The sequence below is a fragment of the Marmota marmota genome, unplaced genomic scaffold, assembly GCF_001458135.2.
Source record: "Marmota marmota marmota unplaced genomic scaffold, marMar, whole genome shotgun sequence".
Lineage (NCBI taxonomy): Eukaryota > Metazoa > Chordata > Mammalia > Rodentia > Sciuridae > Marmota > Marmota marmota.
In genome coordinates this window covers 23,496,460-23,568,548 of record NW_026000019.1, presented here as the reverse complement: position 1 = coordinate 23,568,548, position 72,089 = coordinate 23,496,460, and the positions used below count along the sequence as shown (strand labels likewise).

General features: G+C 48.6%; 1 protein-coding gene across 1 annotated transcript; it reads left to right on the top strand.

Annotated features, from left to right (window-relative positions):
* The first annotated feature begins 53,813 nt into the window (after positions 1-53,813).
* LOC107147562 (flavin-containing monooxygenase 5-like) lies at positions 53,814-66,066 on the top strand. Its single transcript, XM_015492063.2, has 8 exons — positions 53,814-54,075; positions 55,351-55,539; positions 56,405-56,567; positions 58,045-58,187; positions 59,575-59,774; positions 62,491-62,843; positions 62,957-63,029; positions 65,362-66,066. Exons 1-8 carry the CDS (start codon positions 53,908-53,910, stop codon positions 65,729-65,731), a joined length of 1,659 nt encoding a protein of 552 aa, XP_015347549.2. The 5' UTR covers positions 53,814-53,907; the 3' UTR covers positions 65,732-66,066.
* Positions 66,067-72,089: the final 6,023 nt, after the last annotated feature.

Sequence of the window (72,089 nt, the reverse complement as noted above, 5' to 3'; positions counted from 1 at the left end):
AAGTTGATTATCTCCTGGGCTTCTTATGGAGATGGAAAGACAAGGAACTTGGAGTCGTAGGTCGCTGTGGGAGTGAAGTCTCGGTGGCAGGGGGCAGACCACACATGACCACTTGAGGGTTCTTGTGCAACCCTTGAGTCATGAGCAATCTGGGCCCTGCCCATCCTCTCTGTCCACGCTCCAGGCCAGTGCTATCTGCCCTGAGGTGACAAAGCCAAGAACTGACCCTATACCGTACCCTGAGCCTCCGCCCTGGCATGCTGAGTCAGCCTTTGCTCTCTTCAGGTGGCTGCGCGGGCGCCCCTCTGCAGTGCCCAGAGTGCGTCGTCCTGCTGTGCTCTGGGTAAGGTGGTCCCCCGCTTCACCACCCTTTCCCGTGTTGCTCACCCAGAGGCTCCTGGCTCAGGACGAGGCTTTTGATGTGTGTTTCCTGCCTCTTTCACTGAAGGTTTGCAGCTAGTGTATTAAAATGCAGTTGAGCCCTGCCCTCTTTGGAGCATGGTCCCCCAGGTGCTCCTCGGGGAGACTGAGGGTCTCCGTAGCGAGGTTCTTGCATGTGACACTTCTGTAAGGCCCAGCATGGAGCCACGGCTGCTCCAGGGTTATGGGCTTGGAGACAGCGAGGTGGCCGGATGCTTGGGGTGCCCTCCTGTTCCTCGGAGGCGCTGTCCTCATCGGAGCGTGTCCTTCCCAGTGTGACTGCGGCTCAGATCCGGGGAGCTCGTTCCAGGGCACATCTGGGCTGTGCTGCTGATGGTGGGAAGCAGGCGTGGGAGCACTGGGCTGCAGGGTCGGCTGAGTTCTGAGGCGTCTGTGCTCCCAGGAGGCCAGTCTCCAGCTGCCGGATGTTGTCAGGACGTGGGGCGGGGAGCCTGCACAGTCACAGGTCATCACGGCCTAGAGATACAGGCATGGGTAGCAAAATAATGAGGCTGTGATGGGCTCCAGGCTTCATTATCATTTCTTTTAATAAAGCTTAGTTTACTGAAAGTTTATATCGTTTCAGGATTTAATCATCACCTTACAAATTCCTGACTATTTAACAATCGGGTCTGACCAGCGCCCCAGGGGCCGCGTGCACCCGCATTTCTGATGGGAGGGACCTTTCACACGCCAATGATCGCCTTGGAATGTCACTGCCCTTGGGGAGAAACCCCTGCAAGCCTTCTGTGGACAGCTGGTCAGCCTTACAGAAGCACTCAGCCAGCCAGAGTCCTGTGGCCAGCCCACCTGAGGAGCAGCCTGGCCCAGGGCTGGGCAGGAGGGCAGCGTCACACCAGGCTAGCGTGAGCAGCCCGCAGTGGCTGGAAACCCTACCCAGAGCTTCGACCGCTCTGCGAGGCGGACGCCACGCGCTCCCGGGCTGCGTGCTGCTTGTTTCGTTATTTCACTCATGACCACGGGGGTGGGGACATCTGGCCTCGGGTCAGCAGCAAGAGCGTCCCACGTTGTTCCCGCCTTTCGGCTGTGCGCTCAGCACATCTGCTGAGGCCCGTCTGTCAGGTGTCATCACGCACTCACTGGGTCCCGATGCCATGCAGGTGTTGTGTCAGGCACAGGATCCCACAGGCACAGAGTAATGGAGAGACAACATACACAATGAGTCACAATTTATAGACAAATGCACACATGAACCACAATCAAACTCCCTAGTTAACTTTTGGGGAGTGCTGGGGTGGATCCAGACCTCGCACAGGCTAGGCAAGGGCTCTGCCACTTACTACCCCACGGCCCCCAGGCAGTGTTTGGAGAGCTGTGATCCAGCAGTTTGGAAAGCTAAGGATGCGCTCCACCTTCTCCCTGCTGAGTGGTGTCCTGTCTGCGGCCCACAGAGGCTGCATCAGCCTCGCCTAGAGCTCTGCAGGCCTCTGGGTATGCTGGTTGCTAACCCTGGAAATGGGTGAAGCTCACCCTCCCTCAGTCAGCTCAGACCAGCTGATCTGCTTGCAGGGCAGGCTGCTCAGGACATCAGCCAGGGCTTCCCCATGGAGGAGAGTGGGCGGGTTCCCGGGAGTGCTGGGACACGCACTCCATCAGAAGTCATTGGCTTGGCTTCACTGTTTGCTGCTTGCAGACCATGAACACGTGGCTGCCCTTGGAGGAGCTGTGATTTACCCCATGGCAGATGGGCTTGCAGGACTGACTGCCCTACGTATTTTGTCTGAGGATTACCGTGAAACAGAGATAAAGTGTTGGGAAGACAGCTAAGTATTGAACAAACACAAGATGGCTTTGGGAATTTACCTATAGACATTATCAGAAATAGTGGGCAAATTGAGAGGCCAAGTACAGAGAAACTTCCTTTGAAGAACCCTGGCACCAATTGCTACCAGGCAGTCTCAGGCAGGTCCCAGAGTGGGAGGGTGGGGGACCGTGCTGAGGTACACCTAGGTCTCTGCGGGAAAGTTGGTAATATGTTATGGGGCCAAAGTATTATGTCATTCATTGGTCCCTTCTGCCTGCTGTGGCCTGAAGGATGCCGAATGGGGTGCAGGCCAGAGACCACATGCAGCAGGTTGTCCTCTTATAGAGCATCTCAATGGAGTCCTGTCGAGCTGCTGCCTGGCAGGTGTCAGAGAGGTCCAGCAGCAGAGTAGGCCTGACCACCTCTTGAAGCACAAGGGTTGGCCACTGTAGTACCCATGAGGAGCCGGCAGGAAATGCTTCCCTTTTTGCTCTCGAAAGGAGAAGTCAGAAGGAAAGTGACCACCAACACTTTCAAGAAAATGACCTGCTTCAGTGACTTCCTGAATGTTTTCCAATACTTGCAAAATTCGCACACCCCCAGGGATGGAGGGTGTAGGCCAAGCACTTTGACCTTGTAGAATACACCTGCTTCCAGGTAAGCTTTGGGTCTTTTTCTTGAATCAGCCAATGAGAGTCTGATGAAGGAAATTGCCTCTTTTCTTTAGAAATGAGAACATGAATACACATCTTTCATACAATTACAGGGGATTAAGTTCCCTTGTTTAGAAACACTGACCCTCAAATTCAAGGCAATATTGTGGTGTTTTTTTTAAAGTTCATTGCCTTTAAAGTGGTCTTTTGAGAATAATACCTATATTAAGCATGTTCTCTTGGCATTTCTTTTCATAAACTTAAGCTACTGTTAAAAAATCTTTGCAGAAGGGTCTTTCTGGGTTAAATGCATATAGAACACTTAGACTGGAGCCTTTGATATGGTAAACTGTTGGTAACTGTTAGCCATCACCACCATCACATTCCTCATCACCGCCACCATCACCACCATCACTACCACCATTACTACCATCATCCCCACCATCATCATCATGACCATGTCCACCATGACCACCATGACCACCATCACCACCACCACCACTACCATCATTACCATCACCACCATGATCACCATTATCACTATCATGATTATGACCACCATGACTACCATCACCACTACCATCACCACCATCACCACCACCATCATCACCATCATAACCACCATCATCACCATCATCACCATCATCACCACCATCATCACCATCATCACCATCATGACCATGACCATCATCACCACCACCATCACCACCATCACTACCACCATTACTACCATCATCACCATCACCATCATGACCATGACCACCATCACCACTATCACCACCACCTCCACCACCATCATCACCATTACCATCATGACCATGACCACTACCATCACCACCATCACCACCCACCATCACCACCATCACCACCACCACCACCACCATCACCATCATGACTATGACCATCATCACCACCATCACCACCATCACCACCATCACCACCACCACCACCACCATCATTACCATCATGACCATGACCACCACCATCACCACCCACCACCACCACCATCACCACCACCACCAGCATCACCACTGTCACCATGACCACCACCATCACCATCACCACCCATTGTCACCTCCATAACCACCACCACCACCACCATCATCTCTCTAGATTCATGGAAGTTTAAATTTGGAGAGGCAGTGCCAGCCTTACTTCTTGAGCAATTTATTCTTTCTGATGGATGGACATCTAGTCCATGACTACCTCTCATAGCAGGTTGCTGACCACCGACAAACAAAATATTCAGCAACTTGGATAAGTAATTTTGATCATCACCATGTTAACCTGAATGGCATAATTTAGAAATATCCATACAATCAGAAAAGAAGATTTAGGGGGATTTAGAATGAGCTAAATAGATTTTGCAAAATTTCCAGAGTATTTGGCAATGCACTCTCCAAGATTTGTGAGCAATTTGTGAACATGTGCAATTGTCTCATTTGATACGGTTAACAAGGTGCAAACCAGCCAGCTGTTGGAAACGTGCTAAACACTTGCACAATAAGCTAATTGTACACTGAAGGGCGCTAACACACTGAGGGAACTAAAACTCAGGGTCAGTTTTGTCCTTGTGCAGGCGCTCCCTCTGCTGGCCAGTGTTGGTAACCACAGCTATTTCACGGTGCCTGTAGCCTTCTGATCCTGGGCTTGGGGAGTATTTACTAGCCCCTCACCTCGTGTCCCAGGTACACTTATGTATAGTCATACATGACATCAGTGCATGTTGTAGGATGTCTTTTTGTCGTCGCTTGTGTGTTTAAAGTATTTTCTCATTAAAATATTAAATGGAAAAAGCAAAAAAGTTCAGAAAATAAGATGATATAAAATTTTGTTATCTTAAAGAAATTCTGATAGTAGTTCTTTGGACCAATTAAATGAAGTGAAGCCATGCAGTTGATAAAATACAACAGCACTTTAGAAATTGGGATTGCAGAAGATTATTTAGTTCAATCAGTTTTATTTTAAAGCCAAGAAAACTAAGGTTTCAAGACATTAACATTTTATATACATATATATATATAAAAATCGGAACTCAGCCAGTACTAAAATTGAGATCTTCTTCCTAGTGGATTTGATAGTCTTCCATCAAGGAATAAAAGAAATAAGCTTCGTGGTTTTTTCTGTTTTTCATATTTAAGCAATGATTACTGACTTAACAAAGGAAATGATAGGAACGAATTTAAATTGTTTGTACAGATTCACTCACAGAAGTAAATCAATCATGGGAACCAAAAACAGGAGGAGGATACCATAGTGAACAGAGAAGCATTTCTTTTGGCAGAAGCACTGATCCCAGCCCCGTGCAGGTTCTGAGAGTTAGGAGCCCCTCAGAGGACACTGGTGTGCCCGGGGTTGGCAGTCTAGAAGACCAAGGAGGTAAGAGACCGGCAGGCCACGCACTGCTGGGGATCAGGCACAGCACAAAAATACTGGGTGATGAGAAGCCTGTGGATTGGCAGGAAAACTATACAATGACCCCATGCAAAGATGGCCATTGTGGTCTCCAGGTCTAGAAACAGCGGCGTGGGGAAGAGCGGCAGGCTCCCTCGTCCTCAGGCCTGCAGCCAGTGTCCTCAGCAGGGCTTCCAAAGCATGCTCCAGAGAGCTGACCGCGGAGGAGGGTGAGGATGGCGAGGAGGAGGGTGAGGAGGAGGGTGAGGATGGCAAGGAGGAGGGTGAGGAGGAGGATGAGGATGGCAAGGAGGAGGGTGAGGAGGAGGAGGGTGAGGATGGCGAGGAGGAGGGTGAGGAGGAGGGTGAGGATGGCGAGGAGAGGTGTTCTGGCTCAGACAGGCTCTGGCCCTGCACGGAGGGCACTGCCTAGTGAAGTGGATTATACGGTTGTCTTTACCAACGAGGTCAGGCGGCTTGTTTCCTTCCTCACTCCCCACAATGTCCCCAGCCACTCTGAACCCACTCTTACTCTATTCCCGGTGTTTCTTGGCCCCAGCCGAGGGGCCCGGTGCTGCCTGGGAGTGGCATGAAGGCCATCCTGTGGACCTCGCCTTTCACTTCAATAATATCATGGAGAAGATCGCAACAGCATCTGTGGTGGACAACTGGGCAGAGGACAGGTACACTCAGGGTTCAGTCAGCAGACCGTGGTCCAGAGCCTCAGGAACGGTGTCTGATGTGAGTGGAGGGACCCGGCAACACCAGGCTTCTGCAAAACACGATCGACTCCCGTGTGTGGCTACCACAGGACGGAGGAGAGTCACTCCGCTGTTGCGCCACCCGCAGGCTGGCTGGTGTGTGGGGCCAGAGCCACAGGTGAGAGGGGAAAGCCACGTGGCTGCCCATTCTGTGACAGGGGGAGAGAAAGAGCACCCAGGAAAGATCCTGGAAGGAAGGAAGGAAGGAAGGAAGGAAGGAAGGAAGGAAGGAAGGAAGCGAGTCCAGCACCAGCGTGAGCCACCTTCCCGCCCTGCGGACTCCTGGACACCCAAGCGGGCACCAGTGACGGCTTCCCAGCCACATCATCCCTGACAGAAGGATGGTCAGACCCTGTGGGACTCAGGGAGTGGCCGCCAGCGCAGGTGACGCAGTGTGGAGGGCGCTGCTGTCGTGATCCCTGCCGCGGGTGCACAGAGTTCCCCTCTCTAAGACTGGCTGGCTGGCGAGCCAGTGCCCCGTGTAACCGTGGAGTCACACCCCCATCTGGAAAAGCCAGCTTTGGCTTTCCTTGGTGAAGTCCAGAGGCAGATGCTAATGCCGGCCACGGAAACCCAGTCTCCCCACCACCGGGGGTTAGGGAGGGGACCTGTGGTTTCTTTCTTGCTGCTGCTAGGAGACAGAATTGGGCCAGTTTAAATGAAAAGACAGATCAGTTACAACCCAATTTGCTCTCCAATAACTCTGTTTTAAAATAATTTCACCTTCCACCTGGAGTTTATTTAGTTTAAGGGTCCTAATGGGGTCAGATTTTCTATTTGGAGAACTTAAGAGTGGGGGAAATTCACTCACAGCCAGTTTTTCAAACCTGAGGCTGGGGGCGTCCCGGGTGCACTGCACACGCTCTCCGGGGAGCTCGGGGGCGGGGCAGCAGCCGGCACTGCCCGGCTCCGGTTCCACTTAGGATTTTCTTCCCAGATCTTCCTGGGGTGGTACTTCTCCTGGCCTTTATTTTCTTTTCACCTGTTTTGTGGAGCCAAAAGTAACAGAGGAATCAGAGAAGAGGAAACACATTTGTCATCGATTCTTTTAATAATCGGGGGCAGGGGGGACTCCTTCCACCCCCATTGTTGATAGGGAAAGGGAAAGCCGAGTGCGTTTACCCTCTAGAGCTCCTGCTGGGTTGGGGGTCCACCCAGAGCTCCCGCTGGCCTGAGGGCACTTGTGCTGTGGGCAGACTCGCCTCTGGCAGGAATGAACCCAGTTTGCTGTCACCTGCTCACCCACACCCAGGAGGTCGGAGGTGTCCCTTGCTCTGTGTGATGCCTACCAATGCTGCCCGCAGCGACCAGGGAAATGGAAGGGGACCCGGACATGTCCTGATCCAGGCAGAAGGGATTCTCAAACCCACGAAGACCCGGGTGGTTCCACGAGGTGTCCCCCATCCCACAAGCCAACCTGGTTGTTACAGCGGGACCTGGAGTGTCCCCAGAGGCTCATGTTGACAGCTTGGCCCCAGCCGGGGATGCAGTGGGAGGGGATGGAAACTGGGGGAGGTGGGCCTTCTGGAAGAGGCCAGTCGCTGGGGTGCGCTGGGTCCCGGGACCCTTTGCTGCTGGCTGCCGTCAACGGAGGAGCCGGGTCCTGCCGCGTGCCTGACACCAGGATGCGCTGCCTCACACAGACCCCACGCGGAGGAGCGGCTGACCCTGGACAGGAGCCTCTGGGACCACGAGCCAACAACCCTCCTTCCCGTAAGCTGGCCTCCTCCACCTTCTATCACAGCAGCCGAGGCTGACTGCCACCGTGGGTCAGCCTCTGTGCGCTGGACTGGCCATCCAGTACGGTGACCACCTGCTACTAAGGACCCGCCTGCTCTGCACGTGACGCTTGGGGCCAAGGCCAGAGCCCAGTGGCTCCAGTGACTGCCGCCTCGGGATGGCCTCCCTCCTGTCACCTAGCCTGCTTCCAGAGAGGAGAGTGCTCCTCACCCTCACCAAGGAGGGCTCCGGTGACCGGCTGTCACCATCCTCCCTGTCACTCAGTGCTCGCTGCTCCTCAGCCCTGTACCAGCAGTTCAGCCGTCCAGCACTGGACAAGCACCTGTGGGCTTCTGTCTGGACAGTGTCTCCAGTCAGTGTGACGGTGGGTCACGGTCACCTTGCCCAGCCTCTCCATCCCGCCTGCTCCTCTAACTGCAATCGCCAGCTGTGCCCTGTCCAGCAACAGGTCAGGGAGCGCCACTGGCCTGCAGTAGCTGGCAGCTTCCTGCATCCTGTGTGTATTATGCCGTGAGTTTTCACATACGCAGGGAGGAATTCTTCTTTCCTTTTATGAAAGAAAGTTGGCCCGACTCTCTGTGTAACGGGTGCACGGCGGTTCAGCACTCGCGCCCACTGACGCAGCACGGGCCTCTGCTGAACGTGCCACCTCCCTGCAGTCTCAGTCGCTGTTTCCAGGACTCCACACACTGGGACGTGCTGCTGGCGTGGAATTGTTTTCTTGATTGTGGACTGTTGCTGGAGCAAGCCGATTGTTATAATGCACATGGGCAAAACACACGGCTTCTAACTCCGTTTATAAATATTTATGACAGAATGGCTGCTTGTAGTTCCTTTCTTCCGTGTAATTTATAAATTGTGTATTGCAGTCTTGTGAAGTCAGAAATGTTTTCCAATCAAACTGTATTTCCTAACATGAAAATGTTTTTCATCTTGATCTGCTTTAAAGCTCGAATAAAAGAATGTATAATTTAAAGACTATTTTATTCAAAGCCTTTCTTTGAAAGACTAGCATGGCACACATCATCAACTCCCAATTTCCACCTCACAAATGGATTTGAGGTAATGATGGCATAAAACACATTTCAGCATTACAAAATATTAGAAAAACTACCTATGATTTCACCAATCTCATTGAGACTTTCAGTGTCGTTCACCAATATTTCTGGTTCTTCTGGTCACATAGTAAGAGCCGGCTTCCCTGTGCCCTTTGAAGTTGCATGTTAATGTGACTTATGTTAGCCAAACAAACACAAGGAGAGGTGACATGTTGCTGTCGTGGAGAATCTTCCAGATAGAGCACCAGTCACATCTTCCCCCCTGTCAAGGTTGAGGTATGTGAGGAAACATAAATATGGAGCCTTCTTTACCTTGGGTTTCTGAATGCTTATAATGAGCAGAACCTGGTTGTATAGTGTGAGCTTTTGTGGTTGGGGATGCAGTGGGAGGGGATGAAAACTCGGAGAGGTGGGCCTTCTGGAAGAGGCCAGTCGCTGGGGTGCGTTGGGTCCCTGGACTCTTTGCTGCTGGCTGCCGTGAACAGAGGAGCTAATGAAATTAGTCACCCCGGTTTCTTTCTATCCAAACAGGGACTGTTTGCTACCACAGCAGAACCTAGTTTAAACTAACCGATATACCAGCCAGTACGACCATGATCGTTGTTCCATTCATACTTTATCCGTATAAACAGGGAGTGCTTACCGAGCATAACCATAGTACACATGCACCTTTTCAAAATATTACATTGTAATGGTTTCCCCAGCTTTTCCATGGACAGTGTATTTTTGTTTCACTAAATGTATGATGGCTTATCACCCAATTATTCATTAATTATTATGTAAGTTGTTATTTTTCTTTTACAAATAACACAGCTCTGAGTATTTTTACACACATAGCTTCATTCTCTTTCAAAAGCATTCTCTTAGGATAAAGGAGAGAAATGTTTACCCTTCAGTTGTATACTCAATTATTTTATAGTCAAACTTACAGACCATTTTATTAAGAATTTTAATACTAATGAAATAAAGATTTCCACATTTTGCCCTTTGTTTCAATACCCTTTGAAATTATAAGGGTACCACGTGCTGAGCAGGCGCGTGGTACCTCTGCAGCCTGGAGGTGGACAGCAGGGCCACACTGCATCAGTCCTTGGGAACGTGGACGGTCGCCCTGCCGAGAAACAAAGTGTGTGCTCTCTGCACTTCACCTCGGTCATCTGGGAGAGGGGAGCACTCTTGTTTCTCCCGACGCAGACTGCGAGTCTGAGGCTGTCTTCCATTCTGCCCCAGCGATTCATGTTGACCTCATCATGTTCTCCAAGGCGCTGCGAGTCTGTCTAGATGGCTCCCCGGGATGCTCTGGTAGAACCACGATGCAACAGCTGAAGTAGTCAGACCTCTGTTTTTAGTACTGTCAGGGTCTCTTCTCCTTCCCTCTCCCCACCCCTCATGGGGGTTTTGAATCCCCCTTACATTTCAGTGACTAAGGGACAAATATACTACCACCACCCTGGAGATAGAGACAAGGACTGCACAGAGAGGTGCCCCCCAATGCACAGAGAGGTGGCCCTCTCCTACTACACACAGAGGTGGCCCCTTTCCTCCTAATGCAGCAGAGGTGGCCCTTCCCCAAGTGCTCATTGACTTGTGAGAGCCGTGGCAGGCCCTGAGCAACTCTTCCAACAGCCACTTGAGAACGGCTCCCTCTGGCCTCTCCCACCTCCAGAGAGGAGAGGGTCCAAGCAGTCCAGGGACACCTTCCCAACACCAGTCTCGCCTCTAAAATGAAATTAGTCACCCCGATTTCTTTCATCCTCAAGGAGTGGCTGGGGCAATCAGATAAAGGATGCCTGTGGAAGGTTTGAGACTGCCTAGGTGGGTCAGAGCCACGTCCATCTGATACGACCCGGTGGGTGCCATATTAAACACTACCACTGCAAGAAAAACCCCAAGAAATAAAAACCTTCTACTCCAGTGAGGCAGTGTGTGTCTGGCTATAAATCATGAGGACGAGGCAGAGAGACCTATTATTTTGAGAAATAGAAGAACATATTATGCTGAAAAGCATTTTTCATAAATGAATACTGACCTTCAGAGGCTCTGGTGCCCACCGGGGCTGGACCACCCACCCTGTTGCTCCCATCTGCTCAGGCACGCGTGCACCTGCCGGCAGACCTGAGTCCAAGTCTCGGGTGACTACTTTTGAGATAAATTACCCCATCCTTCAGAATCTGCTTCGCAGATAAAACGAGAAGACCAATAACACTGCTTCCTGAGGCTGAAACACAAGATTAAATGCAGAAACCATTTTATTATTGGAAAGCACCCGAGACCAGGAGGGGAAAGGGCAGGGACTGGAAAGACACTCAGCAGACAGACCGGAGGGCCAGCTCTGGATTTTCTTCTCACTGTAGGGCGATTATTGACGAAAACAACCTAAAATACATCTCAAAATGACCAGAAAAGAAAGGCCAGAGATTCCCAACACATTCAGTGAGGGTTTGAAGAGTCGGAACACTTGTTTCCCCGACTTGACCATCCCACACTGTGTTCGTGGACCGAGCATCCGCAGCGCGCCCCATGAAGGTGCACACACATCCCTGGCAACAATGAAACCAGCCACTCGGCTCGTCCCAGCGCCCGTCTCCATGGACTTCCAGCTTGGCTTCTAAAGGACGCCTTAGTGAAAGGAATCTGATCGCTGATAATGAGAGCAGGAAGGGGGGGGCCATGAGAGCCTTAGAGACGCAGGGACCAAGTCCTCTGTGCAAACGGCTTGGCCGGAGTTGAAACCGAGACTCCACAGCCCCAGCTCACACGTGTCCTGCCCTTGCCCTTGCCGTCCGCCCACGTAGGCCTGCCCACTCTTGCCCACTGACGCGCTCCCCAGCCCACCCTTAGCTCCGACATCACCACCAAGGCTCCGCCTGCCGCAGCCACGAGGCACTTTTCACCCAGTCCCTCCTTCCCAGACCTTGGGGTCCCCACAGTGGCCTCATTTCCTACCTTTCTTATCTGGTTCACTCACTTTTCAATCTTTTCCCCTTGTCTACCGTCAAATGTTGGTGTGTATATATCCGTTTTCACACTTTGGGCTTAGTGCATGCCAAGCACTGGTCCAAGACCTTTCCCGATGCCCATTCGGCCAAGCCACACGACAGCCTGCAGCAGGGCCACGAGCAGGAGAGTGAGGCACAGGCAGGACCGGCCACTGGTGTGCTGCTGCCCGCTGGGCTGGGCTGGCTCCGAGGCAGACAGAGCCTGTCCGGGGCCCTCGTGGCCCCCACTCCACCTTGGCGAGACCTGCCTCCCCCCTCAGGACGTCTAGACTTGACCGACTCCCGGGCTCCACAGTCCAGCAGCTCTCTGGACCCCAGCCTCTGGATCCCCCACAGCTCTGCTCCCGCTGAGCTCACCCTCTCCGCCTCCGACTTGCCGCCTCCCAGCCGAGACGCTGGCTGAGCTCTTCGCTGCCCTGGTGTCGGGCCCTCCTGCCCTCCGCACCGTCTCCAGGGTTCGCTCTTTCTCCTTTTGAGATCTTCTCCGGTCCTTCATCCATTTCACAAGCTGGAGTGGAGCCTATTCCTCAGGCCAAACTCCTCACAGGACGCTGGTTGGAAGAGGTGGGTTCCTGCCCTCGGAGCATGCACGGGGAAGGGGGCGTGCGTGAAAAGGGCAGCTCCTACCTTCAAGGGAGAGGACACTGCTGTCCCACGCATCAGAGGCAGGAGGTGGGTGCCGGCCGAGCTGCCAGCCAGTGGCCTCCTTAACCGCCTCCCCTTCTGTCACCGAGTCCTGAGTCTGGGCCTCCTGCTCATTCGTCTTGTCTGCAACCTCTGTCTACTCCGGCCCTGGCTTGGGGGGCTCCTCCCTCAGTGCTTCTCACCTCTCTGCCTTGGGGGTCTCCCCATGGTGTGTGGAGTCACCTTCCTGGAACTCCCACCTGGCCAGGCAGTGCGTCATGGGAAGCCTCGGCGATGCCTCGGTCTGCAGAGAAAGTCTTGCCCGTCACAGATGGAGCTTCTCCACCAGCTGAGGGACCTGCCATGGCCTCAGCACCCCAGGAGCGCGTGGGGGACAGGGCTGGGGGCTGCCAGTCCCCAGGCACGCCGCCTCTTATCCGTGTGATAAAGTGCTGATTCTTAGAAACCCTCACTCCCTTCTGAGAAGGCTTCTCTCCCTCCTCCCTCGAGGTCATCGATTTCCTCTTCCTGTGACACTTCCGTCCCTGCCGGAGTGACGCTCTGCATGTAGGGTCTGCTGATGTTCCCCTCCCCCTGGAGCTGGGCTTCACTGGGTGAGCAGCCCACAGTAGGTCCACAGAAGGGTTTATTGAGTGAACAACTGAGGGCGCTGCTTGGAAAATGTGCAGGAGCAAGGCCTGGAGCTGCCTGAACTCCCCAAAGGTCCGCACCCCAACGCGGGCAGAGCCAGGCGTTCTGCCTCCCAGCTGGCAGGAGACGCGGGCAGCAAGCGACCAGGGTCTGAGCCGAGTAGCCCACACTCACCGCGCTGGGCCCTCCTGACACTGCTGTGCCAGCCCATGGGGGGACAGAGGTATGCGTTGCCCCCAGAGATGACGGGTCACACTGGACTCTAGGTGCACGTGGAGAACCACCCCTGCCCAGCGCTCCAGTCTGCCACTTAGGGAAGGGCTGGAAAGTGGACTTCTGTCGGGGCAGAGATGGTCTGCAAGGGCTGGTGAGGGGCTCTGCACACAGTCTGCAGGTCAGGGTGTCGCCAGGCTCCGCAGTGTCAGAAGAGAAGCAAAGTCTCGATTCACGTCTTTCAATTCTCAGGTCCTTCCCCGGGTTCAGCCCAAAGCTACCCAGGCTGCCCAAATGCCAGGCCAGCCAGGAGCCATCTGGAGGTGGCCTGGGGACACAGCGGGCACACTTTCCTCAGCGAGCTCTCCTGTTGGTGCCTGGGTAGGCACCAAGCCAGAAAGACAGGAGCTGAGCCTCTTATAGAAGCAGCCAGTTTTCTCTGCATCTGGGCCCAAACAGAATGAGCCTGGGCCGCGCCACCTCCGGCAGAGCCGTGGAATCAGAAGACTGCTACCCTCCACAGCCTTCTCCAAGGGCTGCCGCCGACTGTCTGTGCACCGTGCAGTGTGAGTGCACCGCCCACCCTCCCCTGACACTCTTGCACATACACCCATAAACACATGCCCACACTCACACACACTTGCACACACACTCATTCAGACACTCAAACACACACACTTGCTCACACACACTCATTCAGACACTCAAACACACACAGCCATGCAACACTCTTACACATTCATGTGCATTCACACACTATCACAAACACAGACATACACTCACACACACTCTTGCACAAATCACACACATACTCATTCACAGATTCACATCTCACACATCCAAATCACACACATTGACACTCATGCACACCCCACATACACTGATACACGTGCGCACACACACTCATATGCACATTCACACACACCCATGCTCATGTCCGCATGCACAGAAACACAACACATAACCTAATACATACCCTCCACACACATAGCATACACAGTCACAAACACTGGACACACCCCATGCTCACACATAATCACATGCTCACTCACACACACTTTCAGTCCCACACTCACACATGCACATTCATATACTAACACACAATCACCCCTACACTCAATGCTTAATCATGTGTACTCACATGCACTAACACTATTGCACACACAACACAGTCATGCACCCTCACTCACACAATCACACATGCTTACACACATGCTCAAACACAAACACACTGACATACTCTCATATAATTACAAACTCACAATCACACACTAACATTCACAACACACTAACATATATACCCACAGGTTCACACACTGACATACACTAAAATACACTCATACACACTCATGCACCGTCACACACAAAACCCATCACTAATATATAACAAAACCCACACACAATACATAACCATGCACACATTCATGCTAGTGCATAGAATCGCAATCATGAATACACACAGTCACACACTCTCTCACATATACACCCACTCCCCTACACATACTTATACACATATGTACACACACTCCTACTCACATACACACATGCTCACACACTCACATGCTCGGCCATGCACAGATACACACTCACACAGTCACCACCACACGCCTACATAAACAATAACACACTCCCATGCACGTGCAAACACATCACACACTGCCGTGCACTCACACACCACATGCACATAATCACACGCTCACACACACACACTGAGACATATTCACGTTCTCATACACTCACACCTGCACTCACTCCCACGCACACAGCACTGCTCCCCGTGGGGGAGCAGAGCGCAGGAGGTGAACAGGAGACCTTCAACTCTATTACTAATAAAAACACCAAGTAAAACTAAAAATCACGATTTTGGATTGTTTTTCATGTGGCTTCTGACTACATACCGAACAAGAGTGATTTCCCAAATACTTAGATCACTCAGAATGTAGAAAAATGGAAAAGTCCCCAATTTTTAAGGAAACTCACATATTCTGAACACCAGGGAAGACAATTTAAGGGAAATAATAGATATAGACACATTTGATTCAAAAGAAAATAGGTTAAAAATTCTACATAAACTATCAGCAAATGAAGCCTGCAGTGGGCTAAGAGCAGAACCCACCACGACTTGTGGCACAGGGACCGTCCACACAGAGCCCTGGACATCAGGGGGCTGTCATCACGGCTCATTCCATCAACAGCTTAAATGAGAAGAACATCTTTTATCAAGAGTGGCTAAGGTGGTATTGAGAACATTCAGTAGATATTAATAATAAGAATTTTGTAAACATCATTTTGAGTGGAAATAAGTAGCAAAATTATACATAGATTATCAGCATTTATGTAGGTCCATCTATGTAGGCTTGTGGATCCATTCATCTGTACCCTAAAATTACAAAAAACACAGAGGGAAGAACACTTGCTGCTGGGCGGGTGGCGTACGCCTGTAATCCCAGCAGCTTGGGAGGCTGAGGCAGGAGCATCAGGAGTTCAAAGCCAGCCTCAGCAAACGCAAGGTGCTTTGCAACTCAGTGAGACCCTGTCTCTAAATAAAATACAAAATAGGGCTGGGGATGTGGCTCAGTGGCCAAGTGCCCCCGAGTTCAATCCCTGGTACCCACTCCAAAAAGAAAGAAGAAAAAAAGAATACTTGCCAATTTCAGAAAAAAACGAAATTTGCAATCCCCTGTCTTTACTGCTAATGGTGAGCAGAACCTACTCTGGACCAGAGGTGCTTATGCCAGAGCCGGGCTGCCTGCGTGGCCCTGGGCGAGCTGTTGGACCTCTGCCTCCCTTCTGATGGGTTGTCAAGTTAAACAGCTGGGACGCGTAACAGCTCAGAACAGGTGCTGGTAGCAGGTGAAGATCTAGCAGGTGACGGTTGCCACAGCCACCCTTATCATCACCATCATTATTAATTCAGTCTTACCTAGAAGTTACACGGGGATCCAGAAGCTGCAGATTTGATGGGAATCTAATAAGGAAACTTCAGGGCGAAAGTCCAGGGCCTTGAGCAGAGCGGCCTCTTACAGAAACCCTTTGCGAGGTAGTTGGTGAAAGGCTAGCGGATGTTTACACACAGGACACCATGATTAAAATTAAACATTGACTCAGTCTGTATCTTATTATGAGGATGAACTTGTAAGTCCGTTTGCTCTGAGCAAAGAAATGTCCTATAATAGGAAAGGTTTGTTTTAATACTTCCAAGAACTGTTGACTTTAAATCTGGGACTAAAAATGCTTGTTATATAATGTTACACTTACAAAGTATTTATAATAGAATACTGTGTGTCTATAGAGCCAACACAAAATTGAAAACAGTCCTACAGGTTGGGTTTGTCCTGTACCACCCTGACCTCATGGATCTAGTTCTGCTTAACTAGAATAAAAGGATTGTGGGAATGCTCTTCAAATGAAGTAAAGCATTTTCATCTAATACAAACAAAAAATGTACATCACCAAAGTCCAGCAACTATGGTGTCCACCTGGAAGAGCTGAGCCTAGTGCACTCGAGACCTGCGCACAGATGATCGTAGCAAGCGCCCTCCAGTAGGCGCATGAGTAAGTAGCCTCGTGCGTCCAGACAGGGAGGGGGGTGTTATGGGACAACACGGAGGAATCTCCAGTGCATATCCCAAGGGAACAAGGCCGACCTGAAAAGGCGACCCTCGGGACTCCAACGGATGACACGGGAGGTGAAATGGCGAAGACGCGAAAGATCCGAGGTCGCCAGGGTCAGAGTGGGTGGGTAGGCAGAGGAGGGAGGGCGTGGGCGTGGGCCCTCTGCATGACACTACCAGGGTGCACGGTGGCCGTGGGTGACGGTGCTGTGTCAACCCTGGTGGGGCTGGGACAGGCAGAGGCAGGAGGCACGGTAACAGCCCAAAGTTACACCCAAATTTTCTGCGAACCTAAAACTGTTCTAAAAGTAACCTTGTAATTCAAAAGAGGACCTTATGAGAACTCAAAAATGTCTGTCCTGAGTAAAGATAAAATTGAAGATGAACCTCAGGACGGGGCAAAACGAGCGGTTTCTAGCAGGTGGTACTCTCTGAGAAGGTGAAGGGACCTTTGCAACCCGGGGGCTGGTGCAGAGGCTGCTGTCTTCCTGCCTCCCGGCTCCCAGCCTCCTCTGCTGCACAGAGCTCCTGCAGCGAGGGGTCTCATCCCCCACCCTTCCCCTCACAGCGCTCCTCTATCCTGGATCACCCGTGCGCCCCCTCGTCCACTGGCTGGTCCCCACGGACAGCAGTGCTGCCCCTTTCCTCTTCACGAAGCCTTTGAGAAGTGGGCGGGCTCGCAGCAGCCCGCGGCTCTTCCCGGGGGTCTCTCCGTGTGCTGGTTGCTCGTTCAGGGCCTGTCAACACAGCAAGAGTCCTTGGAGGCAGATGCTGCTTCTGCTTGTGTTTCTTCCTACTACCAAGCTCAGTGGTCATGAGTATCAAGAATTAAGTACTCATCTGCTGGAGGAGGAGAAAGAGGGAGGGGAAGGAAGACAGAAGGTACCAAAATCGTCCAGCCCACGGAAGCCCACTTGGTATTTCAGGAAAAGCTAAGGTGCCCATGTGTCAGTGATCATGCAGGTGACCCTTCTGAGAGGGCAGGGGCCACCATTAGTAGGGACCCGGGGACATCAGGCATAGGAAGGAGCTGCCGTGAGCACACCAAGAGCCCCAGCTTCCCTCTGCCCCTGTCCCTGCTCACTACCTGCCCACCTACCTGCACTCTCCTCTGGGGGCTGCTGCTCCTGCCTGGCCTGGCCCACCTGGCGATGTCTTGTTGTTCGGAGTTCAGCTTTAACACCATTTCCTCATACAATTCTCATCCCGCAGCCTTCCCCAGGCAGAACTGACCGTTCCCTGCACTCTGTATCCGTGTGGCTTTCTAGGAAGGAATCTTCATATCTGACCTCTCATCCCTCCAAGGTTCTCCAGTTTTCCAAAGGACTAAGGTGGCGACCCACCTGCCTGTAATTTGTCAGGAGATATTTCACTTTTAACTAAAATACTGTTGCAGTGGGGCTCCTAGGAGGTCTGTGGTCTGTTCCCCCAGGGTACATCTGGCAATGTTTGGAGATTTGTTTGGTCTTCACAGGTCAGATAAGGGGTGTCCTGGCCTCAAGTGGACAGAGGCCAGGGATACAGCTGGACATCCTGTGATGCACAGGACAGCTGCCTCCCCTGCTGACTACAAATAATCCAGGCCCAAGTGTCAAGGAGTCGAGGTCAAGGAACCCATGTGGGGTCAACACGGTGAGTCATGGTGTGGCTCCACCCAGGGGAGAGCGGCTAACCGGTACCTTCTGCTGTGAACCTCCAGCACTGGCCTGCAGCCCAGCCCAGCCCCCAGAACGCTGCCAGGCAACTCAGAGGCCATGTCCTCGATGGTGGTGCAGTAATCGGAACTTGTTTTCACCCCATTCTTTTAAAAATTATATATAATTAAGGGGAAGAACCTGATGCTTTGACATGGCAATATGCATGAGCATACTGATCAGTGCAGTCAATCATATTTGCACACCCACCGTGCTGCACCTACCATTCCTGTTCCTTGAGGCAGCACCCGACTCCTGACCTGACCTGTCTGGAAGGGTCTGTAGTCTCTACAGGTCTGGTGGCTTTCATACAGAATCCCCACTGGCCCCTCATTCAGGGGCGCATCCAGTCACGTGATGCTATTGCTCCTTTCCTGCAAACCAGAGATAGCTGATCAAAGGCAGCGGGGGTCTGTGGCTTCCATTTTTGACATTAGCGGAGATCACCCCCAGCACGGGAGAGAGCTGGGGGTTACAAGAATAGTGTTTTCCTGTTTCTCTTACTTCACTGCAATATGTCCCCAGTGCCATTTGCCTGGACATCGTGCCATCTACGTATTGTACAGTGGAAGACATGAAGATGTTTGAAGTGTCCCTGTGCATGCTTGGTGCCGACCAGGCTTGCATATGCCGATGTTTCAGCCACCACTACACCTCTGATGTGACTTTTGGCCCATAGGTAATAATTGTCTAGAATAATCTTGTGCCTCCTCCACAGACCTGGTGCCCTGGGAGGCTAGATCAGGGCCTCTTGTTCCCTGGGCTTGGCAGAGCACCTGGGTAGTAGCTGTAGAATTCCACTCCTTGTGCTAAATAGTTATGGTAAGGAAACCCGGATCCAGGCCCAGTTGGACATACCAAATGCACCTATTGAAGAACAAGGAAACAAGGTCGACTTTGAAGCTGGAGCCATCTGGGTCCCTGTAGACATGTCAAGTGCATGAGAGCTCAGTTACTTTCCATGTCGCAGACCAGCCACACTCACAGTCAGAGTTGGTAGCTACCAAGTGGGTGTTCTTCTTCCTCAGGGTCCTGCAGTGCTGGAAACGGGCCCTTTATCAGAGAGAGGCTTGCAAGTTCTACCCTGAGGCCTCAGGTGATGGCATCTTACAGCTTCCTCACCCCGACGCAAAGCCTGAATCATGGTCTCAAACAGCCTGTTCCTCCACAGGATTATGGTACTTACAGTCAGCAAGTCATCAAATACTGTCATAAACCTACTACGGCAGGTCCTGAATAAGCAACGATGGCCAAGAGAGAGGCCCTGTCTTCAACACCAGCATTCCTTCAAACACGTGCATGCACACAGACACGGGCTCACACATACGTGACCCTCTCGCTGGGAAGGTCTGGTCCAGGTGGGGATGGAGGACAGGTGGTCTTTGAGATCTTTTGCCCCCAACTTTGTCATTGACTTTGCTTCCTAACTAGAAGGCAGATCTGAGAGTAAAACTTTGATTATCAGGCGTGATCTTTTCCCTTCCCTGAGTACTTTTGAGTATTCTTATTAGATCTAATCTGTTTTTTGCTAATACAGAATTATTATTTGCAACATATAAAGAATATTTGCTGATGCTGTATCCGACCTCTTTCATTTTGTTTCAGTGGTTACTGTAGGAAACACATATTTTAAGGTATTGTGCTCTCATGTATTGTACAGTGTGCAGATATAATCCAGTGTCCTTTGGCTTTCTTCTTTTGACCTTCATGCTGTCCTTGACCTATGTGTACTTCTCCATGTATTTTAACCTTTATGATACATTGCTATTAATTTTGCCGTCAACCATCAATTATCAGTTAAAGACATTTTTAGATATAAAAATTTATGTCCAAATTTATCATTTCTGGTGTTCTTCATTCCTTTCATACATTCAATTTTCCATGTGACAGAATTTTCCACTCTTCACCAATAACTTTGATGTTTTATAGTTAAAAATTTACTGGTGATGAGCTCCTTAGCTTCTGTGTTAACCGATGATGGAGTCTTTATTAACCTTCAGCTCTGAAAGTTATTTTCACTACACGTAAAATTCTAGGTTGATTTTTCTTTAAGTACTTTGGTGATATACTCCATTGTCCTCTGGCTTGCGTACTTTCTGGCAAATAATCTGCTGAAAATATTATAAAGTGTCATTATTCTCTGACTTTTTTTAAGACCTTAAAAATTTGTTGTTTTCAGAAATTTGATCATGATGAACCTAGGTATCATTTTCTTTTCTTGCAATTTATTGAGCTACTTTGATCTAAGGGCTTATAGTTTTCATTAACTTTGGAAATTAATTGGACTTTTCCTTTAAACTACTCTGTGTCCTCTCCTTCTGGGACTCCAGTCACAATCTGTTAGCTGCTCAGTGTTTTCCTACAAGCTATTTATCGACCCTCTTTTCTTTTTTTCCATGTTTTTCTTTTTGCCTTACTTTGGGTAGTGTCTATTGCTGTATCTTCAAGTTCACTGATTTTTTCCCCCAGTATCTGTTCTGCTATTCACTTCCAACGTGTATCTTTTCATTTCAGTAACTGTATTTTTCACTCTAGAAATCATGTGTGGGCCTTCTCTGGGCTTCTGTCTCCCTCCTCAGGCTTGTGTTTTCTCTACATTTTTCAAGTTATATAGATTTGTTACAATAGCTGATTTAAATTTTTGTCTTTATATAATTCTTGCAATTTTGGCCCAAAAAAATTTTTTTTAAAGTTCTTCTCTTGGGTATGGATTTTATTTTGAATCTGAGTTTTTCTGATATTTTTTGGGGGGTGGGATACTGAGCATTTTGATTTGTATACTGAATTTTAATGCATTTCTTTAGCTTTTAACAATTCTGTTCTGGTACATGGCTGTTACTTTGAATTGATGTAATTCTTTTGAAAGTTGCTCTTAAGTTTGTTTAGCATTTATCTGGAGCAGACCTTGGCCTAGGGATAATTTGTCCCCCAATTAAGGCAACTGCATTTAAGGGATGCGCTCCAATGCCTCGTGTGTTGCAAGGGTCGTCCATTCCATCTATTGGTATTGTGAAATTCCCGGACTGTGAACCATAGAAATTTTGGGGTTTATTGCTTTTTAAGGTGTTTTCCCCCAGCCACATAGAGTTTTAACCCATGCATGCACAGATTAATATTCACATGCAGCTATAAGGAGACATTTTAAAAGATCTTTAGGATCCTCTCCCTCTTTGGTTCCTTTCTCTCTGGTTTTCTACTCACAAAATCTAGGTTCTCCAACATCTAAAAGGTATTTACTGTTGCATTGCTAAGATTCTTTTACTCCAAGCTATGTATAGATAAGGCACCACATTTCACTACCACTTCTGAATTATGCATTAACCATAGATTATTGGTTTATAAACTATTTTGGTGTCACAAAACATGGAATAAATATCAAGTTATCTTATGCATATATGCTAAATAACATTTATCTAAACATGTGTCTACATGATTCTTTGTAAAATTATTTTTCTTTCCTAATTTGTTCAATGTAGAAACTTTGTGTTGTGTATCGTCCCTACATTGCACAGCACTATGTTACCTGTTTGTTCTTATTTTTATTAATCAGTGCAATGAATTCATGCATTAATCCAGGCATTTTTATGTACCATGTGCTATTCTCAGAAACAAGGAAATAAAAGACAAACCGTCTCCATCTCTTGCAGTATCCTCCCACTGAGTACAGGAAACAGAGGGGAGATGTCACCTATGAGCATTATGTCACGGAGGCCTGCAAGGGGTCGGAAGCAATGATGCTTTTCTAGAGTAGGTGACAGCTGAGCTGACCCTGAAGGGACAGTGGAGCTTAGCTGGGAGTCATATATTCTAGACACAGGAGCAAAAAAGAATTTAAAATACAAAATACAGGTGGTTCCCAACTTATGGTGGTTTAACTTACAATTTTTCAACTTTATAATGGTGTGGAAGTGATAAACATTCAATAGAAACTGTACCTCAAATTTCGTTTGACCTCTGTTGAGGTGGTGATACGTGGCATACACTCTTTTGTGACACTAGACAACAACCAGCCGCCGCTCTCAGCCAGACACCAGCATGCGGGAACCACCAACTCTGCCCTGTGCGGGGTGCTCGGCCAGATGTTTGGCAGGTTAGACGTTTTAAACACATTTTCAACTTACAGTACATTTGAGGATGCAACCCCATTTTAAAATTTGGGGTATCTGTAGAAACACTGATTTCCATGGGGGAGAGTGGACAAAGGTACATCTGGGCTGTTCATTGGTGGCCAATTGTTTCATTGCTAGGGCCATGTAACAAGAAAGCCAAACTCAGAAGCTTCGAATGAGTATTGGGGGGGGCACTGGAATTGAACTCAGGGGTGCTTAACTATTGAACCATATCCCCAGCCCTTTTTTAAATTTCATTTTGAGACAGGGTCTTACTAAGTTGCTTAGGACCTCCCTAAGTTGCCGAGGCTGACTTTGAACTTGCTATCTTCCCGAGCTGCTGGGATTACAAGCATGCACCACCTCACATGGCTTGAACAACCATTGTTACATGCTCACAGATTCTGTGGGTCCATCATCCTGACTTCATGGTAACAAAATGGCCCTCCACGATGTCTAGAGTCTTTGCTGGGAAGACACGGTGTGGGAGACTTGAGTCTGGAAGCATCTCCCTTCTGGGTTGGTGGCAGAAGCTGCCCAGGGGCCTGTCCCCAGAGACCAGGGCCTCTGCAAGCATGGTGGCTGCAGGGTAGGTGGACTTCTCACACAGAGGATCAGGCCTCCAAAATGGCGAACAAGGCAGAAGCTGCCTCTCTTAAGATAGTCAGAGAGACCACGATTCACTTTCTTTGTGTTCTGGGGGTTACCAGCAGTCACGAGGACATTCAGACTAAGGACAGGGAGCATGGCCCTATCACCAACAGAAGGCATGCCAAAGAATTGGCAGCCGTTCATTGAAAACCACCACACTGATCAAGGAAGGGGTTGCCAAATGCACGGTGACAAGGAGGAGTTCTGAAGTCGGGCAGGCGATGGTCTGCACCCCAGCTCCGCCATTCCTCGGGTAATTAGTACCCTTCAAACCTGTTTCCTCATCTATGAAATGGAGATGATGCTTTTTGTAATTAAGTCTTCATGAGGATTAAATGAGATGATGCTCACCGTGGGATTATTACATTTGGCACATAGTTAATGCTCAATAAATAATAACTCCTTCCTTAGCCGAATGAAGCCAAGGTACATCAGCATAATGACCCATGCCTCAGAAAGATCTGCTAGTACCCGCGTAAAGCACATGTTCTGCCGCGTCGCAATTTTTTTTTTAAAGTTGCTTCCAAAGGTTTCCTTGAGACAGACTTTAAGAAAAGTAGGAAATTTTTGGAAATATTTGTGTGTGGGGGGGGAAGTAAAAGTTACTATGAGACAAAAAGTGTGTTTTATGTATTAAAGACAGAAAAGAGACAGAAGACTTCAAAAGAGGTCAAACCACCCTCTAAGCAAGCCTTCTCCACCAGAGTTCTGGGCAATGGACAGTCGGCAGAGTGCTCGCCCCCGGGCCTCAGGAGCAGGGCCACGCAGCACCCACCCTGCAGACACCTCCTGTGGAAAGCTGTCCTGCCCCAAGGGACAGACCAGGGTGTCATCCCACACAGGCTGAACATTCCAACCTGTGACAGAAATGCTTTCAAATGAATAAAAATATGTCCCGACTCCCGACTCAAGATACAGGGACTATCAATAAAGAAATCAGAGCTATTGAAAACTTAAAAAAAAAAAAAAAAAAAAAAAATGTCCGGAATGGAAAAAATTAAAATTTAGAGCAAAAGAAAGATTAAAAGAGGATAAACAAGCAATATTAGACCTTAAGTGATAGTTTAAGATGAGGGTGAATTTACCGGCTCCCCTCTACCCCGACTCTGCCCCGTCCCCACTCCTCCCCAAGGAGGTCCCCCGTGAACAGGGAGCACGTGCTGCAGGGAAGGAAGGCAGGTCCAGCCCCCGTTGGCTGTCAAATCTTGGTCAACATACAAAATTAACATTTGGGAACTAAATACCCACGATGTCAGGGCTATAAATACCAGACGTGGAGGACTTGGCCGCACACAGGACTGGATGGCCCCACGCCGCAGTAGGAACCTGGTGTCCAAGAAAGAAGCGGCTGCCTCAGTCACAGGGGACCACTGCGTGGCAGGCTGGGGGTGCTGACCCGGGGAATCTGCGCCAGCAGCCCTGGGGGGCCGGGGGGGGGCAGGCGGGGGCCACCCAGGGCCCGCAGTGCTTTATCCAGCTGTCTAGGGACTTCCGTGTTCTGCTGAAACCGCAATCCTTCTGTGCTGCCAACGTCCGGAAGTGGAACCCCCCCAGCAGGACCCTGCAGTCTGGGGGCCTTGGGTTTGTTTTCATGCGGTTCCTGCCACTCACCAATGTGTGACTTTGGGACTTGGGCACACTAGTCAAGCTTTTCTTATCTGTAACACACAGACGACAGTAGCTACTGTTAGAGCTACGGGGACGTCTAGATGAGATTCCAAAAGCAGGAAGAGACCTAGTTGGCAATATGTCAGACACCGACAGCTGCTGTGCGGGTGATGTGGATCTGCAGCACTCTGGTCCCTTGGTGTCCGGATTTCTTCCCAGGGGACTCGGAGCATGGGGCAGAGCTCAGGGGCTGCAATACATTGGTTTCAACATCCCAGATGATCCTGCTGCTCAGACAGGTTGGAAGCCACCAAAAGGGACCATTGTCTAAGTTACAAGCTGAATTTGTAGTTCGGGTTTGATTCTTTACAATACCCTTTTATGCAAATCATATAATGACTCGATGAGGTAGATGTTCACACTCTCACACTACAGGGTCAGTGCTGAATCTTCCACAGGTGACAGCAGCACAGGCCAGCCGTTCTGACCTCTGTCTGGGCCAGTGCCCAGGATGCTGCCCACTGCTTCACTTGGATATTTACTATCTGTTGAGATATCACCAGATGGTTTAGTGGTCTTTAAGGTAAGACACTTCATATGACTACCAATGATTTACAGATGGTGTATTTTGTAGTGGAAATGTGTAAATGTGTCTGTGTTGTGTGTGTGTATGTGTGTATGTGCTTGTGTGTGCACATGCATGTGTATGAGAACTGGGCACTTAGGATATAATATAAAATAAGCTTCCAGTCTGTACCTTTGTGCATTCAATTTGGAAGCTCTTGAAGGAGCTGAAGGTGGGATATTAGACCTTACCTTCTCCGTCTCCCACAAACCTCCATATCCCTAGTGACTTTTCACCTTGACTTTTCTTAATTAATCATAATAACTACATTACCAGGTAGATGCTCAAGTTTTAATTAACTGAAGAGATATTGGCAACAGGTTTAATTAAAGAGCTCATGAGATTGAAAGCAAAGTTAATTAAGATGTGATTATAATGTCACAGTTATCGTGAAATCGAATGTATTGGAAACAATCAGATAAGCCTTCAGCTTATTTTTGTCATCTATGGGGCAAACCTGAGTCAACACTTCAGAGAACAGGTAGAGGAATTTGGGGTGGCTCCAGTCCCTAGAACTGCTTTCGCAATTAGACCTGCTGCCAGAAATCTGTGCTTCTGCCCAGGGGGCCAGCCAGAGGAACTGCTGAGCAGGACAGCCGGCGTGCTTCCAGAGACCCCGCCTGCTGGTCGGCTTCTGCACTCATTCTGCACCCTGAGACTCTGGATTTCTAAACCACATGGCTTCCCCCAGGTCTGGTTCCCAGGGGCCTCTGCCCTGCTGAGACTCAAGAGCCCAGTGAACACCTGCCCAGTTCCTGTGTCCCAGGGTTGGCTTCGCCTGGTTTCTGCTTTGAACTTGTTGGTACCTACTGCATTCCTGAGGCCTTCTCAGCTGTGCACTGGGATACACAGACCTCAAGATCAGTTAATGAGGTATTTTCTTCTGTTCTGAGACCTTCATTTTGGGGAATGGTCAGAGGGTAACGAAAACAGCACAGTTACTAGGGTTTAAGAAAGCTCGCCCAGCTCCCCCAGCGGGGCCCGTGGCCCACAGCTCAAGTCCCCCTTGGATGCAATGAGGAGTCCCAGTGGGCTGCGGTCCCCGAGAGCTGGAGCACACCACAGCACGCTGCCCTTACTCTAAGAGCACTGCTTCTCCATCAGCTATAAGTACTCTCTGCGCAGTCAGGAAGACGTTGTCACCACCTCCTATGGCACTGCTAGGAGGGAAACCTGTTCTTGAGTGGCTTGATATTTCCTCAGGTTGTTTTCTGATGATTTAATTTCACATATTTTGGGGTTTCTAAGACTTTAGTTCATTATAGAAATGGATCTTTTAACATTTTTGTATCTCATATACCTTAAAAAAAAAAAAAGATGAATGCCCTGGATACCAGCCCCCGAAAGATTCATGTCGCATGTACACAACCTTGGCACACAGCCCCAGGGGGCTCCTGCACCCTGAGCTCTTGGGTGCACCCCACGGAGCATGAGCTTGTTTTAGTACCACCCACGTCCTGAGTTCTAACCACGGAATAGGACAAGGGGCAGGGAAGGATGGATCGCACTGAGCCGAGGGACACTTACATTTGAGTTTCTGGTTCTGGAAATGTCCTGGAGAGTGACTTGGGTGCCATATGGAAGCCCAGTAGAGCGTGTGTCCATCATTACAGAATTCAGTTAGCAAGTGCTCTAGAGAAGACGGGTGGGTGTGAACCCAGGTTTGGAGCACCACTGGGCACTCCTCAGAGACGGAAAGGAGGAAGCTTCACACGGAAACTGGTGTGTCAGGGGCCAGAGGCCACCGCTGAAGGCCAGAAAGTGTAAGACCAGTTGGGAACAGGGTTGGTGGTAAGGGCTGTAGGTAGAAGAGGGAGGTACGTGGCTAATGCTTTCAAAGGGGAGTGGAATGACTGCTCTCAGCAGGGTTTCTCGGTCACCATCATCACCCCTCCTTGGGACAAGATCTGTGGCAGGTGACTCTGCCAGGCTGTCCTGCTGTGAAGAGTTCTGGAGTCTGGACCTTCCACGCACTGCTGGCTTCGACCCCTTTAGGGAGTCTCCTCTGCGTCCCGTTGTGGGAGAACGTCAAAACCGAGGCAGCCCCCGGCACCCTCTCCACCACGGTGCCTTGGTTTGACTTCAGGCGTGGGCTCTGGTGGCCACTGGACTTATCCACGGCTTTCTAAACTTCAGTCCTAGACTCGGGGACCTCCTTCCTTAATTAACCCCTTATCCTCTGGCCTGCTTGCCTGAGGACCCTCTTGCGCTTTCTTCAACCTCTGTGGGACTTCCAACCCATAAAACCAGGGGGCACAGAAGCCATGCTCACAACCCGGAAAACAGACGTCAGCTGTCTTAGAATGTCCGTCCTTGAGACCGTCAGGCCCTTCTTCTCTCTTACCTCAGAGGAACGAAACTGTGTCCCAGGAACCTGTGGCAGCTTCGTCTTCCCCCACCCTCCACGGCCCCAGGTCCCGCTGCCTTAGACTCTGGACCTTCCTGGGGTGGAGGAGAAAGTGCCGGGAGTCGAGGACGGAAGCCGGAGACCAACGGTGTTGAACTTAACAGATGCTGGTGACATTCACCAAAATGATGCACAGGTTCTCAAGATGAAGTGGAAATCAGAACATGATGTGATTTTGCTGGTCCAATATGAGCACCTTTCCAATTACATTTTTAAAACTTGCCAGAGAAATTGTTTTCTTGAAATTATGTATATATTGCTGGTATATCTGCCACATTTCAAAGTCTTCCTTTTGCATATAATCAGCCTTAATAAATATTATTGGCATCATTAAAATACAGATGTTCATTTGGTAAATAATTAGGAAAAAGAATTATGGAAAAGAAATCTTTTGTAAAATAAAAAATGTTTCTCTCATTAAGCATTTTCTTAGCTCAACTTCTTTCCAAAAGGCTTATTATTAATTTTCTGGTGAACCCAGATGTGGGACTATCACTGAGACATCTGCCATCTCTAATAATGGCACTGGAGGGGGACAACAGTGCCATCACCTTTGCCACTGGTACCCGTTCTCTGTCCCCTTTTGGGATGACTCAGCGGTCCTGGTCTGTCTCCCTCCTCAGCTGAAGAACCCACAGCCCACTGTCCTCGACACCGTCCAGCCAGGAAGCTGCCGACTCATCTTCAGAGCCCGGAGCTGGTGGGCGCGTGCCGACCTCGTGGACGTTTAGAAAAGGAGTTAACCTGGAACACAGCTGAAATTCTGCCTCTGGAGGTTTCTGTCAGTGGTCGACAGCTATTTATTGAATCTTCAGGATTCTTGTATGAAAATGAAAACTAAAAGCTTACCACCTTCAGCTGTTACCAAATGGAACTTACTGGCAAATAGCTCCTGGGGACACGGCAGGGGTGTGTGTAGGAAACAAGAGCAGGTGAAAGAGGAGCTCGGCTTCAAGCTCCGGGGACGATATGTCCTTCTTCCCAGTGGTCTTCCTGGAATGAGCCAAAACCAAAGGGTGCCATTTCCTCTGCCTGTCTGGTGTTCAGTCTAAACGTAAAGAGGATGAGCAGGTGTCACAGAGCAGCTGGAGGAGGACCACGGCCCCACTGAGCAAGCAAGAGAGCCCAGGGTGGAAGCGCGTCCCCGAGCCCCTGCCTGCCTGACGTGGCTTCACCCCACAGCTCCCTCTTTTGTCAAAGTGGGAAGGTTATCCTGGGCTTGTGACATCAAGTGAAAGATCCACAGATCCCAAACCCGGAATGAAACACGCGAGACACTGGCTGCAAAAAGCAAGAGGCGTTTATTCTCACACAGGCGCCTGCGGGTGCTCAGCGAAACCTCAGCCGGAGCTTCGGTGAACTGGCACACCGGGCTTTAGGGCACAGATCTTTTATAGGGAGCAGGGGGTTAGTTTTTAGCTTAGCACGGTAACAGTTATTCTATTGGTTCCTCTGAATTCAGTCGTTAGGTCACCTGGGGGGTAAACTTGTTTTTTTCAACTTATTGTTCTCGGGAAAACCGTAAAATTGCATCCTGTCCTTTTAGTTCCTGTTTTTAAACCTGCATCCTGTCCTTTTAGTTCCTGTTTTTAAACCTGCATCCTGTCCTTTAGGTTCCTGTTTTTAAACTTGTTCCTCAAGTTTGACCCTTAGGGTTATCTATATGGAACATCTTGTGGTAGCATTGTGCAGGACTCGAAATGCTACGTGCTGCTGGAGGGGTTTTGACATGGGGGTTGTGTAAGGGAGCATCTTGCAGCTTCAGGGCCCAGGGGTTAGATTTCCTAATGTTGGGCCTGGGGCCTTGAGGTCCTTCACAAGCACAGGTGGTCCTCAGGGCTTCCATGCAAATGGAGATTGGCCTCGTTGTGATTCTGTACCACACCTTTCACTCTAAGGTCAAGAGCCAATCAGTGGATTCGGGTCCAAAATCCATTGTTAGGAAATGGTGTCATCCACATTGCAACGAATCTCTCATGTGTCTCCCTGAAGAAGCTTCTCACATTGGCTGGAACATTCTGTGTTTCTCAAAAGGAGGAATGTCACCCATCTGGAGAACAAATAAGAGTTGTAGGAATGAGCTTGCTAAATTTTGTCCAGTGAAGACAATCACGAGGTGAAGTGGCACCCCCTTTCTCCACAGAAAAGCCCTCTTCAACATGGCTGATTTTAGGACTGTCAGCAAAAGAGTCCATTGTAGATAAACTTCCTATTTTCATGTCACCCTGTTTACTTGGCCACTGGCCGAGAAGATACCTGCACTCCAGGTGCTGGACACCCCCTTACTAATTTTTCACAAACGTATCCAGTATAGTACTTTGAAGAAATGTGCAAACAAGGCCTCTGGCCTTGAGCTGGGGCTTCACAGAGATGTCTACATTTTTAAGATAAGTTACAATTGGGCCCATGGTAACAGCTGGCAGGGGGAGGAAAGAAGGGGAGAAGAGGCTCTCCCCTTCTCAGGTGTTGTCCTTGAAGGGTTAACTTGCCCAGAACAGTGAAAGAAAAAGCTGCTTTATGTGAACTTCTGCAGACTGTGAACTTCTGAGCCCCTCCCCTTACACGCTGGGTATAAAACTCTGAAACTCCCTGAACTCGGGGTTCAGGGGATTGATTGATTACAGCAAAGGCTGTACCCTCTGAACCTGGCTGCAGCCAAATAAAACTGTGTCCTGCTGTCTTTGGTGCCTGGCCTCGTTTGTCCCTACAACAGAGGTACAGAGTTACCATTAGCCAAATCTGTCTCTGTAAACTGAGTCATGGTGTAAGGGGGGCTGGAGTGGATGCTCTGGTGATGCACGGTGGGCTTCGTGGTGTGCTACTGAACTCTGCAGGTGAGTGACGAGGACACGGTGTGCATGTGGCAGGATTGTGCACCTGATAGAGCCCAGGTGGAGGGTGCTCACAGCCAGTCGTCCCCAGCCCTACCACCTCACCAGAGGTGTTCTCCAAGACTCCCTCAGGGCACCCAATTCAATTGGGAATTTCTTTCCTAAGATCAAAAAAATTACCTTCAGTGAGTTGCGTCATGGCTGACATAAGAAAGAGGCAAAAGTCATTTTAAAGGGTATCCTGTTTCCTGGTGGAGCTCGACCTCAAGTCTTCAGGTGGAGCTGACCACCCATCGATACCCGCTGGGCATTTTCAGAGACTCTGGGTCCCTTTGCCTAGATGAGTCTCACATCATTCATCCGCTCACTCACTATCTCTTAACCTTGCATTTCACATGTGGGTGCCGTGGGGGGCCATGGTACAGCGAGTCCTCCACAGAAACTTGCAAGTCTCATTTGAAAGGCCAAAGGAAATGAGACAACATGCAGGTACAAATTTGTTGTATCTGAGAGACAGAGGCGTAGGAACACGGAGGAGAGAGTCACTCTCCATTCTTTGTGGAGTTTGAAACATAAATCAACCTGAGAAATGAGTTGGCAAATCACTGCAGGATCTGGTTAAGAGTGTGCTGTGGGGCCAGAAGCTTGTAGATTGTGCCAAATCTTCTTCATGGAAAATTGGTCTCAGCCATTCAGGCTGGGAATGTAGTCTATTTCTGTACAGTAAACACCTGCCCAGAATCTGCACCGTGTGCATCACAGCCCGGTCTCTAAGGCCAGAGGACTTTCGACCCAAGACGGTCAGTTATCCAGTGAGTCTGGTCTAAGAAGATGGGCTGGGAATTGCCCTCAGTAATATTCGAAAGCAAACGTCACATGTGTCTAAATAACAGACCAATGCAGTCCACGCGTCAAGTTCTCACCACCAGCTCACCAAGACGAGATTGCATTTTGACTGAAAACCAAATGCCTGGCAAAAATACAGAATTTAGAAAAAGAAAAGAAAAACACCACTAATAATGATCTCCCACCTACTACTCCTCAGAATCCTTCAAAGGATTGGAGGGGGAAAATACACCTGCCGGAATATTTTGTTAAAAATCACTGAGGTCAGAGAAATCTTGAAAACAAGGGAGCTCGTCTTCCTCTTGCTGTCTGGGGAGCCACCCTCAGCTGATCTTCTCTCCCTGTGGGTGGCCCTCGCCCAAGTGTGCCCCATGCGTAGGAGAGCCATGTTTGCAGGGAGGGACGTCTGACTCGGGGTTTGGGACGCTGCCCTTTCTGTTTCAGATTCCCAACTGATCCCCATGCTACCCAGAGTGCAGCGCGTGGGTTACACAGGCGAAGTGGTCTCAAGCAGCCACCTGCTCTAATCCTTCCTCCAGACGCTGGAGCAGACAGCTCCCAGCGCTGCCTGCAGGGTGGGGCCCAGGGAGCCATCGTGATCCAGAGAACCCTGTTCACCAGGCCTCTGGGGGCTGCCTCCTGTGACCAGCCTCCACGGCCTGTGCCACCTTGGCTGGAAGTACTGGGCCAGCCTGCTGCGCCTGTCCTCGAGCTAGCTGTTGTTAGAGGACAGCCGTACCATGTACAGCACCAGGCTGTCGGCACAGTGGCACAGCTCCAGGCAAGGGCAAGACCCTGTGAGCATCTTCCTCTATTCAGGCTAGACAAGCAGTGAACTGGCTTGATAGTTCCAGAAGCTCTCATGTGCAAATATGTTGGCCAAACTGGCAATTTCTTGGATAGAGATTTCAAATGTAGTGATTTGCATAAAGTTGACTTTTGAAGTCCCCCTTCAAATAAAAATAGAATCACCATATGTTCCAGCAACGCCACCCCTGGGCATATGCCCCAAGGAAGCCAGCTCAGTGCATCAAAGAAACACCTTCATTCGTACCTTTATATAGAGAGCAATATAGCAATATTCACAGTAGCCAAGAAGTGGAGTCAACCTGTCTGTTGATGGATGAATGGATACAGAGAAGGTGGTATATTTACATAATGAAATGGTGTTCAGTCACAAAAGGGATGGAATCCTGCCATTTATGTTAATATGGGTAAGCCTGAAAAAAACAACAAAGTGAAATAATCCAGGCACAGAAAAACAAATATTGCTTGTTTCTACTCATTTGTGGAATCTAAAAAACAGCAGTCTCAGAAATAGAGAGTAGAATAGTTTTTGGCAGAGGCTGAGCCAGGCGGGTAGAGGCCAAGGTCAGCCCACAGGTGCAGAGTCACAGGAAGAATAAACCCTAGGGTGCGGTTGCACAGTAGGAGGATCACAGTGACCAAACAGATGATTGTGTGTTTTGAAACAGCTGGAAGAAATGACTTTGGAGGTTCTCATTACAAAGAAATGATTAATGTCTGAAAGGATGGATATGCTATCTGCTCAAATGAGATCACTGCACACTGTAGACGTGTATGAAAACACCATGCTGTCCCCCATGAATTCCACAGTGACTATGGGTCAATTAAGAGTTAAAAAATCAAAGGTCTACCTCTGGAATGCACATTGTAAGACTGGAAGATGCAGCACCACACGACACAGATCACCAAAGAGGTTTCCGCTTTATTACCAAAGGCTGTGTGTTTATATAGGTCTAAGGAGAGGTCGCAGGGCTGAGGTAGATAACAGGTCGCCCGTTTATTGGCAAGCTCTTCCATATGTCAGTTCCGGAGCCCAAGAAGTTAATTCTAATTGGGGCTAAGGCTTCCCACCAGCAGGGTTTGAACGTTGGCGCCGGCGGGAACGTTTCGCACCAGTGAAAGAAACAAAGAGGAGAAAGGGGGTCGTTAGACGCCATGCTGGGGTTTTTCTCTGGGGTGCTGCGCCGTTATATGTTTTCCCAACACACATGATTTCTAGAATATGAACATGTTCTTGGACATACCATGTCCTCCTAGGCACCTCTTTATAGCAACACTCAGTTTGTCAACTATTTACAATTAGCAAATTCTTGGTTTTGCCTCTAAAGCACAGTCTAGGAAAAACCACCTCCTCAAATGATCCAGAAAAATCAAGCGATGGGGGTTACACGGCTGCCATCCTCAGTTCCAGTGGCAGTGGGAAGCTCTGGGCCTGAAGGAGATCGGAGGTAAAGGGGGCATTAGTAAGTGAGGCTCCTTGGTGGTAGGAATTCACACTCCTTCGAGATAGCAGGGTGGGAGAGAAGTATGTGGACGGGGTATTTAGAGTCAGTGCAGACGTGGAGGGAGGTGCCCTCTGTCAAAGTGAAGGCTCTGGTGAGGGCGGCCAGCTCAGCCTGCTGATTGGATGTGTTACTGGGGAGGCGAGCCTTCCACAACCGAGGGGAGATACTGTAGCAGACCCTACTGACAAACTCCCTCCTGAAGGAAGAAGCCATCTGTCCACCACGTGCATGTGGCCTGGAGCAGGGGGCCTTCCTGTGTGGGGGAGGGGTGTGGAAGGAGCCCCTCCAGAGTCTCAGTGCATGAGTGGGTGAGAGGAGGAGAGGCGGAAGAGTCCTGAGGAGTGGGAGGAGAGAAGCAAGGTTTAAAGATGAGCAGGTGTAGGGAGTAAGACTGGATCTCCCACCAGGGAAGCCAGTAGAGATCAAAGCGACAGGGGGTAAGACATGTGAGCCCTGGTAGGTGAGGAGATCCTTTAGATGATGGGGTGCCAGGATGGTGAGTGGGGCCCCAGAGGTGAGTTTCTTTGACTCATTGATGAGTAGAGAGGCTGCGGAAAAAGTTCATAGGCAAGGGGCCCATCCTAAACAGTAGGGTCAAGACCTGTAGGACATGATGTAACGTGGGGCATGTTGCATCAGAAAAGAGGAAACCTAACTTGCTGGCTGCTACCTGCTTCCCAGTCCTGGGGCCACATGTGGCTAAGAGAGCACCTAGCGATTAGCCAGAGGGCATTGCCGTGGGTTGTGATGAAGAGTCGGACCACCTCTAGGGTAGGCTCAGAACCCTTCTGCCCTCACGGACAGCTCGGATAGCTCTGTCTCCCATTACTGCCTGTAGGAATGGTGTAGATGTAAATTCCCCCCACCCTGCTGACCTTTATCCTGATTGGCTCCTGTACATCATATTAGCTGTGTGTGTTTTCTCATTAAACGAGACCCCGCTTTGACTGTTCTCCCTGGCGCCTCTGATTGTCCTCCTGCGAGGGAGGGCTGGGTGTGGGCGGCCCGTCGACCTTTACCTTTCTTGGTTCGTCCTGGTCGGGACGTGTTCCCCCCATCTCTCCAATCTCTCCCACAGGTCAGGAGGGAACCGGGGGCCAAAAACCCGCCAAAGACCCTTGAACAGATAAGCCATAGGGGCAAAGGTTGGCCCCAGCAAGTATCCGAGGACCCCTAGAGCAAATCCCTGCTTTTCAGCCACATAAAGGTGAAAAGGGCGTGTGAGATCAGGGAGACAGAGAACGTCTGAAGTCATTCTTCTGTGTTGTAGCCAAGAGAAAAGTTAAATAGCACTTTTTCCCCTTTTTCTTTTTTTCCTTAGGCCTCTTACCAAGCCTGCTGAGTGCGTCCTTTGGATTTCAATGTCAGCTTCAGTGTGGCCGTGGCCAGGGAGATGGCTGTCCAGGGCTTCACGATGTCGGAGAGCTCTGGGTCCCTGTGTGTCTAGAAGTAGGGTCTCTGGAGGAGTTCAGAGCTTTAGTGGCAAGTAGAAGGTGGGCGGGGAGCAAGAGGAGCCAAGGGAAGGCTTAGAGTGGAGAAAGGAGAGAGCCTGATCCTACGGGAGGGATTTCCTTCCATTTTCCTAGTGCTCCCAAGAGTCATGAAGATGGGAAGGTTGGATCAGTCGATGGGCCTTCAGATCAGGAGCCAAAAGGAGTGGGGCTAAGTGGGCGAGGAGGCAGCCAAGAGGAGAGTCAGGTGGGCACGCCGGAGGTGAAATGACCGCCCGCGGGAGCTGGACTGGACTGGCCGAGGAGGGCCACGGGGGCTGCCCTGGAAGGTGTGTCCCCCACCCTCCTCCCCTTGTTGTCTGCTTCCTGACCCCACCCTGAGCGATCAGGGTCCTCCCTATGGTGTCCTGCCTCACCTCAGGCCCAGAACAAGAGTCAGCCATCTGTGGACGGAGGCTCTGAAACTGCGAGCCCCAAACAACTTTCCCTCCAAGTCGTTCTTGTCTGTGGTTTGGCCACAGTGATGCGGAAGCTCACTGAGACGGTCTCTTTACTTCATTCTTACACTGGATGACACTTTTTAAGCTGCACTGGGAACCATCACAGCTCGCCTATTTGCAGTGTATGTTCTTGTCTTTGAATGTTCTGGAAGGTTCTGCCATGGTCTGAAGGGAGTTCTCCACATGGGCTGAAGTGGGGTCACCTGCCAGGAGCCACGCCACTCCTGTCCTGGAAGAAGCCTGTGCCTTCGCACTTCAGCACAGAGAACTGGCTCAAGCAAGGAGGCTGCTTGCGTGAAATCGGCAGGACCGGCCCGGAGGATGGAGACGGGGAGGCTGCTGGCTGGACCCCATGGCTGGCTGGAGGCAGGGGGCTCCTTATCAGGCAGCTCAGTCTTCTTTTGAGGCCTTCAGCCACTGAATGAGGCTCGCTGATAAGGAAATGTCGCCCGCTTCATTCAGAATCAGCTGATTTAAATCACTTCTTAAAGAAGTGATTTATCACTAGACTGGAGCCCAGCCACGCTGGCATGTAAAATCACCCATCACAGCCACAGTCTGTCCTGCACTAAGGACCCGCGGTGAGCAGGGTGGCCAGACTCATCATCTTAAGCCACACACACAAGGCGAGGTCAGAGAGCAAGACCGAGTTCATAACGTACAGAGAACAGACATGTGCGGACACAAGCACAGAGGAAGCACAGGCCTGGGCAAGTGCGTGGCCGCCTGACCTCAGGGGCTGGTGGGGGCTGGTGTGCCCTCGACACAGGCTCAGCAGCACCCTGTCCGGCACTGACACTGCTGAGGTCCTCCTCGCTGCTCACAGCTTGCGGGTTTGGCAGGGCTAGCTCCCCGCAGAGAGCACAGGCTGACCCCCAAACACCTATGGGAAAGGTGCTGAGCAGAGTGGCTTTGAGTCCTTTCTGCATCCCTGAGGTCCTCACTTTCTTCTACTTCCATCCTTTTGTAGGACTCACTGAGAAAATAAAGGGAAATACACTCCCCTAAGTGTCATTTCAATTTAGTCACCAAGATTTGGCCGCAGCCCCTGAGGGCAGCCCTGGACCCAGTCCCTGCCTGCAGTGCTGGGGTCAGCTGAGAGACTCCTATCGCTGCCTGTCAGGGGCTAGAAGGAAGTTCTCCTTCAAAGAATAGCCTGACACTTACAAGAAACAGGCCCCTGGGAGACATCCTGCCTGGGAGACACCCTGCAGCCATCTATCTCCCTGAGACATCCTGCGGCCACCTATCTTCCTGAAACATCCTGCGGTTATCTCACCTTGTGCAGACATCCAGCAACTGCTGATAAGAGAGCTTCCCATCCCCAGCATACAAATACCCCTGTGTGAACAATAAGAGTTTGCAGCTTGATCAGAACTCCTGCCTTGCTGTCATCCCTCGTGTCTCTTGTCCCTTCATTCCTCCCCATCTAGGTTCGCTGCCCACGTTGATGTGTCCTGCCGGTCGGGACAGCTGCCCTTCCTTTAGGCCAAGCATGTTCTCTGGTGGGGCTCGAAGGTGATCTTTCTCATGACATAATCACCTTAAGCCCTTTCCAGATGGCTCAAGATGCATTTATGATCTCCGAGGAGATAAAGTGCCACATTAATCCACTTGAGCAACAATTAAGGAATTACTCAAGAAGCCCGGTGACTTGGTCCTGGGAGTTTTGAGAGTCAAGGTCTGTGGGAACACTCTCATCCGGCCAGACGCTCCCGGGGGTGCCCCTGGGCTCAGCGGCTCCACACCCGACCCTGTGATCTGAGGGTGTGCCTCCTGCCCGCGTCCTCCTCCTGTTCAGATTCTGGCTCTCAACCATATCTCATGTGACTTCATCTACTGCCCCAGTTCCAGCCCCTGCTCTCTAACCCCCCCATAACTCTCTCTGATTCCTACGGGATCCCTTCATCCCAGCTGTTTCTGTTCATCCAGGACTGCATCCAACTCACCTCAACATAGTCACTCCACATGAAGAGCCCACGCTCTTGCTTTTGTCAAATATCTTTCCAAGACAAACACCTACCGATGCTTGTACACAGAAAGGAAGAAATAGAAACAAGTTAAGCTGACTTCCTATCAGATTTACTTCTGTCCTATACAATATGCTTATAATTACATTAGACAACTCTATTTAAATCATGAAATGGTCTTTCAAGCTTAATTCTGAAGCATTTCACCCCTTCATATTGCCATCATCTTAATCATATTTAAATCAGTAGGACAACTTGACACCTTTGCAAATTTGGGCACTGCACACTATAATTGAAATGATCAAGTCGGGAGAAGAGTCAGCCCAGAGGCCCACGGAGGCTCAGACTACCTGACAGTGGCACGTGGTTGCAACCAACAACACTACTGGCATACACAGAGGTTTTTAAAATAGTGAATCAAAAACTAAATTGAAAAAGCAGAAAGGTGCAAGTGCCTGCTCTGTGCAGAGACCATGCTCCTGGGTGCTCTTATTAGTGGATAGTTCTGGTGTGTTCTTTTTCTTGGCAAGATAAACAGCACATGTTAGTACTTTTAAATTAAGGGGATCAAAAGCAAAAGAAAAATTGCTGGATCAGAAATGCCTGGAGCACAAAAATTTGAGTATTTCTTCCAAAATGCAGTCATCAAGCATGTAGATCCTATTTCTGCTTTTATCCTTCTTGCACTTTTCTTGATTGTTCATTTGTGTCTTTCTTAGTCCTCAGTTGATGGCGTCCATCAGAAAGTACTCATCAAGAGACTGCCACGGGAGGTCAGGCCAGGCCCAGAACCGTCCACACCAGCCTGCGTGGGACCCAGGCTCACAGTAGGCCCGGGTCCATCCTGCCACCAGAAGACACCCACCGGAGCCCAGCCTCTGGCACAGGACCACCCCTTCTGACCAGCGGACTACCACAGGAGGTCAGGCATGGACCAGATCTGCCTTCACCCACTTGCGTGGGACCCAGGTCCAGGTCTGAGTTTGTCCCCCATCACCAGACCTGGGAGCCCAGGCCTAACCCACTTCCATCTTGGGACACTTCAGTCATCACCATAGCCTCCCCCACACAGTAGCCCCTACTTTTTAACAACAGACAAGGTCTAGAAGCAGCTGCATCTCAGAGCAGGCATCCCAAAGAGAGTGTAAGACCCACCCGTTCAGCCCCATCTCTGTAAGACGCTGCATCCATCTTGGGGCACCTCCACTATTATCTCGAGTTACCTCGACTATTGCTGCCACCACCTGTAGTTGCAATGGCATACACTGAAGGACACCAGCAGCATCTGGAAGCCCAACACCAAGGTGAGGTACAGACAATCTGCACAGGTACTGCAAGAATATAGAGCAGAAACTGTAATATCTCAGATCCACACTGCAAGTAAGGAAGACACATAGACAACATGAAAAAACAAGGGAGGAAAGTGCCCCAAACAAACCAGGACACCACAATAACAGGACCCAGGGACAGCACAGTTGATGAAATGTCAGAGAAGGTGTTCAGAAGGCTCATAATTAAAATGATCTGTGAATTAAAGAATGACCTAAATGAGCAAATACAGGCAAAAAATGGATCACTCCACAAAGAGATAAGAGAGCAAATGTAGGTAGCAAAAGATTACTTCAAGAAAGAAATAAAGACTCTGGAAAAAAAACAAACAGTCAGAAATCCTTGAAATGAAGAATACAATAAATCAAATAAAAAGCTCAATAGAAAGCATCACCAACAGACTAGATCACTTGGAAGATAGAACATCAGATAATGAAGACAAAGTACACAATCTGGAAAATAAAGTTGATCACACAGTGAAGATAGTAAGAAACCATGAACAGAACATCCAAGAATTATGGGACAGCATCAAAAGACCAAATCTAAGAGTTATTGGGATAGAGGAAGGCACAGAGTTTCAAAACAAAAGAATATGCAATCTCTTCAATGAGATAATATCAGAAAATTTCCCAAACATGAAGAATGAATTGGAAAACCAAATACAAGAGGCTTACAGGACACCAAATGTACAAAATTACAACAGATCCACACCAAGGCATATGATAATGAAAATGCCAAGCATACAGAATAAGGAGAGACTCTTAAAATCCGCAAGAGAGAGGAATCAGATCACATCTAGGGGGAGACCAATTCGTATCTCAGCGGATTTTTCAACCCAGACCCTCAAAGCCAGAGATCCTGGAATGACATATACCAAGCCCTGAAAGAAAATTGATGCCAACCAAGAATCTTATATCTAGCAAAACTAAGCTTTAGATTTGATAATGAAATAAAAACCTTCCATGATAAACAAAAGTTAAAATAAATTACAACTAGAAAGCCTGCACTACAGAACATCCTCAGCAAAATACTTCATGAAGAGGAAATGAAAAACAATGATGAAAATCAGCAGAGGGAGGGATTACACTAAGGAAAATCTAATCAGAGGAGAAATCTAATCAGAGGAGAAAACAAGTCACGTTAAAATGCCTGGGAATACAAATCATATTTCAATAATAACCCTGAATGTTAATGGCCTAAACTCACCAATCAAAGGATATAGACTAGCAGATTGGATTAAAAGAAAAAAAAAACATACAACAATATGCTGCCTCCAAGAGACTCATCTCATAGGAAAAGACATCCACAGACTGAAGGTGAAAGGTTGGGAAAAATCATACCACTCACATGGACTGTGGAAGCAAGCAGGGGTTTCCATCCTCATATCAAATAGACTTCAAGCCAAAGTTAATCAAAAGGTATAAAGAAGGACACTACCTGCTGCTCAAGGGAATCATATACCAACAAGACTTAACAATTATAAATATATATGCCCCAAACAACGGAGCAGCTATGTTCATCAAACAAACTCTTCTCAAGTTCAAGAGTCAAATAGACCACAACACAATAATTTTGGGTGACTTTAACAGACCTCTTTCATCACTAGATAAATCTTCCAAACAAAAGGTGATCAAAGAAAATATAGAATTCAATAATACAATCAACAGCTTAGACTTAACTGATATATATAGAATATTTCATCCTTCAACAAGTAAATACACTTTCTTCTCAACATCACATGAATCCTTCTCTAAAATAGACCATATATTATGCCACAAAGCAACTTGTAGCAAATATAAAAAGTAGAGATACTACCCTGCATTCTATCAGATCATAATGGAATGAAATTAGAAATTAATGATAAAATAAGAAATAAAATCCACTCCAACACCTGAAGACTAAATAATATACTACTGAATGAAGAATGAGTTACAGAAGACATCAGGGAGGAGATTTAAAAAATTTTAGAGGTGAATGAGAACATAGACGCAACATATCAAAATCTCTGGGACACTATGAAGGCAGTTTTAAGAGGAAAGTTCATTGCATGGAGTTCATTCCTTAAAAGAAGAAAAAGTAAAAAAATAAATGACTTAATACTACATCTCAAAGCCCTAGAAAAAGAAGAACAGGTCAATACAAAAGCAGTAGAAGACAGGAAATAATTAAAATCAGAGCTGAAATCAATGAAATTGAAACAAAAGAAACAATTTAAAAAATTGACAAAGCAGAAAGTTGGTTCTTCCAAAAAATAAATAAAATTGACAAACCCTAAGCCATGCTAATAAAGAGAAGGAGAGAGAAAACTCAAATTACTAACATACGGGATGAAAAACGAAATATCACAACAGACACTACAGAAATATGGAAGATAATTAAAAACTATTTTGAAAACTTGTACTACAATAAAATATAAAATATCAAAGGCATAAAAAAATTTCTAGAGTCATATGATTTGCCCAAATTGAATCAGGATGCTATACACAATTTAACCAGATCAATTTCAAGTGATGAAATAGAAGACACCATCAGAAGTCTACCAACCAAGCAAAGCCCAGAACCAGATGGATACACAGCCAAGTTCTACAAGACCTTTAAAGAAGAACTAAAACCAATACTCTTCAATTTATTTCAGGAAATAGAAAAAGAGGCAGCACTTCCAAACTCATTCTATGAGGCCAAAATCACCCTGATCCCAAAACCAGGCAAAGACACATTTAAAAAAAGAAAACTTCAGACCAATATCCCTAATGAACATAGATGCAAAAATTCTCGATAAAATTCTGAGAAATCGATTACAAAAACACCAAAAAGATAGTGCACCAAGATTAAGTGGGTTCATCCCATGTATGCAAGGTTGGTTCAACATACGGAAACCAATAAATGTAATTCATCACATCAATAGACTTAAAGATAAGAATCATATGATCATCTCAATAGACACAGAAAAAGAATTTGACAAAATACAGCACTCCGTCATGTTCAAACCACTATAAAAACTAGGGATAACAGAAACATATCTCAACATCGTAAAGGCTATCTATGCTAAGCTCCAGGCCAACATCCTTCTAAATGGAGAAAAATGGAAAGCCTTCCCTTTAAAAACTGGAACAGACAGGGATGCCCTCTTTCACCTCTTCTATGCAACATAGTTCTTGAAACTCTACCAGAGCAATCAGACAGATTAAAGAAAGTAAAGGAATACACATAGGAAAAGAAGAACTCAAATTGGCACTATTTGCTGATGACATGATTCTATATCTAGAAGACCCCAAAAGTTTCACCAGAAAACTTCTAGAACTAGTAAATAAATTCAGCAAAGTAGCAGGATATAAAATCAACACCCATAAATCAAATGTATTTCTGTATATCAGTGACAAATCCTCTGAAAGAGAAATGAGAAAAACTACCCCATTTACAATGCCTCAAAAAATAAATAAGTAAATAAAATACTTTGGAATCAACAAAAGAGGTGAAATATCTATATTATGAAAACTAGAGTGGGGCTGGGGATGTGGCTCAAGGGGTAGCGCGCTCGCCTGGCACGCGTGTGGCCCGGGTTCGATCCTCAGCACCACATACCAACAAAGATGTTGTGACTGCCGAAAACTAAAAAAAAAAAAAAAATTAAAAAAAATATTCTCTCACTCTCTCTCCCATTAAAAAAAAAAAAAACTAGAGGACCCTAAAGAAAGAAGTCAAAGAAGACCCTAGAAGATAGAAAGATCTACCTAGCTCTTGGATAGGCAGAATTAATATTATCAAAATGACCACACTACCAAAAGCACTATACAGATTTAATGCAATTCTGATCAAAATCCCAATGATATTCCTCATAGAAATGTAAAAAGCAGGCATGAAATTCAGAATAGCTAAAGCAACCCTTAGCAAGAAGAGTGAAGCAGATGCCATCACTATACCAGACCTTAAACTATATACAGAGCAACAGTAACAAAAACAGCATGGTATTGGCACTAAAACAGACTGGTAGATCAATGGTTCAGAACAGAGGACACAGAGACTAACCCACAAACTACAATTATCTTATATTAGTCAAAGGCACCAAAACATGCATTGGAGAAAGATGGTCTCTTCAACAAATGGTGCTGGAAAAACTAGAAATCCATATGCAACAAAATGAAATTAAACCCCTATCTCTCACCATGCACAAAACTCAACTTAAAATGGATCAAGGACCTAGGAATTAAACCAGAGACACTCTGTCTACTAGAAGCAAAAGTAGGCCCAAATCTCCATCATGTGGGATTAGGCCCCAAATGCCTTAATAAGACTCCTATAGTGCAAGAATTAAAACCAAAGAATCAATACATGGGATGGACTCAAACTAAAAAGTTTCTTCTCAGCAAAAGAAACAATCTGTGAGGTGAATAGAGAGCCTACCTTTTGGGAGCAAAATTTTACCCCTCACACATCAGATAAATCACTAAATAAATAACTCAAACAAACAGAGGACTCAAATAAATAAAGAACTCAAATAGCTAAACACCAAAATAAATAAATAAATAGCCCAATCAATAAACGGGCCAAGGACCTGAACAGACACTTCTCAGAAAAGGATATGCAATCAATCATCAAATACATGAAAAAAATGCTCATCACCGCTAGCAATAGAGAAATACAAATCAAAACCACTCTAAGATTCCATCTCACTCCAATCAGAATGGCAGCTATTATGAATACAAACAACAATGAGTGTTGGTGAGGATATGGGGAAAAAGGCACACTCATACACTGCTGGTGGGACTGCAAATTGGTGCAGCCAATATGGAAAGCAGTGTGGAGAGTCCTTGGAATATTGAGAATAGAACCACCATTTGATCTAGCTATCCCTCTCCACAGTCTATACCCAAAGGACTTAAAAGCAGCATACTACAGGGACACAGCCACATCAGTGTTTATAGCAGCACAATTCACAATAGCTAAACTGTGGAACCAACCTAGATGCCCTTCAGTGGATGAATGGATAAAAAAAAATGTGGCATATATACACAATGGAATATTACTCAGCAATAAAAGAGAATAAAACCATGGCATTTGCAGGTAAATGGATGGAGTTAGAGATGATAATGCTAAGTGAAGTTGGCCAATCCCCAAAAACTCAAATGCCAAATGGTTTCTCTGATATAAGGAGGCTGATTCATAGAGGGGTAGAGAGGGGGAGCATTTTAGGAATAGACGAACTCTACATAGGACAGGAGTGGGAGGGGAAGGGAGGGGGAATGGGGTTATTAACGATGGTGGAATGTGATGGACATCATTATCCAAAGTACAGATATGAAGACATGAAGAGGTGTGTGTTGAGGGCCACAGCCGAAGGGGCCCCAGCACACTTCCAGCTGCCAGCTGATTGGCTCCTCTGCAGTGATGCTCATTGGGCTGTTTCCCCGCCCTTTCAGACCACGGAGCTGCTCATTGGGGGACCTTTTTTGGCTCCGCCCACACGACCCAGCCAATCGGCCTCAAGAGCAGGAGTGGGGGAGGTGGAGAGGCTTGTGGGAAGCTGGTGGTGGCAGTTGGGCTCTGAGGGTTTTCCTGAGGAGCTGTGTGGTGTGGTGTGTGGTTCTAAAAATAAAGTTCGTTTCTTTTGACAAGTGGCTCCTGAATTGTGCCCAGCCAGGCTGCGGCAGGTGTGAATACACTTTGTGTACAACCAGAGATATGAAAAGCTGTGCTCTATATGTGTAATAAGAATTGTAATGCATTCCGCTGTCATATATAAATAAAGATAATAATAAAAAGAAAAAAAAAAAGAAAGCACTCATCAAACTGTGAAAGTGTGGGTTACAAAGATGAGGAGAGATGTGTGGAGCAGAGCAGACCACCCAGCCTGCCTGGCCCAGCCCTGACCTTGGACACCTGGTGTCATCATCCCGGTTACTGTGCTTGCCAGAGGTTAGAACGGTTTTTACAGAATGTTCTGAGGTGCACTGTCCAAGGGATTAAAGGAGGAAAGCCGCGTTGCTGGTGCGTACCAGCCCGAGAGTGGCTCAGCTGCTCCATCAGCTCTGATTGCTGCTGACAGGATAGCTGGGTGTCATGAAAACCTTTGCCCACTTCTCTTTGATCCTTATTGGAAAACTGCTGACCCTGCCCAGGACCCATTCCACAGGCTACGCACAGTATCTTCCCGGGAGTGTCCTCAGGCGTCTTCACAGATGAGCTTGTTTCTGCTGAGAAAATTTTATCTGTATTTTCTCTTTTTTCCCAAGTAACTCAGAAGAACACGTAAGCTCCGCAGACCATTAATTCTGTGTTCCTTATATTGTATCTTCATTCAGAAATACTTAAGGCAGATAATTGATTGGTCCTGCATTTGCAACACTAGTATGGAGAGGGAAAATGGTAACAAGTTACTGAGGTTAAGAAAACAAATTAACTTTCTCGGTGTTGCAATCATTTCATTATGGATGTGTATATCAATACACTGTGTCAGTCTTAACTATATTTTTTAAAAAGAAATAAATTATAGAATAAGGCACACACAATACACCCCGACCAGTTGTACTTTAATCACGTTGACTGTTTCATTTTCCAAGCACTTTGTACCTACCCACGTGCTATGTGCTTAATTATTGTGTTGATGGATTGCTGACAGCTCCCCCTAGCATGTGACTCCACAAGGGAAGGCAGCTTCGCCTTCGGTACTTGTGTGTTCCAGGGTCCACACCAGTGTCCATCACGCACTCAGGTAACCAGTTTTGTATAATAATGGAAACAGATCTTTTATGTTGAAAATTTATTTTATATCACATATGAGTTACACAATCTGTCTTCAAAAGCCATAGGTGCCAAACTTTTGCTGTGAAGACCAGGCAATGAGTAATTCAGGACTTGCCAGCCATACGGCTGTAGTTGAAGTGCAGTCGCAGCTGTAGGTTACAGGTACAAAGTCAGCCCGGCTGTGTTCCAACACAACTTCACCAATAGCTGTCACATGTAATTTTCAGGTGACACAAAATATTCTTTCCCTAGCTATTTAAAATATAAATGTCATCTTTAGCTGATGAGTTAGAATGGGCCCATGGGCCACAATTTGACCATCTCCATTATAAACCATGCTTTGGGGAGACCAGTACAGTGAGAGGAAAGGGTGGGGGAGGGAGGAGAAGAGGGAAAGAGGAGATGCTGGGGGTGACACTGACCGTCTATGCTGTGACATTGTGTGCATACACACACACATGACAGCGAAGCGCACCATCAGGTATAATAATAATGCTCCCCAAATATGGAAAAAATAAACCACCCTTAACAATTTAAATCACATTATGAAAGAAAAAGAAGCTACTGTGCACTTTGCACTGTGGGAGGGTTTTGTTGAGGGAGGAGACCCTGTGAGTGGCACCCTGGGGCCCCTCTGTGATGACCGCTGAGGCGGACTTGAAGAAACTGGTGAGAGCACCATCACTGTCCCCTCTGACCAGGGCAGAGGAAGAACGGTTGACATCAGAGCGGAGTCAGCTCAGACTTCTGGTCACTTGCCTGGGATTACCACTGACCTCACTGAAGATCAGTAAGTACACAAACCAGTAGCTAACAGAACATTCAGGGAACCAGAAATAATTCTCCCCTGGGCTGGGGCTGTAGCTCAGTGGCAGAGCACGTGTCTGGCATGCGTGAGGCACTGGGTTCAATCCTCATAAAAATAAACAAATAAAGTAAAGGCATTCTGTCCATCTACAACTACAAAAACAAATTAAAAATGAAGAATCCTCCCCTTCAAACTACCCCAATTCGTTAAAATCTCCTGCTAAATGCATGTTCTTGCTTCGCGGCTCTCTTCCTTCCCTGGTCAGCAGTGCTCAGGCACGGTGCCACCTGCAGGTGCGCCCTCTCCCAGCCTCAGTGGAGCTGAAGGACAGGATGCTGCGCATCCAGCCCATGGCAGCCCATGGCATCTGGAGTGCACATTTGTGCAGCTGGACTGCCCTGCCCACTGGCCACTGGCATGCCTTCCCAGTCCCATTCACACCCACACCCTGCCAGAGGTCAGCTGGACCAGGTAATGCTCACCCTCCTGCAGCGTCCATGTGGCAGAGTCTTTCCCCAGGACTCGGCCCGTCCCCACCCACTCCTCTTGGGGATCGCCCGAGTGAAACCCCACCTGTGGATATGGAGGCCTGGGCAGAGCCTGCTCGTGTCCAGCCTCAGGGCTGCCTGGCCATTCACACACTCATTCAACAGCTAGGTACCAGGGCCTACCGTGGGCAGGTTCTGCCCACAAAGAGAGCACGGCAGTCAAAGCAGGTGGAGGTGGAGCTGCGCATGGGGGGACCAACACTGGACAGCCCAACTCAGTTATCAAGCAGGATGCGGTAAACGGTGTGCAAGAACGTGGTGAGCTAAGGGCATCGGAAGTGAGGACGCTGGGGGGGGTGCAACTTCAGACAGTCCTCAGGAGCAGCCTCGCTGGGGACACCAACGCGCCTCTCGTCACAGCCCCCTCGCCTTGCTCTCAGGGACACCCGTCTCCCGCCTCTTCCCTCACATCCCAGGTGAGACCTTTCCCCAGCGTTCCCAGGACACGGCCTTGTCCCCCGTGCTGTTAAGAGCCTGGCTCCGTTCCGCAGAGTCCCCAGACTGTGAGCAGGACCTCTCCGCAGAGCAGCCCCTCTGACCGCCACCTCTGCGGCTGCTCTTCAAGCAGGCTCCTTCAGCCCCAGCCACTCCGCCTCGCTGTCCCTCACACTCAGACCTGCAGAAGCCTGCTCCTTGCCTGCTTCTCCTTGGGAATCTGGAGCAGTGAGGGTCCAAACCAAGACGAAACAACACTGGCCTCACTCAGAGCCATAACCGATGACCGGCTAAATCATTGTGAGGTTGAACGGGAAATAAAAATGCATGGAGAGTTGCATTCATCAAACACCGAACCCTGAAGCAGCCCCCGCCCTGGGCGTGAGCCCAGGCCCACACCTGGGAGGCCAATCCTGGCCAGACCTTCCTCGCTGGCCCTCTGTGACCTCTCGCCCGTGGGAGGATCACCACTGGCCTTTCTCTCCCTGGTACAGAACAGCAGGGTGAAGAGATAACTCAGGAGCACCTCGCAGTTCCCATGTTGTGACGCTGTGTGCCTACAAACATGCAACCAGAGATCCCATCAGTACCTACAGGGACAAGGCCCCAATAAAAACAAGGAAAGACCAAAAAGAGAAGAAGAGCAGACACTTGTGAGAACCGTGGAGATGGCCTGAGGCGGCCCGAGGAGTGGCCATCTTCAGGAGTGGCCGGGTGGCAGCCAGCCCTGGTGGCACCATGGGTTACTCTCACCCTGCTGCCCTGCAGTATGAGAAATAAAGTGATAAACACATTGAAGAAAAAGTGAAGGCGCTGTGGGGCTGGCGTGAGAAAGCTGAATGTGTGTTCAGCAGAATGTTCAGAAATACAGAATCAGGAGAATGGCCGAGACACAGCAACCAGAGGAACGAATAAGAATCTTTCAGAATTTCTTAACATGGATCCTCAGATGCATAAATGGTTTTAGCAGAATAAGTTTTAAAAGAAATTCAACTCAAACATATTACAATGACAATCCATAATACTAAGGACAAAAGGGAAAAAGATTAATACACACAGACAGGAAGAAAAGAGCCACTATCACCAAAGTAATAATGATCGTATTGATATGTTTCTTATCGATAGAAAAAAGAAGAGAAAAATCCATACTGAGGGAAAAGCCGCTGTAAACCAACCTCAACTCAGCCAGACAAATTCACCAGGGAAACCCAGCTTTGCTTTTTGCTTCTTGCTTTTCTTTAACCAAGATTAAGAATTTACTATTCACAGATCCTTAGAAAGACTTGGAAAGATGTCTAACGCAAATCTTCAAAGTAAAGGAAATTTAACTCCGAAGAAAACAGTAAGACACAAGAGACAGCTGTGTTAACACACTGGTGGCCAGTTTACCTGATGAACAGTTCACCACAAGTAATGTGAATCATAAGCTAGGAGGAGGTTTAATAGGTGAGAACAAAGTTTTAGAAAATAAAGTTGGAGTAAGTGAAGACTGGAACAGTGAACATAATTGGAAATGATGTTTTCTGAGGTTTTCACATTATTCATTAGCTGCCTTGTTGTGTATTCATGTTAAAATTTAAGAGTGATAAGTGAAAAAATATAAAGAGAATTTTATCTCCCAAGTCAGAAGAAGGAAAGCATGTGTTGAAAGAGAAATGCCGTAACCTGAAGGGTGAATGGGAGACTATAATAAAGAAAAGATACGTTAAACAGAAAACACGAATTTATACAGCAACAAGAATTCAGAATACATCAGTGATTCTAAAAGTGCAGGTAAGTCAAACTTTAGTTATAGAAGTATGAGACCTGAGTGAAAGTGAGTTGTGAACACGTACTTGCAGGGGTGGAGCCTACAGGTGAGATCCACTGGCACAGCACCTGCATGCGTGTGTGACACGATCACTCACAGGAAGCCGCACACCACTTGCAGGAGGCGGTCCCTCTGGGGAGGAGGAAGAGGGGGAAGAACATGGAGCTGTAGGCCCCTTGTCAAGAGGTGTTCTAGAACAATCATGGCAAAATGGCAGTGCACGTCCAACCTGGCTGTGCCTGGGACAGGGCTTCCCGACACTAGCACTCCAAGGCACACCACCAGCCATGTTTACAGCACGCAGAAGGCGCTTACCAGGCTTCTGGGAGCTCAGTGAGGCTGGCCCGGGAGCCCCAGGACCCTGCCACCAGCAGCACGCACTGCGAGGAGCCAAAATGTCCCAGCACACCCTGTCCCCACACAGTTGGGAAGCTGTGCTTTACGTCCTTTCCCATGCTTCTCTGCGGGTTTATGTCCCAGCACACCCTGTGTCCCCCACAGTTGGGAACCTCTGCTCTATGTCCTGATCAGCAGAGAAGACACACTTCTCAGGGTCCTCAGCAGCAGGCTGGACACGACAGGTGGGTCCGACAGGGGATGCTGGAAGATTCTCCCAGGCAGGGCACAGCTGGGGCACCGCCGCACTTCTGGGGCCATCACAGCAGAAGTGCCTGGCTCCGGCCGGACTGGGTGGGTGGTCACATGTGACACCGAGGGCTACAGGGAAAACCACAGGGGCCTGGATGCTGACAGACCATGCTGACAGGCGCAGGCCCTGGGCGCAAAGCCTCGAGCCGGCTCTGCTTCTGGGATGCACGTCTCCCTGGCTTGTCCAGAAGGGCCTCTTTCCTTCCAGTGACACAAGGTGCAGCAGTAGGTCACACTGGAGGGGGCAACATAGACAGGCCTTTGTGGAGCGCTGAACACTAGCCCCGCCTGTTCAGGGAGCAGAGCCTGCCCTGGCTACTGCTGCACACCCTCAGGTCCCTTCCCCTCCATGTTACACCACAGGGGAGCCGCCTGGGCTCTGTGGTCCTGCTGGATCCCATGGAAGAGAGGGGCGTGTAAAGACGCACACACACGTGTAGACACAAGAGACCGAGAGGTTCGCAGACTCAGAGAAAGTTTCACAAAACAAGCTCCACCCCAGGTGGACTGACAGCTCAGTGCGCCCAGAGGTGACTCCAAGAAGACTTCCTGAGTGTCAGTGATGGTGACCTGGGACCAGAACAGCACAGTAGTTGTGACAGCATCCTCAAACACATGCGCTCTCGTGCTATTTCTTTCGGCTCTTCTCATGAGATTAAACTCTGAGTTCACGGATTGTTCCTTCAGTCCATACCTGTAGCTCACTTCTGTCCTGTCACCCATGATGCTGGGTTCAGACGTAGTGAGAGTGAGCTCGTTCCTACAGGTGTGTCGGACTCGGAACCAGGAGAAGGTCCTCCTAAGAGAGGATGAACTGAATCCAGGCGAGAACACCGTGGGAAGCCCACTCACTCATCCCACTCGGGCAGGAACAGAAGTTCATTCTCTGCCATACCAAGGACTTGGAGTCAAGTTTCACTTCTCCAACTTAAGTTTAGTTTGCTGCTTTTTATATTTCAGAAACAAGGGATTTGTAAATGCTTCATTAAACAGTCTTCATCTGTGACAGCCATGTTGCCTTCTCTCCCCGGAGCTACTTCCTAAAAGGAGTCTTGGCCGCAGATGAGAGAAACAGCGCAGAGGAGGAGTGCTATACCAGGGCAGGAGCAGGGAAGCCAGCAGGCTGGGGGTCTGCAGGACTTACAACCTCAGTGGGGTAGAGTCCACCAAAGATGGAGAGAGAGCTGAACGATGTTTTTGGAGGCAAGAAAACCAAACTCCGAAAAAGTAAGAAAATAAGACATGTTTCCAAACAAGAAACCCTCCCTCGAAGGTTCCAGGGGATGCAGCAGACCTGTGGGCCCACCTCCTCCCCCACAGCTTGCCACACAGACCAGGAGGACACCACGGGAAAGCTCACCTGGAGGGCTGCGCCGTAGGGCGCTGCACTGATGTCACTGGGGACGTTAGGACATAAGGAGTCAAGAGCTCCCGTGCAGGTGCCCTTCTGCCTTCTGTTCATTTCTGACTCGTCAACTGTTCACATGTTGAGATCATGGCCACCACAAGGTTTTCACTCTGCTGTTGGGTATCCCCAGAGTGCTGAGTGACGTGACAGGAGGTCGTGCTGAGTGACAGGAGGTCGTCCTGTCAGGATAAGGTGTAAAACGCATTTACAGGGTCACTGCAGATCGCAGAAGGTGGGGAAGGAAATTGGAGTAAGCAGAATTCTATGCTGACCCCAGAGACTGAGGCCTCTGTAGAAGCCCGTTCTGCAGAGTGGGCAGAGCCAGAGTGACGGGTCTCTCTTCCAAGGGCAGCTCAACAAAACACCACAGCAAAAGTAGGTACTGTAGTAAGTAGATATTGAGAATGGTGATATTGAGAAGAGTTTTTTTTTTCTTTTTGTAGTTTATTGTTTGATATATCTCTTTTTGTCATTTCAACCTGTTTGGATTTTTCTTAAGGGTTATATTTTCAGCATTAACTAAATATTATTTTCATTTTCTACAAAGTTTTCTTAGCATAAGAATATCTAAACTGATAAAAATATTTGTACTTGGAACTAGTGATTTAACAGCATTGCTTATTTCCTGAAATGTTTGTTCAGCTTTCTCCAGCCAATTTCTTGTGGGATGATGGCCTTTACACTGCATTAATTGGCATCAAAATGCACTGCACACCAGTTGGTTCCTTTCCTAAAAGGCTCAAGGCAATTTTTAAGTCCAAATTGGAAGAGTCGAGGGAAGGGTTCATCCATTAGCTAATTCAGGAAGCTATAAAAGTCTTCACATTGCTGCAGATTAGCTTTATTTTCAAAACAGGAGGAGCATTATTGTCTGCTTTAATTGAAAAGCTGAACCTAAACTTGAATTTCCTTCTTTTCAAAGGTTGGTCTCTTATCTTTTCCTTACACTGTTTTATGTGTGGAAATTTTTGGATGGTCACTATTTTTTGTTATGTGATTATAATTGTATAGCATAATATCCAACTACAGTAACAAGTTGAAAAACAGATAAGCTTAGAAATTAATGTATTCACTCATTTCAATCCATGGATATTCACTAGGTATCAACCAGGCAGCTTAAACCTTCCAGGTGCTTATTACTCGACCAGTGTAAGACAAAACCATAAAAGCATGTGGCAAAGGCACTAACAGAGATCTAGGCCGTCACTGGTCACCAAGAAGGATGGTGTAAGCATGCCTGAGAAGTCCAGGGAGGGCTTCACACAGGAGGTAGCCAGTGGGAAAGGGAGGACCTTTCCCCAGGGGAAGCAGCCTTTGTGACAATTGGCATGTGTGTGCAGAAGGCCTGGGTCTCACAGTCGCCAAGAGTGTTCAGCAAGACTGACATACAGCTTACAGGTAAGTACCTGCCCTGAAGTCTCCATCTCTACCTGCAGGACTCCCCAATCGACTGAGGCTTCGGGGCACAGGACTCTGCCGTTTCCTCCTGTGACCTCAGCGGGAAGCCCAGTCCTGGTGCACAGTTTAGAACCAGTCAGTGTTTGTGGAGCAGACAAATAAGGGGAAAATGGGGGAGCAATTGCAGCCTCAGACTCGGAGATGCTAAGTACCGATGCTCCCTAATCATTCTGAAACACAGCCAGACTCCCAGTCAGCTTTTATGTAGCCGTTAAAGAAGGGGGAAGAAGGTCAATGAGGGATTCACTTCCGTAGGCTTTTGTGGCCCATGATTAGCAGTTACTGTTTCTGTGTTTACTGGCCTTATTTCCTCCCAGACTTCTATAAGAATGTCCCTGTCCCACCACTGGAACCCCGTCAAAGGTCGTGACTGACCACAGCCCTGTGCAGGAGGTGTCTCCCTGAGTTGGTGTCACGTGCCCCTTGGGCCTGCACACCCTCTCACTTCTGCCTTCTTTTCGTCCCCTCTGGAACACCCCAGATGCGCAGAGACCCTCCACTCCTGGCCCACAGCTGGCCGTTCCCACCCCATCGCCTTGCGCTCGCACCCGGGCCGCCCCTCTAGCAGGCCAGGTATGGCTTCCCTGGGCCACCTACTGGGACCACGGGATACAGGCATCACTGCATTCACCAAACAGCCTGGAATTAGGAGTCTGTTTCCCTGACTGTGAAGAGAACTGGGGCTGGGGAACAGATTTGTGTCCCAGCTCTGTGTCCCTTAATCTCTCCTAGTCCCTGAAAGGTAATCAACACACTGGTAATCCATACGCAACGTTAGTGAGAATAACACAATTTAGGGCAACAAACTGCAGACCGTTGTGACAAGATGGTTTGTTTAGAATCGCATCCAGCAGGGGACATGGCCAGGAAGCGGGTCGCCGTGATCGGAGCTGGGATCAGTGGACTGGCTGCCATCAAGTGCTGCCTGGATGAGGGTCTGGAGCCCACCTGCTTTGAAAGGAATGACGACATCGGAGGCCTGTGGAAATTTCAAGTAAGTCTGGGTTTTATCTGACTTTAAGCTGTGCTGTCTCGAACTGTGACAACCAGGGTAAAGTTTGCCTAGGAGGCACGTACAGCACTCTGCAGGTGAAGAACTGGTAACGACCCCAAGCTTGTTTGCATTCTGACTGAGGCAACGTGCATGTGTGACAGTTCTGGATTAGGCACTGGGTGCCCGGCCAGCCATGTATATGGTTTGTTTCTCTTCTTAATTGTTACTTTTTACTTTATGTATTTTGAAACCATGCCACCAGGTTCATTTCAATGTACTATCTTTGTACCTCCGTGGAATGGCCCTGTATGTCGCTGTGCTCTCTGGCTCATTATCTCCCTGGTTGGCTCCCAAGGCAGCCAGTCCCGTGGCTTCTGCCTGGGGTTCTCCCGTGCAAGCATCTCTGGTGCAGCCTTCTCTCTTACAGCTGGCCTAAGGAAGGTGTGCCTCTGTTGGAGGGCCTTTCCCGTTAGTGTTATTGGAGGGCTACATGTCATGGGGTATGAATACGTGGAGGTCAGATTCACTGTCTTGCATCTTTGTTTCATACCTTTATCATGTTTATCCCCCTTTTCTTTCTTCTGTTGTATCTTGGTGTGGTCCATCCTCTGTTCTCTTTGGGCACTGGTTTTTAGATGTCCATCCTCACTCTCTTGGGAATGGCTCCCTGGATATCATAAATGCACCTTGACAGTGCTTTCCACTTTGTGGGTACTTTCCCCACTTTCTGAGCAAAGCAAGGATCTTAAAACAGGGTGGCCTCCTTTCCCTTCCCACCTTCCTGGTCTGTTAGGAACCCCATGAGCAGGATCAGTGGTGTTCATCAGGCGCCTGCAGTCTCCGCGGCACTGCCTCAGCCCCCGGCGTCCCCCTGTGCTTGCTCCCCTCAGTCCTGTCCTTCCCAGTCAGCCCAGGAACTTCCCCACACTGTCCCTGGTGCTGGGCCGCCGCAAAAGACCCTTAGCTTTCCTCGTCAGGAGACGTGTGAGCCACTTCCACTTCTGAAGGGTGTGTCACTGGGCTTCCAAGTGGACGTGGACGTTCTTATTTTAGCATTTTAAAGGCATGTTTCTGGCTTCCGTCATTCCTACTGAGAAGTCCCTGGGGGTCTTACTGCTAACTCAGGGTAACTTGGCTCCAGCAGGAGGGACTTAGAGAACACAGAGAATCAAGGGCCAGGTACCACTTATTACATAGGAGGCCGTTTCTCTTTAAGATAGTTTATTTTGATTGTCTTATAAATTTTATTATATCAAGAGAAACTTTCTCCTGTAGAAAAACCCTTCAGAGAAAATGCCGAGTATCTACAAATCCGTGACCATCAACACGTCCAAGGAGATGATGTGCTTCAGTGACTTCCCCGTACCAGACCATTTCCCCAACTACATGCACAACTCCAAACTCATGGAGTACTTCAGGATGTATGCCAGCCACTTTGGCCTCCTGAAATACATTCGCTTCAAGGTAAACATACAGCGTTGCATTGTGTGTGTGTGTGCGCGCGCGCGTGTGTGTGTGTGTGTGTGTGTATGCACGTGCGCACCCACACTCACTGGCGCTGGCTGGGCAGTTAAACCTGGCCTCTTCTGTTGTGACCAGAGGAAGCCAGCCTCCTGAGCGTCCCCTGGAGGGTCACGGCTTGTCATGAAACGATTTTCAGCCTCTCACTTGGATGTGGGATTGCAAGGTTCTGCTGTAAGAGCCTGTTCTGGTGACACTCCAGCATGGCACGGTCACGGCCCTCTCTTTCATTCGACATGTGTAAGAATGTGAAAAAACGTGACTGGCAAGTCACGTCCCTGTAGAGTGGGACCACAGCTTCTCACAAGGAAGGTGTTCGTCAGGACCATCGAGTCCCCCCACCAGGGAGCAGCCCCTCTGCTTGGGTGCAGCCTGGTTCCTCTCTGAAACCCTGAGCCACAGGCTGGGGTGAGCACAGACCTGGGGGAGCACAGCCAAAGGAGGACAGGTCTGGGGGGCACAGGCCTGGAGAAACACAGGCCTAGGGAGGAGCACAGCCTTGGAGGAGCACATGCTGAGAAAGGGCAGGTCTGTGCTGAACCTGCAGAGCCGGCTGCGTCCTGGAGGAGGAACCACTGTGGCTCCATCACCCTCCCTCCATCCACAGCCAGGCTCCTCTGTTTCTGTTCCTCGGAAAACTAGGTTTTAGAGAAATACTCAGAATATCCTGAAAATGTGCTGCAGAAACGTGGAGAGGGGCCGGGAGGGCAGGAGTGCCGCCGATGCACCGCGGGGTGACTGCTCAGAGCTGGGGCTTGGGCAGGGACTGGGCTGGAGTGACAGCGAGTCCCCCTGTGTCTGTTCTCAGACCAGAGTGCAGAGCGTGCGCAAGTGCCCGGACTTCCCCGTCAGCGGACAGTGGGACGTGGTGGTGGAGGCCGAGGGCCAGCGGGAGTCGCTTCTCTTCCATGGGGTCCTGGTCTGCAGTGGGCACCACACGGACCCCCACCTGCCACTGCAGGCCTTCCCAGGTGCGTGGCCGAGGCTGGGTGGGAAGTGCTTTCCCTGTCAACAAGGGGCACAAGGGCGGGACGGATTCGGTCAGTCTCAGTGCACTTTCCCTGGGAGGGCACAGCCACGGCTGCGCTGCGCTCTGTTAGGGGACAGGGGAGCTCCCGAGACAGGAAATGGGTGACAGGCGGCTCCCACTCTTGGCTCCTATGGTCTCCTGCAGCTTCAGATTCGTGGTTGACATAAAGTGGCCACATGGAAGTGGTTTAGTTTCATGTGTATTTGTTTGATTTCACTCTAAGAGAAAGTGAAATCGATTATTTAAAAAGGGATAAATGGCAAGCGCAGCCTGGGGCCGGAGACCCTCAGACCAGAGCCCCTGAGCCCACAGAGGGCCTCCACCAACGCTCTCGGCATGGACCTTCCTGGGAACTGAAACCCAGCGGGCACCGGCCTCTCCCGCCCCTCTGCCTGGCAGTGCCTCCCAGGACCCCACTTCAGCTCCCCTCCCCAGCCTCCTCGCCCCTTCCTGCTCGGCACCCTCTATCCCCCCCACTGCCGTCAGGACCCAGCCAGGACACATCTGCCCTCTGTGCCTTCCCAGGGTGCAGGAGAAACTCTTTGAGGACTGAAGAAAAGTAGACGGGGGAATTCAAGTTCAGTCGAGAACTTGAACGTGGATTTTGGTTGTTCAGCTGACCAATACCAAACCTTACCATGTCTCCCCACAAATATTTGCAATATAAACGTACTTGGCCTTCTGAATGCTAAAATGCAACGTATTCTGGAAATCCTCCATAATCACGGCATGATGGTGGACTATCACACTTATCAGCCTCCTTTTGACTTGCTTCCTGGCTGAGAAAGAGTACCCATGGGGAGACACGTGGGTGTGCATGTTTGCACAGTTCAGGGGTGAGACACAAACGTGTGCAGAGTGACGCAGCCTGGGAATGCTGGCAGGGAGTGGGACCGCTGTGAGAGCCTCCGCCCAGCCAGGCTCTAGGCACTCGGAACAGAGGAGACATCCAATGAAGAGAGGGCCTCTGTCCCCCCAGAGCCTCTGTGCCCTCTGTTCCCTCTGTCCCCTCTGTCCCCTCTGTTCCCTTAGAGCCGTACAGGAGCAACAGCTTCAGCATTCGGCTTAAGATTAAATAGGATAAAGTACAAACGAAGAAAGCTAGAGCACAGTGCAACTGGAAACTTTCATTTTGGGCAGATGCAAGATAAATAGATTTACTATTTAGTAAACTCTGCATAATATTATTAGTTAAAATTTAGAATCCACAGGTTCTACATCTGAGGTTACTCCCCTTTTCCCTGAGCAATGTGAGATTTAAACACACACACACACAACATTTTTAGGACAAAGGGTGGAAAGGGTGGTGTGCAATCCACCCACCCAGACTCTGATCACTCATAACATAACTTCCTCTACGTGCTGAATAGGCTGTGAAATTCCTCCTCACGCTGAAACATTCTCTCCTCCCTCCACAGGCATTGAGAAGTTTAAAGGACGCTATTTCCACAGTCGGGAATACAAAAGTCCCGAGGACTTCTCAGGAAAGAGGATCGTTGTGGTTGGCATGGGGAATTCTGCTGTGGATATCGCCGTGGAGCTCAGTCGAGTAGCTGAACAGGTGTGTTTGCTTTCAATGGCTTCACTACTGGAACCCTGTGTTTTGGGGGTGGCATCCAGAATTAGGTCAGGTTTGTGAAGGGCCCACACGGACAGGGAGTCCAGGCCCTGGCCTCAACAGCTTGGAATTCATGCATAGCGGAGGGTGGATACAAATTAGACCCCTCCTCTTCCCAATGGGGAAGGCACGCAGACGGACACTGAGGACTGGGCTAAGTGGGTGATGGCAGCACAGATAAGGGAGGTGTGGAGTAAATAACCTGACCTTCCTCACTTACCACCATAGACCCTGGTCCTGATAGGCTTCAACCAGCAGGAAGGACCAGAAGAAAGAAGTCCGCCCAGGGTCAGCAGATTTGGGGGGTGGAATTAACAGAGGAGAACTGGGGACGACGGTAAACATATGATGGTCTTTAGCTAAAAGTATTGATGGAGAAAGACGGAAGGAAACAGCAAGTGCTGCATGTTTCACTTGATACAAAAGCAAGTTACCCCCTAGAGCTTCATTTGTGTGCTCATTCAACATTCTTTTCTGTCAGAAAATTAACAATATTTGGAATTTAGAGGGAAGAGAGAAATTTTGCTTTCGTTATTGTTGAGCACGTTTCATAGTCTTAATTAACGGAATGCCCACTAGACTGTTCCAATATTCCATCTTTACTTATTTTACTTTTCTTTTTTGTTATCATTTTAGGAGAAACTGCTGATAACAAATATACAAAGCATTTAGTTTTTTAAGATAATATTTTCACAAGAATGTAAAGAAGTAAATACTTGGCCTCTTGCACCCATCTAATTTCTCTTGTACTTTACAGACTGGACCAGTAAGTACTGAGATTCAGCATCATGATCTGATGTGTGCAAAAGCACCAATAATCTACAATATTAATTGCATCAGAATGAAGAATCATGTACAAATACTTTACAGAAAGATTTGAAAAGTGATTCTGGCCATGTTCAGTTCAGTGGACACTAGTTCTGAATAATTTGATTCATTAAAATTTTTAATGTCTATTTTTATTTTGGAGCAAGCAATATAGAAGTATATGGTAGTTAATATGATAGCTAATTTCTAATCCAAATCCTTATTCATGCATGAAGCACAGCTGTGTCAACATCCAAGTCTACAGACAACATCCAGAGGCATACAGACCGCTGAGTAAATATTCTGATTTTCATTCACAAGTTTGGTGTCACAGGAGCAACTTCTTTCTGGAAACTAGTACACAGCTCTGGCAGAGCACAGCATGGTGACCACTGCACAGTGTCTCCCTTCCTCACCCTCGGAAGTCAAGCTTTTAAAATTGGAGATGGGCGAGGCATGACTAAAATAATATCCTGCACATTTCTGACTCCTCTGTGCGTTTGCTTTCTGTCTCCCTCCTCAGGTATTCCTCAGCACTAGACGGGGATCATGGATCTTGCACCGTGTTTGGGATAATGGATACCCTATGGACAGCTCATTTATCACTCGATTCAATAGTTTTATCCAGAAGATATTTACTACAGCATTAGTAAATAACTACCTGGAGAAGACACTGAACTCAAGATTCAATCATGCTCACTATGGCCTGCAGCCACAACACAGGTGACACCCCGGACTTAGGGCATGGAGCCATGTGTGGGTGTGAAAGGGAAATTGCTTTAGGGACAACTGCAGTTCTTGCAATTAACATGCATTTGGTCATTTAATCTCACACTTCATTAACATAAAGCCCTTGTAATGCGAATATAGCGCATAAACATGAGCACTTATTTCTAAATTTTTTATTGGCGCATTACAATTATACATAGTAATGGGATTCGTTGTTACACACTTGTACATGCACACCATAGAACAATATAATTTGGTTGATTCCATTTCCCAGTATCCCCCCCCGCCCGTACACACTCTCATTTATTCAGCAATCATTTAAAATTTGATTGCTAAGTGTGCTGCGTGCACACGCACACACACACACACACACAGAATAACATTGCCCCTCCTCTCAGCTGGGTGTCAAGTTTAGTGGGGTCGGAAAGACTTGAAAGCATGTTAGAGCAAGGAAACCCAACGGTGCGGTGATGGCCACCAGGCAGTGTGCACTGAGGCCCAACAGGACGTGGTCAGTGTGGCTGATGTCATTTGAAACTGTCAGGAAAGTGCACCTGGAAGAGGAGCTCTGAGGGCCCTCCTCAGTAAGCACACCCCTGTGACTGCAGGCCACCCCACAGGGTTTCTAGCTTCAGAAATCGCCTGCAGCTTCCAGTGAGAAGGTGAAAGAGAAGTGGGGGTCAACACTGGGTTGAATTAAGAAAAGAGAAAGAGCAGAATGAAAAAATATACTTAACAGAACAAAGTGCCCCAGAATTCATGTACCAGAAATCCCCAGTCACGTGTCAATGATGTCTGGAGGTGGGGCCTTTGGGAGGTCATCGGGACTGGGTGATGTCATGAAGCTGGGGTCCCTGATGGCTCTGTGGCCTTATAAGGGGAGGAAAGGGGACCCAAGTTAGCATGCTTGCTCTGTCGCAGCACATATTGCCTGAGCCACCTCTGCACTCTGCTGTGTCCCCACCAGCTCCAAGGCTCTCGCCTGATGTGGTTCCTTGACATTAACCTCCAGAGCTATGAGCTGATAAATAAACCTTATTTCTTTTTTTTTTTTTTAGAGATAGAGAGAGAGAGAGAGAGAGAGAGAGAGAATTTTAATATTTATTTTTTAGTTTTCGGCGGACACAACATCTTTGTTTGTATGTGGTGCTGAGGATTGAACCCGGGCCGCACGCATGCCAGGCGAGCGCGCTACCACTTGAGCCACATCCCCAGCCCTCCTTATTTCTTTATAAATTACAGTCTCTGATAATATGATAACAATGGAAAAGAGACTAAGAAAAAATATTTCATGTTCCTTATATGAGTAATTAATTGTCTCTAAAGACAATTCTAAAACAGAAATTCCTCAAATGTTCATCAAATGTGGCAAAGGCATGTGGCATTTATTGACTCATTCATTAAAAATACTTATGATAGTCTACTAAGCTGTGGACTCAGAACAAAATCACAATAGCAAAAACAAAACTCTTTCCTGGAAAGTTCTTAAAGCCAACCTTGGCTCCACTGGTTTTCTATGTGCAGACATAGGTGGCTTCATGACAGGGGCATGTTCTGAGAAAGTCATCTTCAGGGGATCTGCCATTGTGCATACATCATAAAGGGTGTGACAGAAAGCCAGGTACCAGCATGGTTCATAGACACAGTAGAAAGAGAGCAAACACAAGGTCCATGGGCCTGTGCAGGTGGGACAAGACTTGTTGGTGACATGGACTTTGTTCTAAGCAGGAGCACTCTCTAAGGCTAGGTCTAGTGGAGGAAATGCATAAAATGTGGTCACCTATTATCATTACCAAGGAATGTGCACTGTGGCATTGTACATGCTCTGCTTTTACTGACTGAGAGTGCAGGAGGCTCGTCGATGCCAGCATCTGTACACGCCCATGAGAAAGTACTGTATTGGGATGGCTAGAGATCGCTGGGAATCAGGGTTTTTCCATGTTTATCTTACAGGAAGACTGTGTTGCATTTCCTTCTCTGCCTCTCCTTCTCAGTCCAGACCTCACCATCCTGCACAGACTTCCCTGGTTATTAACCACATAGCTCTCTCTTCTCCAGCAGAGACTGTCTGGGCAGAGTGGTTGGGTGCCATGGTTTTCCTCCAAGAGAGTAAATGGATATCTGTGGAATGGAGCTTTGGGAAGGCCAAGGTTCCCTAGGAGAAGAGTCACACACAGCAAACCCACATCTTGCCCTACCCATTTCTTTTTCTTCCCTTTGAAACATGGATCCTTTGGGGTACTTACTTGAACAATTTAGTCATTTAGCAAATATTGTGTCAGATAGTGTTATGGCCTATTGTTAAGAGTGTTTTCTACCTCTAGCCTGGAGACTGATTTGCCGACAAGTGATAATTTGGCAGAGATTGAGATGGAGGAAGGCTAATAATAGACTAACACTTGTATTCCAAAGGAGTCGTAGTCAAACCTCGTCTTTCCTAATTTTAAGAGGTGTAAATAACAATACTAAAGCAAATAGGACTATATGGCACAGACTGCAAGATATAAACGTGTTCAAGCTAAAATATATGAGAAAACGTAGAACTGAGATGACCACACTTAGGGTACAAAATCCTCACCGCTGCCATTAGAGGCAGATGGGGGACCAGCGCAGGGTTGGGGGAAGCCTACCACTGGCTTTGATTCCTTTCCAGATGCAGTGCTTTCTTTCTGTATATTTGCTCACTTGGGAATTTTGTTTCTACATCCAGACCTCTGAGCCAGCACCCAACCGTCAGCGATGACCTGCCGAACCACATCATTTCTGGCAGGGTCCAGGTGAAGCCCAACGTGAGGGAATTCACGGAGACGGACACCATCTTTGATGATGGCACCGTGGAGGGCAACATTGATGCTGTCGTCTTCGCTACAGGATACAGCTTTTCTTTCCCTTTCCTGGATGGGCTAATCGAAGTCGCTGATAATGAGGTGTCTCTGTATAAGCTGATGTTCCCTCCCAACCTGGAGAAGCCCACACTGGCCGTCATTGGCCTCGTCCAGCCCCTGGGCATCGTGCTGCCCATAGCAGAGCTCCAGTCTCGCTGGGCTGCCCGGGTGTTCAAAGGTGAATGAGGAGAGGCCAGAGCGAGACTGGCAGCTCACCCTGCCTGCCCTCGCTTCTCTTGGCCCTGGTTGTCTTGCTAGAGATCCTGACAGACTCTGCATTCTGTCTGGCAGGGCTGAGCAGACTACCCTCTGCCAAGAAGATGATGGCAGACATTGCCCAGAGGAAGAGGGCGATGGAGAAAAGGTAAGTCAAGTAAAACCAGAGTTTGAGACAAAACTCGATCCTCTGCCTGGTGGGTGGGCGGGTCTGTGTGAGCTGCAGCCCTCCACAGCCCCTCCTAGCATTAGCAGCTGGCCACAGCAGGCAAGCTCCCGGCGTCAGCTCCCAGGGCGCAGCCAGCAAAGCTGGGTTCCTCTCCACTACCACAGGGTGGCATGTGGCAGCTCTCGGTGTGGCAGGCTGTTCCCCAATGTCACAATGGACTTCAGCAGTGCACCTCCAACTTCTTCCTGGGTTCTTGCCTCACAAATCCAAGGAGTGGAATTCACAGGACAAAAAAGACAGGAGTGAAAGAGTAGATTCTAATCAAGTGTGAATAGAAACAAAACTCTTCTAAGGCCAGGAAGAGACTCAGAAGGGGCTGCTGGTGGAGTGTGCTAGTGTAAGGTGTACAGAGCGCTTGGGCCAAGCTATTGGTCCAAGTTTGTGCTAATCAGGGTTAGAAAAGCACCAACACTACAGTTAAGCCCTGACTCTGAACCTCCATTCAGGTCTGTCCTACTTCCATTTTCCCACTGCTTGTGGGGAAGCAGGAGGTTGAGGCTGTTGGATCTTGGATGCTAGGGGGTTCGGCTGTGCAGAGTGGGCATCTCCCCTGGGCGGGCTACCTGGACGTGCCGGTCAGCAGGCCCTGCCTCATGCCGGCTCTGGCTGACGGGCTCTGTAGGGCTGTGTCCCTGCTCACTGCCTGCGCTCCAGCCCGCCTAGGCCCCTGCTCCACAGCTCTGGGGCAAGGACTCGGCTTCAGAAGCATCAGGAACAGCTACTCAGAGACCTCTGCAGGATCTGCAGTTCCTCACTGGGGACTCTAGACTCGTGCTTCCTCTGCTCAACCCCATTTTTCTCCATTTCCTACACTACATTGTTGTGCAGCACAAAACATCCCACTTCAGTTCTTCAGTAAATACCTTTATTTGTTCTTCTTAATTCACATTAAATTCAGAATCACCCTCTCCCTCAGCCTCAGTGGGAACTGGTGTTTCTTGAAGACTCACTGCAATCCAGGAGGCTCGTGTGCCTGTGTGGCGGTGGGGGGACTGCCCCAGGTGGCTCCGCTTGCTGACATCCGCGGGGCCCAAGTCGGAGCCACACTTACAGTCTGGAGGCTTCTGCTGCTCTGTCTCGAGTAGGGTGCAGGACTCTTTGCTGAGGGTGGGTTCTGGGGAAGGTGGGCTAGGGGTCCAGACTCCCACACCTCCACGCAGCTTCCCTATGAAGTCTGCCTGGGTTCCTGGACTTTCATCCCAGACTTCCCCACACTGAAATCCCTCCCTCTCCTCCTTTGGTGCCTCAGAGACTTGCATCTTATTCTCTTTCATGAGCCAAGAGTTGAAGGAAACAAGCCGAGAGGGAGTCTCCTGCACGTCAGGCATTTCTTTGGTCTTGTAACAAAAACTGTTTGCAATAAGGGAACCAAAGGCTTATGCCTGTCTTCACACAGGGAAGGAAGAAGAGGGCAACATGCAGCTGCACAACCCAGCAACCACCTTGCACATTTCTGTCAAGATTCTAAAGACACTGTGGTGTGTGTGTGTGTGTGTGTGTGTGTGTCCATAAAAAGAACTGGAATTCATTCAAATTCACCCCCCACACAGAGACACATACAAATACACACATACACTACAGGTTCACAAATTTTGTAGCACAAAGAAAACTGTTCATTGACAAATTCTGAAGGAGAGATGGAAAGTGTCTAGTTCACTCACTGAAACCCCATGTTACTAAGCATTTGCAGTTCGCCTGTGCAAAAGGCAAGAGGAGAGCCGTGTGAAATGGCAGCACTGCTGTCTCTTGTAGGCACTGTTCCTGAAACAGCCTTCCAAGCACAGGTGGCGGCTGCTGACTCCCACTCTGGGGAGGTCCCACGGCACGGAAGGAGTGCTCAACTCATGCAGCAGAGGTGCCCGCTCCCACACCTCTAAGGTCACATCAGAAAGACACGCTGCCCTCGCCTCCTGTTGTACAGCCAGTGCGCATAGGCTCCTGTCAGCCCACAAAACAAGTTCTTGTGCCAAGGAGACAAAAGAACTCCATCCTTAAGACACACTATTTCCAAACACTGGAGGTGCACTGCCACGGCAGACATCAGATCCACACCACCCACACTAGGAACAGGTGTCCTGGGCTGCGCAGTCCCTGCCACTGCCCCTCAATACAGAGAAGTGTGGGGTGTGTTGGCTTTCTAGCTGTTTCTGCATCTTAAAGCTGTAGAACTAACCTCTTGGCTCTGGGATGATGTGAACCCGTCCTCTGCCTGCCTGGAGGCTGCCGGCCTCACTTCCGCCCTGTGTTTCAGGTATGTGAAGTCGGCCCGCCACACCATCCAGGTGGACCACGTGGAGTACATGGATGAGATCGCCTCCCTGGCCGGGGTCAAGCCCAGCCTGCTCCTCCTTCTCTCAGATCCAAAGCTGGCCATGGAGGTTTTCTTCGGCCCTTGTACTCCATACCAGTTCCGCCTCCAGGGGCCAGGGAAATGGGATGGGGCCCGGAGAGCCATCCTGACCCAGAGAGAGCGCATCATCAAGCCCCTGAGGACTCGAGTCACCAGCAAGGACAGCCTCTCGTCCTCCTCGGGGCTCTCCTTGGTAAGAGTGGCATCGTTAGGCCTGGCGTTGCTGGCTGCTGGCTTGACGTACATATTCAGCGCGCAGAGTGCGGAATGAACACTGAGCAGGGAAGTACGTATTTCTGCTCATCTGGGATCATTACAAAGCTTCCATTACTCAGTGACATGTGCAAATATTATTTGGGATACCATACTGCTATGGAAAATGTTTAGATATGCTCTGCAAGTAGGCACATTCCCTTAGGGAACACAACCTGAGATGGGTATCACTGCTCCTACAAGATATTATCAATACACAAGAAAATCCTATCATTTAAATGAAAACTGTTTAAACCTTAGGAATATTTTTCAACATAAAGTTCACCCAAATGGTTTGACAATGCTAGATTATCCTTATAGGAATTTATAAATAAAAATTTGCTTTCCACTGATTATATTTTCTACATTATCTTTTATTTTCTACATTATCCTTTCTTCTTTCCAAGTAATTCTATCAAATTCTCATTTATGCATAAAAGCTTCAGTTTACAGGATAGAATTTAAAAGGCAAATTAAAATATTTTATGTTTCACACAAATGGTTAATACTTAAAAAAAAAGTTCAACATCCCTAGCAATCAGGGAAATGCAAATCAAAACTACACTGAGATTTGATCTCACTCCAGTCAGAACGGCAATCATCAAGAATACAGACAATAATCAATGCTGGCGAGGATGTAGGGAAGAGCGCACTCATACATTGTTAGTGGGAATGAAAATCAGAACAACCACTTTGAAAATCAATGTGGAGATTCCTCAAAAAACACGGAATGGAGCTACCATATGGCCCAGCTATCCCATCCTTTGTACTTGTCCAAAAGAACTAAAATTATATACTATAGCAATACAACCACATCAACATTTACAGCAGTACATGCACATTAGCCAAGGTAATGAACTAGCCCAGATGCCCATTGATGGATGAATATTTTAAGAAAATATTGTATATATACACAATGGAGTTTTCCTCAGCCATAAAGAAGAATGAAATCATGACATTTGCCAGCAAATGGATGGAAATGGAGAACATCATGTTGAGTGAAAGAAGCCAGACTCAAAGTCAAGAATCAAAAGTTCTCTCTCTTATGGGAAAGCTAGAGCCAAGCAAAGGGGACTAGGGGTGGCAGGTGATATTGTAAAGACACTGGGGAGGTCAGCAAGGCAGAAGAGGGAACTAAGGGGAAGGAAGAGGGACGGGAAAGGGGAGGAGAGAGAGATGAACTGGCAAAACCACGCTACACACATGTATGAACACACCACAGTGGATCCCACCTTGCGTATACATGTAAAACACCAATTAAAATGTATATAACGAGTGCAAGGTAGACCAGTAGACTAGAAGAGGAAGAGGAGAGGGAAGGGGGGCTCTGGGGACCAAAGTGGACTAAATCAGGTTCCACGCAGGTGTAATGATGTCAGAATGCATGCAACTAGTATGTACAATTATAGTGCACCAGTAAAAGAAAATTAAAAATATTTTGTGTCAACTTATTAGAAACAGTAGAAATGCTTTTTTAAAAATTGTTTGCAAAAAATTGTTTTGAAGAAACAAAGAAAAAGTGCATCTATTTTAGGGCTTTGAACAATTTACTCTATATTTTCAATTTTTAGAAATAAGGATCACTACAGAATCCTAACCCTGGGCTGTTCCCCTACCTCAGTAAGGAAGGCAGCTGCACATGGCTGTTCTCGTCACCCTGCCAGCCTCGGCTACCAGCCCTCTCCCTACGAGGACTGCTGGCTTCCTCACTGTTGGTAGGAGGGGTGCACCAGAAGGTTCTCTGCCACCAGCACCTTCTCTCCCTCCCCCTGCTGTTTTGCTAAGGAGGGTTCTCCCTGCCTCCCTGTTAAAGTTCAGGCCACCATGGAGTGAAGACAGTAGACTGAGGGGTGTGCATTGAGAAGAAACACCAGTAGATACCCTCAAAACATCACAAAGAAATGTAAACATTTAATAAAGTCTCTTAAAGAAAAACTGAAAGTTTATTATGCTCAGAAAAAAAAAATCCACACATCTCCCCATGACTTCCATGTCACAGAGACATCTCTAACCACAGGACCCCCGTGGCCACCTCCAGGGGCACCACCAATGCACCTGATGGGGACCACTGACAACTGCCTGTGATGGTGTGGATGTGAGGTGTCCCCAAAGGCCCGCATGTGAGACAAAGACGGCTCGGAAGAGAAATGATCACATTGTGACAGCCTTAACCCAGTCAGTGAATCAATCCCCTGATGGGATTAACTGAGTGGTCACTGAAGTGGCAGGCTGTGGCTGGAGGAGGTGGGCATTGGGGGCGTGGCTTTGACATACATATTTGTATCTGACCAGCAGAGTCAGTGTCTCTCTCTCTCTCTTTCTCTGTCTCTGTCTCTCTTTCTCTCCCCCCCCCCCCGCGCTTCCTGTTCATTATGTGAGCTGCTTCCCTCCACCACACTCTTCCGCCATGATGTTCAGCCCCACCTGGAGCCACACATGGAGCCAGCCTTCCATGGACTAAGCCCTCTGGAACCGTGAGGCCCTAAATAAACCTTTCCTCCTTTACAGTTGTTCTGGTTGAGTCCTTTAGTCACAGCAGCGAAAAATCCAACTAAAACATGCCACAAGACCAACTATGAGAACCTGGGGCATGTGACCTGTGGAAAGAGGGGACCTTGTAGATGTTGAGGTAAGGACCCTGGGATGAGGAAAGTGCCTGGGTTTTCCCAGGGGGCCCAGGGTAACCACAGAGGTTCTCACAAGGCAAAAGGGTGCAGGAGAGTCAGAGGAGATGTGACTGAGGAAGCAGAGAGCAGATGCCATCGTGAATTTGAAGAAGTGTGGCGTGGTGGACCAAGACAGGCAGGCAGCCTCGGGGGCTGAGAAAGTGAGGGGTGAACCGGCCTCCCCCCACTCCTTCCCAAAGGATCCAGCTACCCGCTAAGCTTCCCACCTGGAAGGATCAAGAAGGATCAAGTTTGCTCTGGACCTTCTAGAAGGATTGCAATCCCACTCAATAAGGAAGACAAAGGGCTCTTTTAATATAATTGAGATGTATGCTTGCGTTAGTTCTCTCAAAGGTAAGTCGGGAGGGTTGTGACACAGGAGGCCTGAGAACCATCACCAAAGGCTCCGCCTCAGTCACAAGTTTGTTCTAAGTCAGCTGAGACTACAGATCTTCCTACCTCCTTGTGTTCTTCACTGGTATTATTTAGCGCTGTAAAAGATGTAATGTGACACATGGGAGCTCTAACCAACTTCTCCAAGGAGCCCTTGCCATGAGGGCCCTTCTTTCCACAACGCCAGAATTTACTGAATAATAACAAATTCACAGGCTTCACCACTTTCATTAGTGGTCATTCACTCAATACTTGTGGGTCATCTGGTAGTCACTGGTGGGCAAACACAAGTTCTCTATTCCTATCTTAATTTCTAATATCTGTAACATTCAAGTCACATATACTTTACACAATGAAACTTAAGCAGGTCACAGAAAGACCAAGAAAGGGTTAGCGTGGCCCCGGGACCACAGGATGCTGAGCCAGGAGCACAGGCAGAGATATGAAGGCAAAGAGTCCAAGAGTCACTATAGGTGGTCAGATAAGGACTTTAACCGACCATTCCACAAAGGTGTCAAAGCAGAGGGTCGGGGTGGACGGATGTGTTTCGGTTCAGAGTGTTAGCCTGAGGTGTCGTCTTGGAGTGGGCCTTGTGTGGTCATCGCAGGCAGGAGGAACCACGTGTGGCTGACTCTCAATGGGGACAGGTAACTGGAGGTTTGTTGCAGATTCTCCTGGACAAGGCTCCTGATGAGCGACTGGTGATGAAGTCAAGGGGCACTGTCTCCAGTCTGGGTAACTCCCCATTTTATGGTCTCAGTTCTCACCTGATACGCTTGCCAAGTTCCCGTGTCTGCTGTTCTTGACATGATTTGGAATGCCCATGTATCTAGGTATTCCTTGATTTTGTTTGATAAGTTGACACATATAAATTATTTATCGATTTGTGCTTTGTGGTGGAGCTGGGCAGATAATGGTTGTTTACTTTTACAAACAAGGTATGAAGTCATCCCACCTTGGAGCTTGTACTAAAACTGGAGTGGCTCATGGCAAACTACTGCCTTCCCAATGCAGCAACTCAGGTGCAGGCACAGCCTGAAAAGTGCCCTTCTATACATCACAGAGTGATTCGGAGCAGGACACAGCCTGCTGTCCACAGCTACCAGACACACTAAAGGGATCCCTCTACCAACGAGGTAACACCAGTGAAAAAGCCGTTATACAAAAATCAGACCTCGTTAGCTATCTTAACTACAGCTCAAGAGAATACTTAAAAGACAATCTAGAACTAAATTCTGTGTATGTTCCTAACAGCATTGCTAATGTTTCCGAAGTCTTAAACGGCCTCCACTCACACATTAGTGCCATGTTACACCCCACCTAAGCTTGAGTAAGTTACCTGTTCATGGTTTTCAGGGACTGACTGATAATACTGAGTGCTCCTGTGCTAATTGCTTTTAGAAAGCAATGCTTTGCTGTCTTGTTCACTGATGTCTTAGCATGATCCCTGCCATACGCATGCCTCGTCCAGGTACCTGCCAATATGGACCTCTGGACTGCCCTGACGTGTGAGATGCCCAAACTATCAATGGCCACACAGATGGGCTCCAAAACCGAACTCCCCTTCTCCTGGGGGCCCTTAAATGGGTCCCTATGGAAGGACCTTTTCCACTTTCAACACCCCTTGTCATGCTGAAGTAGCCAGAGTGGCCCTGACCCCTTTCTCCTAACTACAGTGAGATGCACTTTTTCAGAGCAAGGAATGAAGCTGGGCTCTGTCCCAGAGCTACGGATCAGCAGCCCCAGGTGGGCTGGAATTCGGTGGCAAGCATGGGCCTCGGCGGTGCAAAGCCAGCCACACCACAGTGGGCCCGAGGCTGGTGAGCCAGGGCCCAGGCCAGCCAGGGCTCACGGACCTGTCACCTGGTGGTGGCCTGGCCCAGGCCTGGTGCAGACACCTGCCTCGTACACAGCCACAGCCCCAAATCCCCAAGCATCCTCAATCTGCCTTCCTCAAACTCCTGGGAAGCTGGGATTGCCACAGGCAGCAAGAAAAAATCAGCGGGGCAGCCTTGAATGGTAGTTGGGCTCAAGGCCAACAGCACCAGTACTTTTCCAAACCCGGATCAACACGGATTTAGACCAAGCATTGGTGCTTTTCCAAACCCTGATTAGTGTTGACCCAAGTGCCCTAACCCCTAGACTATTGCACCCTCTACTGCAGCCTGCATGTCACTGTCTTAAAGCCTGGGGTGTCTTCATTCTGCGCTCCTGACTTCCTGATGGTTTTAAGTGGTTCTGTCACTAGACAATTTCACGTGCTTTCCCGTTTCCAAGAGTCATTCGCTCCTTTTAAAAACACAGGGAAGACAATACTTTTAAAAATCGAACAAAAATGTAAAGGCAGTTAGTGAAAAAACAATCTTTATGTTTATAATTCTACATCTGAGACTAAAGAAGTGAGTTGAGGTTAAAAATAAAAAATGCTAAGTTTCACTCGTTTTATATGAAATTCTTAGGAGGTTGGTTTTTTTGTTTTTGTTTTTTTTTTCCTTTCCTGCCAGATTTTCTAACCATCATCCCACTGTTCAGGAAAGCGCAAATTAATATGTGTAATACATTTTTCTCCAGAATTAAAAGTGGGACCTAAATTTAGTACAGCAAATTATGAAACAGTTTAAACATCTGGCATAGTCATGTTGTAGGTGATAAAGAGTGGGATTTTTTTTTTACTGGGGAAGGGAAGATGGCGGCGAGGGGAGTGCATTGCCCCCGTGTGCCACGTCACTGTGTGGGAGTATGACAAGTCAGGACGGCTAAAGGCTATCTTGTTAGGAATTTCCAGCAATAGTGGGGTGCTCCGGAACCTGTAGGAAGGATTTCCATCGCACGAGGATCGGCTACGGGGACTCCAACGCGAGAGATTTGTCACACGGAGGGTAACACTGCTTATTCAGCAAATCGCCCCGCGGCTAGAGTCTGCAGCGCGCGCTGGGAAACAAGGAGGAGATAGTGGCGCAGGGATACAGCGCTGCAGTTTCTGCCAGCCGTGCAAGCACCGTACTCAGTGCTGAATTCTGGGTTCGAGACGGGGGAAGGAAGCGGTCCATTTCGGTTCTCCACACCGGTCAGACCACAGAGGAGGCCAGCGGCCACCATCTTAGAGAGCTGACGTCACCATCCCTGTTTTCGACTGACCGCAGCTCATTCAGCCATAGAACAGGTAATTTCAGGCTGCCATTTGCCTGCGGCTTGCAGACAGATTACTCAGGCTCAGTGCCTGAGTGCTTCTTGGAGCCTGCTCTTATCAGAGCATACACCGAGCACGGAGCGGCCGAGTTCCGGCTCCCGGAACTGCTCTGGCCCAGGGCTAAGGAG

Excerpts from the sequence above, each read along its gene's own strand:
- LOC107147562 (XM_015492063.2), top strand. The coding sequence starts at position 53,908 with ATGGTTTGTTTAGAATCGCATCCAGCAGGGGACATGGCCAGGAAGCGG. Across the intron at positions 56,568-58,044 it reads GCCACTGCAGGCCTTCCCAG|GCATTGAGAAGTTTAAAGGA; the intron begins GTGCGTGGCCGA and ends CTCCCTCCACAG. Across the intron at positions 63,030-65,361 it reads AAGAGGGCGATGGAGAAAAG|GTATGTGAAGTCGGCCCGCC; the intron begins GTAAGTCAAGTA and ends CCTGTGTTTCAG.